This window comes from Cupressus sempervirens, chromosome 8, assembly GCF_028749045.1.
Source record: "Cupressus sempervirens isolate cs-2001-9-10 chromosome 8, ASM2874904v1, whole genome shotgun sequence".
Taxonomy (NCBI): domain Eukaryota; kingdom Viridiplantae; phylum Streptophyta; class Pinopsida; order Cupressales; family Cupressaceae; genus Cupressus; species Cupressus sempervirens.
This window is the reverse complement of record NC_143125.1, coordinates 699,125,064-699,197,152: the sequence shown is the minus strand read 5'-3', so window position 1 is coordinate 699,197,152 and position 72,089 is coordinate 699,125,064.

The following is a 72,089-nucleotide window of genomic DNA, read 5'->3' as shown; positions in this document are numbered from 1 at the left end:
TTTGGTGTATTTTCTATTAATTAAGCCTAATTAAAAGATTTAATTAATGGTTTAATTTAATGGAAAATTAATATGGTATTTTAATATTTATTTTATTTAATTAATTGGAAAATTAATTAAATAAAATAATTAAATTTGGAGATAAAAGTTAAAATTTTAAAAGTTGGAATGTGATAATATTTATTTAAATTAATAAATATTTTAGCAATTAAGTTTTGGAAATAAATTTAAAAGTGGAAAATATATTAAGTATTAAAAGATTAAAGGTTGCATGATGTGTGCATGTGATTAAAATATAAATATATTAAGGTTAAAATTGGGTTATTAAAGTTAGTGCATGAGATTTAATAAATAAATAAATTAAATTGAAAACAGTAAAGTAAATATTATATTAATAAATGTGCATTATTTTAATATTTAGGAGTTTGCAAATTCTCTATATACAGAAGTTTGCACTCTAAGTATGCACAAGTTGTCTACACTTAGGAGTTAGCATATTATTTGAACACATGGTGTCTACAACCTTATGACTCATCTAGAAGATTGGAGTAGACTCATGCCTAGTTGTCATGCTTATCTTCTAGTTCTTTTTAGAGACATTCTAGATGCATCTTAGAGGCCTTTAAATAGAGGCTCTCCTAGTGTGTTTGGACAAGCTTCAAAGCTTACATGCATTTGAGAAGCTCATATGCTTTTGCATGCTCATATGTTTCTACATGCTCCTATGCTTCTTCAAGAACTTCTAGTCACTTGGAGGTTTCGGTGGGCTTGGATCTTGGAGGAATTGCGAATGTTGGAGAAGGAAGGGATTTTCTATGGACTTCTGAGGCATGGAAAATTAGCATCAGTGTCTAGGTGCACTCATGATTTTTGCTTATTCTATTTGCACTTTTTCTCTTCCTGTCTTCATCATGTCTATTATATGTGTCTGAATATACTCCATGAATGAATCCTTAATCTTGAAAATGGAATCTAGATATGTATGTTATTTGGTTGCAAAAGAAAACTATAGAAAACCCTAGATCCAATTAAGGAAGAAATTAGATCTTTAAATCGAGTTTGGATTCAAATTAGAATCAAATTGAGAAATAAATTTAAAAAGGGTTTCAAAATTTATAGTCAAACCTATTAGGTAGATCTAGAGATCAATCAATATAGGGAGAATTCTTAATTTTATAAAAGGGCCTATTTTGTTTAAAAATTATGTTATAATTACAAGTGTTATTGTAAATATTTTCCTTCTTCATTTAAATATGCATATGTGTTCATTAATCCACATACACACGCACACACGCACACACACACACACACATAAACGCTGTTGTGATTATTATAAACTTTGCAACATATATATATATATATATATATATATATATATATATATATATATATATATATATATATATATATATATATATATATCTATATATATATATATATATATATATGCATGTATATATGTATATGTATATGTATATGTATATGTATATGTATATATATAGATATACATATACATATACATATACATATACATATACATATACATATACATATACATATATACATATATATATATATATATATATGTATGTATATATCTATATCTATATATGTATATATATATGTATATATACATATACATATATATATACATATATAGATATAGATGTATATATACATATATATATATTTATATACATATATATGTATATATACATATATATGTATATATACATATGTATATATACATACATATGTATATATACATATATATAAATATATACACATATAAATATATATATATATATATTTATATGTGTATATATTTATATATATGTATATATATATGTATACACACACACACTCACATATATATATTTGATTACATACTGCTTATTTGAAAAATGCAGTAGAAAATATTAAATTTCGAATCGCGTGCATTGAGGAATTTTTTATGGAAAATGTTATTATATATACAAAATTTCGAAGGAGATTTTAATTAAGGCTGGGCACGGTTTGTACCCTGTGGGTGACAGAGCTGTCATCGCAGGGACTGTGATGACAGGGGTACTCTGTACCCACTGTCAGCGCAGTGCCTGCGACAACCAAACTGGAGTAGTATTTATTTTTATATATGTTTTGTGTTAAATCCATTTTATGTTATAAATACATTTTATGAAATCGACTTTTAATAATTTGATTTTCATAAATGAGATTATTAGTAAATTTTAATATTAAATATTATTAATAATTAATAATTATTATATTTATTAATACTACAATTTATAATTATGTTATATAAATTGTTATGAAGTTTTAGAATTAATATTTTATTAATAATGTTTGGTGATTAAGTTTTATCTTGTTATTTTAATATCTAGTAATGATATTTTAATAATACATATATCGTTATCAATGGTAATATATGTTAGTATGTAATATGTATATAAAGGCATGACTTAACATTAGTATTTGCAAAATTACAAATATTAAATGTTATGGTCAATATGCTACATTGGCTAATATTTTAATCACAGTAACGCTTTATTAATTTAATTATAATTCGTTAATTATTATTAAATTAGAATGAGACTTTAGTATTTGTAGTGATGAATCTGGTATAGTCAATTTATTAATAAGATCCCAATATAATTTGTTATTAATTATTAACTAACGAAGTTTATGGAGGGATTCTCTAGATCGATTATTTATAGTCTTGATGAGTTTATTATTTATTAATGTTGTTGGGTCTAACAAACTATTGATAAATAATGGTATAAATGGTTTAAATAGTTATTAATTAACCGGATTAAAGTTAATGATTGAAGTTCTGTAAATGATATTAATCAATTTGAATTGGTTAATAATTTAGAGAAGTATTAATTAATTGAATTTTTAAATCAACATACATAGGGGAAAACTATTTGAGGAAATTAATATTGGGGTTTTTATTATAACTTGTTATTATTAAAGTATTAATGGGGACATTGTTGTGATGAATTTGGTTATTATAGAATTATTAATAAGATTCCCAATATAGCTTGTTATTAAATATTAACAAGTTATTATTATTGAATTATGAATATGAATATTTGTGTATCGGATTATGGCTGATTTTTAACGTACAAATTATAGTTAGTTATTAGTCAACTAATATTCATTGGGTTGTTGGTATGGTTGTGTAATTATTAATTAAATTAATTAATTACAGTTAATTAGATTTAATTAATAATTAAGTTATGTAATAGAGTTTTAATTGATATGCTAATATCGATTCCTTTAGTGAAGTTGTTATCGAAGTTGATAAGTCTCATTCTAATGATTTGAATAATGACTTTAGATATTTAATGATTGTTAGTGATGATTTAATTATTATAACGATTAATATTAAAAAGCTTAAACTTTAGTAATATTTAATTAAGTTTTAATTAAGCATTATTAGAATGATAAAAGTCATGGATTGTGTACCTAGGTTAATTGATTGATTTAATTGATCATTTTAATAAAGTTATAATCTTCTTATTCAAAGATTGATAACTGGCTCTCTTATAATATAACGAATAATGATTCTTGATTTATGTTGAAAAGTTAAAGTAACATTAAAGAAGAGTTAATCAATTAGAATACGGATCTTAGTTAAATAAAGAGAACAAATTAATTAAAGGTCAATGATGATCAGTTTAATGAGTAAAGTATTTAACCTTCAACTATTCTTAGAATATTATTTTAAATAATGGAAAGGATAATGCTATCGGGGACCAAATGGGTTGACTTGTAGGTCAAATGGTAAATCCTATACACTTGAAGTATACTGGTAAATAGAAACTAAAACTCCACATAATATTCAACTATGTGATTTTAGTAAACCTAAACATGTGTCTGCATTGTTTTTTCTCTATGCTTCTTGTTTTGGGTTTTTGGGTTGACTAGTGTTGACCAGTCTTAGGTTGTTACCAGAGGGTCGAGGGTTATGAGATGTGATGGCATGCTGATCTTATTTGGTCTTGATCTTTATAAACCCAACCATGGTTATGTGATGGAATGCTCTATGAGATGCTTGTATTTATTGATTTTTATAGTTGAGATTCTTATGTATCTGAGACACTTGACTTAACCATTTTTGGGTCATCAATTAGTTATCCTTGGATTACTTTCTAGTCGCCATGTTGGGATTGAAATGTTGGTTTATTTTTTGATGATGTCATGTTGTGACATGTTTGACTCAACCATTTTGGAGTCTTCGATCAGTATGATTTGAGATATGTTATGGTTATTGAGAACCAATGGATATTTTTGATTATCAGTGATGCCTTTAGTTGCCAATAGAGATCTTTTGTCGTCATGATTTTATATGGATGCTTTTTAGATGCTCATAGAGATTTGATGCTTTTATTGTGGATATTTGATGATTTTTATTGTGGATTATCTTTTGGTATTTCTTTCTAGTCACTTGTATAAGACTGGTGTGATTTATGATTCCATGAGCTTGGGGTAGGTTATCTACCTGTAGTGTCAGAAAGTGGCTTGCAATGGGGGCCAGGGCCCTAAGTGGCTGCCAGGGTAACTCACTGTAAGTTTGGTTAATAAGTGATAACATTTACACACTAAATGAGAATTAAATGAACCTAAAAAGATAATTTTTTTGGTTCTCGCCCATGCCTCGAGTGCTTGTACAGACTAGGATGGGAGTAGAGAGAACGCTTAGGTACAACCTTGCATTCCATAGTATGCCTTGTCAGTATGAGAGGATACTAGTGGCTGCATGAGGATCAGTAGGGACCCATGGAGTTTAGCTAACTATGAAGGTAACTTCTACATGATATATGTGATGACACTTTCCCACTTGCATAGTAGGTTTCCTACATGTCTTTGTGTGCCTCTGGGAATTAGATGTCAATTTTGTGATTGGAACCTTTGGGTTAGTATACTTTTAGAATTCTTGGACTTAGAGAGCATTTTCGTGCTATGTGATTTTGATAGCCTGTTTGGGACTTGAGATTATCTCCTGAGCACAGTGGGAGTGGACCACTTAGATTCCACATGGTTGGGTGGTAGTGTATTTCCACTCTTATCATTTGAGATCCATCTGAGACACCATGGCTGGAGCATTTTTGGTTGGTATTTATCTTCATTCTATTCTTGGATCATTATAATGGATGATATACCTTATGATGGTTGTATTTACTGGTATGTTTCTTACATTGATGATTTACATATGTTAGATGATGTTATCTTATGCTTTACTTTTTTGCATGTTAGATTACTTTCTACATATGATGTAGTATGATTTAGGAGTGACATTCCTACTATGTTAATATTGATGATCTCTTCAGTGCTTTGGGATGTTATGCATGAAGGGATGGCTAGGATCCATGATGGTCTGATGATGCTATTTACGATTGGGATGAACTATGCACTTAGTTATTTATGTTTGTGATATATGTTTATCTTTTATGATGGATGTTTATATCTTTTGTGATGATGTATCATGTAATGTTTATGGTTTCATTTATGTTATTGCATCATGGATTAGAGTTAGTACGATGATGTACTTTATTTATACAGATGTTTATTCTTTTAAGCCTTTCATACCTTGTAACATGTATAGTGGATGATTGAGCAATCTAAAATGTAATTAATAAAAGGACACTTGTATATGGTTTAATAATGTTGGATGTATCATTGTTATTTCATAAGGATGTGATGTTAGATGAATAGTTAATTTAGATGTGATACAACGTTAAGGGATCTTTAAAGAATGTAACCTGTTATGTATTTTATGTTTACTTTTAAATGGTTATTGCTATTGCTTCCACAAATGTTATGAATGGTGTTACTTTCATGTTCTAAAAAAAAAAAATTTTTTTTGGCAAACTTAGTGAAACTTTAGGTTAATTCTTTGGATCCCTTGGCAGGGCATTACAAGAACTACAAAGCCTTGCTCATGTGGTCCATCCAAATGAGAGGCAAGGCTAGAGTTTGGGAAGTCTCAAATTCTAAGCACATAGGAAGTCTTACAGTGTATAGGGTTGAGGAGGTAGATAGTGAGAAGGTGGCCCTAATAAATAAAGAAATGACTAACTTTGGTGTAGTGGTAGCAACCAAAGATAAAAATAAATTCCTTGATTTAAATGAAAAATTAGAAAAGGTATTAGAAGCATATGATGGAAGAGGTAGAAAAATCTACCAATTGGAAAATAAATTTGCACAATTGAAAAAGTAATTTGTAAGGAGAAAAGTAGGCAGGCATTCTAGCCAGCATAGAATTGCTGCTCCTCCTCCCTCTATACCACCCTTTAACACTATGCCAATTGTGAAAATTCCAAGCATACCTCAAAATCTAGAATTCTACATAGCCGAGGATCTTGAAGAAGAAATGGCCAAAATATGGTCACTGGATGTGGAACTAGGAATCCAACATAAAGATAGAATCAAGGATACCATTTTATATCTAGTGGATAGGGTAGGTTGGCTCCTTTTCTACTTAGATTTTTCAAGACTAGTGGAAATATAGAGTGAGTTGAACAATAATGAAGCCAATTTGAGATCAATTTTGAGTAAGTGGATCGACAAGGATAATTCTATTACAACCTTATGTTGCTTTATTATTGACCATTCTGGTGATCAGATAGAAAAATAAATTTGATTAGATTAATGATCTCCTTGAATTTGACCATAAGAGGAAAATTTTGCAAAGGAGAATAAATAATTGCTTTTTGAAATCTCTTTCCTCATGCACTAAAAGGCATAGGTAAGATAAAAGGCAAGGAATAGTGGGCCAATGAATTGTAAGAATTAATGAGCATCAAGCTAAACAAAGTAGTAAATAAAGAGAATTACATTTGGTTTGCTAGAACCACTAAGGAAATTGTACAAGTGAAAATATTTTTTGATTCTTTCAAACAAGATTTTGTTGAAATAAAGTAGATTGGTAAGGATATCTTGAAGAGAGAATAGAAAATATTGAAATTCAACTAGCTAGATGACATACTTTTTGACAAGTGGATGACAAATTATTCCCCAGGAACATTGTTGTCGTAAATGGTTGTTGAAAAGGAGAGTGTAGCAAAAGTAGTTGCCATAGAGAAGGTATAGTTAATTGATGAAGTAGTTCAAATAGTAGAGAGAGAGGAATAGAAAAAAATATGATAGTGAGTACAACTATCCAAACTGATGATTTGGTAGGTGAGAAATGAATTGTAATAAATATCTACATATTAGAACATGGTATAACATATGAGGAGTAGGTGGTCCCACAAATTGATGAATAGAAAGTAGAACAAGATCAAATATTAGGTGTAGTGAATGTCTAATAAATGACTACAAAAAAATTGGCCCCACCACTACCAAAAGTAAAAGATCATTATTTTTGTCTCTTCTCATGCAAGTTTTGATTAGGATAGTTTTGTCCTTTTGTAAATCTTTTTGTTCTAAAGATAACTATCCTTTCCCTCTATACTTGAAGCTTGTTGCAACTCACAATATATATGTGAGTTCCCAAGGCTAGAGGATGGTCCAAGTTTCTTTCATTGCACAAGTCATTGTAATTTTTAAGTCGATCCATGCATACTATAAATCAATTCCAAAATTGAATAAAAAGTTACAATTTCTAGTCTATTGTGTTATTTTGATGGAGATGATCATTGAATAATATACACTCCAAAGCAAATGGATACAAATATTAAGAGTTTATTTCATTCTAGACCTTGTCTCTTTCTTTGTCTCTATGTTATTCTCTAAAATTCTAATAGAAAATTTTATTGAGTTTTAGTTGTAATTCACTATGAATTATATTTCATTTTTCTTTTGCTAATGATCTAATGGATTATGTAAATTCTTAGTGAAAATTGAAAGAAAATTATGGTTTTGGGTAAAGATATGATAAGTATAAGATATGGAAGTGAATATAGATAAATATTTACACAAAGTGTTGAGATTAAATCCAAAAGTATGTATATTGTCTCTATGAGTTTAGCCCAATGGATAAGGCATTGGCCAGCCTTGTAAGTTAATCTAAATGGAATGTTTTATATGATGCAGAATATTATAATGGTTTCTAGCTAGTTCCTAGGTTTTATTACATTATTAAAGGTAGTTGAAATCACTATTAAATTAGGATCCAACATAATCAACTTATATGCACTTAGGCTCAACTAGGGTGCTTAGAAACTTTTGACTTGATCGACATGTGATGCAAAATAAACAAATCCTGATGTACTCAACCTTTACTAGATGACTTGATCATAGTGATGACCAAACAATCTTGCCTAGTAAATTACTAAGTTTTTGGACACTAATAGAAAACTTAGGCTTAGAGATCAATAGTTATAACTTCTTTTCCATTCAAAAAAAAATCTTAAGATAACCACAAGTTCTTCATGCTTAATTGATTTAGTAAGAATGTCATCAAAAAAATCCTCAATAATCTTATGTATGTAATCATGAAATATATGAATCATAGCATGTTCATAAGTTACATCCATATTTTCTAATCTAAAGAAAATTGTAACCCAACAAAAGGTTCCCTAAGTTGTTATCAATGCAATATTGTATTGATCTTCAAGGGGAATAAATATCTAATTAAAACCCAAAAATTAATCCATGAAAGATAACTACACATGTCCAGCAATAGAATCCCCTATCATGATCAATATTAAGTTAAGGGAATAATCCTTTAAGGAAGATTTATTCAAATCTTGAATGTCAGTATTGCGCATGAGAATTTTATTCTCTCTCTTATAAATAACAACAATGTTTGATATCCAAGGAGAGTAATAAATTAAAAAAATGAAACCAACATCTAATAGTTTTTCAATCCTCTCTCTAATAAGAAGAGAAATACTTGGATTCATCTTTCAAATTTTCTTTTTAACATGTTTAACATTCAATTCAATGATGATGTTATGCATTATAATATTAGGATTAATGCCAGTATATCAACATAAGACCCTAGAAAAAAATCTTTAAATTCCTTCAATATATCACTCAAGAGTTTTATTCATTGTGAGTCAATCATTTTCCCATTTTAACCACTTTTTTAGAATCAATAGAATCTGAACATCAACAGTCTATGTTAGATGAAAGTTACTCTCCATAGGATCTTCAAGAGGGAAGTTTTCATCATATGTGCTCTCATAGGTCATATCTTTTCCAAAATAACCATCAACATTTAAGAAATATGGTCTTTAATTCTTATGATGAAAGGAAGGAAGATTATCATAAACTTGTAGGAAATCCATTAGAACTTCATCATAAGGAAAAATATCCATTTCAATTTTGTTGTCAAAGTCCAAAAGCTTAGGGTTAATCAATTTATGAGATCCACTAAAAATTTGATTAATATTTAGAGGGAAAATGAAGGTTTCTTGTAAGGATTAAATCCTAATCCAAATGTATGTTTAGGAAAACCAATATCTAAAGGAACTTGTATCCCTTCTTCAAATTTTCCATAACCTTTGCAGTTAAATCTAGTTTTCTTTAACATATTGTATCTCGTACTAAACAATCAACAAAGTTTTTTGGAGATAAAGGTGCTTTATAAGTTTCTATGTCATAACAATCAGGATTAATAATTTCCATAGTTTATTTGGTGGAAGCACTCACAAATGTATTTTTTAACACACCTATAAGTGGAGTAACTATCTTAGTTTTAGGTTCATTCCTATTTTTCATAAAGGATAAATCTGGTACCTTATATTCCCCAATAAATGTAGGATTAAAATCCAAAGAGCCCAATCATCATTAGTAAAAGAAGAAGGATTTTCACTCTTTGTCAATTTTTCTTTAGTTTCCATTTTTGTAGACTCTTGTGTAAAAGAATTTTGAGGATATTTAATATTTAAACAAGGATTAGGCACATCATCCACATGAAGAGTATACATGAGGTTATTATAAAAAAAATCCACCTTCCTATGTAGTGTACAAGGAGCAACATGCATAGAATGCAACCAAGGTATTCTTAAGAGCAATTTATAATTAAACAAGCCAAGCATGACATGCATAGAAGTATATAAGATGATAGGACCAACCTTAATGAGTAATGTTATAATTCCCAAAGTATGTTTAACAATATTTTCTAGTCTATGAATAGGCATATAATCAAGTTGAATTATAATGCTTTGCCAGGGAATCTAAAACAATAAGACAATTTGATATGAAGTTGGGTGATTAATTATTTTTTTATTCTCTTTCACTTACTATATCTGATATGTAATGGTCCTAACAGGTTTCCTAGTGTGATCTTTAAACAATATTTTTTAGTTTCCAAGCTCAAGAGTTAGCTTTTAACATCTAATCAAGTCAACAAGTATTCTTTATCCATTGATTTCTTAATTTCCTTACTAACATTCATCCTTACTACTTAAGTTAATCCATCTATTAGTTTTAAATTTTCTTATGTCTTGATACATTATCCATCTTAATATTCATTTCCAAATTAGGAACTAAAGTCCTAGCCCATATATTCTAATGAATCTACTTAGATTTACAATAAGGGTACATGAAATAGATTTGAACTAATTTATCTTCTATTCACTAATTAATTAGATTGTTTATTAAATTACCCTATAAAGAGTACATGGCTCTTTTATACATCTTACATTTATCTAAATACAAGGAATATAAAATGTTATTATATAACTTTGTTCATCCTTTAAATTAATACAATAGGTTCACATATCCTAATATTTATCATAAGGATACCCTTTACCCTTTTACGTAGGTTTTCATTTTCTAATACATATCCAAATGACTTGTACTTTCTTTGAGATTTTACATCATAATTTTACATAGATTTCTTTCAATGAAATACTACAAATAGACTTCAATAATAAATCTTCAACAAATGCTCAACAAGGACCCATATAAAGCCATTTATGAAAACTTGAACAATACCTCAAAAATATTTTACTACCCAACCACATGGAGCCATAAATGGTCCACTCCCTCGAGCTAGGAGATAATACCATAATCCACATAAGTTCTAAGGTAATCTAAGGCTTATACCATAAAATCAACTACAAGGTAATTCAAAGCCACATAAAGCACCAAAATCACATTGCAATTCAAATGGATAACCATAGGCAAAAGTAGAGTGAGGGGTTCAACCATATTTAGGTGAGTGTCCTTCTACTTCTTTAGGTGTTGGGATCAACTTCTTGGGCTTAAGATCAACCTGTAAGATATGTAGGATGTCTCTTCCTTAAGTACTCCAACAATACATCCTTATTATTTTAATTAACATGAATTCCCAACCCCCATAACCCATTAATTTTATTAATGTTTTCACTTGATTACAAAACTCACATGTAGAGCTAGCCTATAAAGGGACCTAGTCGCTAACACATAGGATCCTTTGGTGGACACTTTTGAGCCCCAAAACCTATGGTGATCCACTCACCTAGGGCCTCTAAACCTACTAAAAAATACAAAACTAAAATCATGAAGGATTTTAGGGAAAAACATTCCTAGGGTCCCATACCCCTAGTTTAAACAAGACCTAACTCATCATATGAGCATCACAATACATAAACAATCAATCATCACAAATACTATAAACACATTATTTTACAATCATTTACAATACTAAGTATAAATGATATACATCACATAATGATTCTACATTCCTTTAGTGTCTTAAACAACAATTGGAAGCATGAATACTCGAGTAGGAGGTCAAACAAGTTAAAAAAACCCAAATTAAGCATACATAATTCCAAAGAATACAATAGAAATATGTAGTACGAAAAATAAACCATGGATAAGAACACACAAAAAGAAATAACAATATAATATTCCATGACTCAACTTACTAACATTCCTCTAATAGAAAATAATATATCTCCAAAAATTAGTGGCTAAATACCATAGGAAATACATAGCAATTTTCACAATTAGAAACTTAAAACATCTAATTAAATCTAGAAATTAAATAGAAAATTATTGTAACTCAAAATAACATATCAATATATTTATATTTAATCACAAAACAATGCACCTAATAAGTTCAATCCATACCTCAAGTCCTATGGAGATTCAATGGAAGTAGGAGCAAAGAGAAAATAAATCCAACTTGAGATGCATCATTCAAACCCACTCTAATTTAAAAAGCCTGCATGATAGAAGAAGAACCAATTCCACAAAAATAAGTTTGTCTATTAGCCCCTTAAACTTTCACATATAACTCTCTCTCCAGAAAGAAATAAACTTATAGTTCCTTAAATAATTATACTCATAACCTATCCTCACATATCATTAATTTTTCTACATAAAAATATTCATAAAAGTACATCAAACCTCTCTTCTACCTTTCATCCATCCCCCACCTTTATATTTGCATATTGCACTACATATATATGTTCTTGAATAGCTTTCATACCCCTTTAGGGGAAAATACACTACCCTTTTAAATAAAAATAATTCCAAAATCTGAAATTACCTTTGTTTATATAATTAACTACCATTTTACAAGTTGTTTAGGCATATCAGGGATACATTAAGGATATTGTAGGAGTATATATTGAATGAACAATCCAAAAATTATTTAAATACCATCTCTTCTGCTTTATGGCCCATTGTTTTATGCCCATCAATGAAATGGTCTCATATTCTTCCACATGAGTAACACTTATTACCTTTTTCTCTTGAATGCATTTTATAACCACAATTTGTATATTAGGAAGTTTACTTCTCATTCAAATACTTATGCTTTCTTATTTTACCCCTTTTAATTTCTTTATTTTTATATTCTATTAAATTTATCTTTATATCTAAGTGTATTAATAAATTGCTCACATATAATTTATAACACACACACACACAAATAATTAAATACATTTACTATGTAGCCATGCATATTTATATAGGTATACATGTGTGCACTCATATATGCTTATATAAATATACCAAAAACATATCATAGAAAATTTACATAAACATACAAATATCCAAATCATGAACACATAATTCAAAACACTAGAATTCACCAATCAAATTATCAAAATAAATGATAAAAATGTAAACCTTGTGCTAGGTGATTATCATCTTGTTAAATTTATAAGGATATAAGGATGCCTATATGGATCATGGTTTCATCTCCTTTTTAACAAACAACTAGTTTGAGGATTTTGAGGCACACTCAGACCTATGTAGCTAGGTAGTGTTGATGTTTGGTACTTGCACACACCTGCAACACCAACCAACAAGATACAATACATAAATGCATATATATATATATCTATATATATATATATCTATGTGTATATATATATATATATCTATGTGTATATATATGTATATATATACATACACACATATATATGTATATGTACATATACATATATATGTGTGTGTGTGTGTATGTATATATATGTATGTATATACACACACATATATATACATATATTCACACACATATATATACACATATACATATATACATATACACATATATGTATATATATGTGTATATATGTATGTATATATGTATATATGTATGTATATACATATATACATACATATATATACATATATACATATATACATATATTAATATATACATATACATATACATATATACTGATGGAAATATTCAAGATATGATATGTTACTGAGAGGGGAGGGGTGAATCAATAACATCAAAACTTTTAAAATAATTCAACACTTTAACCATATATACTATTCTCAATTCATTAATCTAATCTATTGCATCTATGAGAGAACAAACATTTACAACACATGTAAATAGTGATTTGGTGACCCAGAAACCTTCCAAATAGAAAGTAAAATTGGGGTGGGGATGATACCCACAAAACTTCGTTACTGTAGTATGAAGTTGGCTCGTTAAGGGTTACATTGACCACTTCTGGTGATCTACCCTATTAGGAGCAAAAAGGATTGCTAGATCCACCTTTTTAGAAGATTTACAAACATACATTGAAGTATGCACTCTGTTAGGAGATTTATACAAAGACTATTAAGTCTACCCTGTTAAAGGATTTATAAAAATGATTCACCTGTTAGCATGAAATAGTGGATCTACTTACAAACTTGATTTTTTGATTAGATCCTTGAAGTATAGATCACCTCTTGTGACTGATGAATCTTTACTGCTCCTTGTAGACCTTGTTGAATATTCTGCTCTTCTACTGATTCGTATTACACTTCAAAACATTACATGCCTCTCTAAGTATTCTCATCCATTTCAAATACATCTTGAAAATGATATAATACATTACATATATACCATTCCAATAATTACAATTGCAAGGTCGGCTAAAAAAAAAGTGAACAAAATATTACTGAGTCAGCCCAATAGTAAATAACTCAGGTTCATTGAATTGATACCCAAAAGTAAATAACAAAATTGGGGTGGGGATGATACCCACAAAACTTTGTTACTGTAGTATGAAGTTGGCTCGTTAAGGGTTACATTGACCACTTCTAGTGATCTACCCTATTAGGAGCAAAAAGGATTGCTAGGTCCACCTTTTTAGAAGATTTACAAACATACATTGAAGTATGCACTCTGTTAGGAGATTTATACAAAGACTGTTAAGTCTACCCTGTTAAAGGATTTACAAAAATGATTCATTTGTTAGTATGAAACAATGGATCTACTTAAAAACTTGATTTTTTGATTAGATCCTTGAAGTATAGATCACCTCTTGTGACTGATGAATCTTTACTGCTCCTTGTAGACCTTGTTGAATATTCTGCTCTTCTGCTGATTTGTATTACACTTCAAAACATTACATGCCTCTCTAAGTATTCTCATCCATTTCACATACATCTTGCAAATGATACAATACATTACATATATACCATTCCAATAATTACAATTGCAAGGTTGGCTAAAACAAAAGTGAACAAAATATTATTGAGTCAGCCCAATAGTAAATAACTCAGGTTCATTGAATTGACTCAGTGACCTTTTGATACTCGGTGTACACTACATTACTCTGCATTGTCATGCACTCAGTAGAAGTGAAGGCTCGGTCCATACTAATCACTCGACATAGTTCTGAACTCAGTAACCATAGGTGACTCGGTAGATGTAGTGTCACTCGATAAAAACTGGATCCTTTGTTTACCTTGATTTCACTCAGTAAACACTACACTTCCATCACTCAGTAAACATTACACTTCCATCACTCAATAAATGTTACACTTCCATCACTCGGTAAATGTTACACTTCCATCACTCGGTAAACATTACACTTTCATTACTCAGTAAATACTGCACTTCCATCACTTGATAAACACTACACTTTCATTACTCAATAAATACTACACTTCCATCACTTGGTAAACACTATGAATCTCGGTATGAACTACTTAAGTGATGAACCTATAAGGTAACCACTGAATGCTCGGTATACACTGTAGATGCTTAGTGTAAATTGTGAAGCTCGGCGAGTGTAGGAAACTAAGTACTGAGCTCGGTAGCTATATTGATATAGATAAGTGTTGTCACTAATAGCAATAATAACTTAATGACAACAATATCCCCCTTTGGCATTAGTGACAAAACACTTATAAGCCAAAACATATGTACATTACCTGACTCAATGAGTTTTGGTTTTTCAAAATTGATCTTGGTAGAGCGGCTACATATACATTTCTATATACCTTCTTGATAACTTATAATGTATATATAATGATGCTTATGTACACATGCTAATTCTAATGAGTGCTAACTCCCCCTATCACTTATAGTGATAACTCTTCCTCATTTATTATGCTAAAACTCTGAATCTCTCCCCTTTTTGAAAATAATGCCAAAGGACCGTGCATATAAAATTTATATGAAAACACCAAAGTGAGATAGAAATTCTTGATGTACCTTAAAGATGGTTGCAAAAGAACTATCCCAAGTTTGCTGCAAAATTTGATAGGTGGAGAGAGCAATTTGAACTTCTGCTGATAATTGGATCAAGTGATCAACCACTAAGAAGTTCTGATCTTGGACCAATGTTTTGCAATGAGCAAGATGTTTCTACATTGTGTCCATGATAGGAAGGATCATGTGTTGGATGTCTATGAGTGTAGAATAGATCCTTGCTTCCTCTCTCAATAGTTCTGCCTATACATTTGCCAGATATTTGATCTTGGTGTGATGGGAGGTTGTGGAGGAGGAGTCCAACTTCAACTTAGATTCTCTTGATTACATATCAATGTCAATCTTATTTAACTTATCCTTTATTTCTTTGGTAAAACTAGAAACATCACAAAGTTTAGCAAAAAGTAATGTTGCATTATTAAAAGAATTTTTGAAATTTCTCAAAAATGTTGACAATTCGACTTGCTTTATTGCTATCTTTTGAGCAATATCCTTTAGCACCTTATTATCAATTTTTTTTTCAGCTTTCTCAATAATTTTCTCTTGTTCGAAAGAATCCTCATTAAATTTTTGTACAACCTCTTCTAACTGAATAAAAATGTGTTGAGTAGAATCTACTTCAACCCCTATGGTATCTATAATTATATTCTTGGCATTTTCAATTATTCTATATTCCTTATCCCTTTCTGATCTTGACTATTTTTGTGTAGCTTTCATCTCTATGAGTTGACTAGCTAACCTGATCTCTTCAATGGTAGCATTGTCATAATCAATCTTTGTAATTACTATCTCTGTGTCTAAGTCAATATCTTCTGCAATTTCCTTTCCAGTGATCAGAAGTTTTAATGGATGCTTTTGTTTGACTTTTGTGATGACTTGTTTGACCTTAGGAACAAACACAATAGTGGAGATAGAAGGGCTAGTAGTGAAAATTGGGATAGGACTTGAGGATTGAATGCCAAGAGAAGTATTAACTAGATCAAAAACACTTCCCAAAAATGGTATCATACTTGGTAAAGTACCCATAGTAGAATCTGAGCTGATTAGAGTGGAAGCGGATATAGATGATGCTAACAAAAATAAAACTATAGAACTTACTGGGATTGATGGAGACAAAATTGTGGAACTTACTGGTACACTCACTAATGGTGAAGGAATTGAGGAGGCTAGCTCGATAGCTAAAGATGTGATAGACAGCTTGGTAGATGAAGTGCTTGGCACATCTATTTTAGATACTTGGAGTTGGGAGGTGGCCAGTGAAGATTGAGCAATTCTTGCTTGTAGAAGCTGTCTCCATAGTGGATGTAACAGTCTTTGGTGGAGAGTAAGGAAGGGATGCAATCACTTCTACTATAATTTTAACTAGATCCTCTTCATCTTTTCCTTCCTCATGTGCTTCTTCCTCCTTGTCTTCTTCCTCTTTTTCTTTCATTAGTGCATGCAGCTCTCCTGGAGTAACTGTGATGGATGGAGTGCCATCAAATCATCACTGTCACTTCTGTCATCATCCTTGATTTCAATAGGGTCATCATTGGGCTTTTGTAGATGATAGATGTTCTTTGACATGTTTGTTGCATCATTTACAACATGCTCAATGTCCTTAATTAAAATCAAACATGTGTGAAATCTAATCATCATTTTACCTTCATGTTTCTTCATAGCTGCCTTAATGTCTGGTCTAGTGAGACTCGGTAGAAGATTCCTCAAGGATTGCTCATATATGTCTTTGGCCATTTGGGTGGCTGACTCCCATCTTGGTTGCAATCTCTCCAACAATTCTTTGGAGATTTGAGGGGCAAGCTGGTTCGGGGAGTATTTTCATTTACCCATCTTATTGAGTACCAGTTCCTCAATCTACATTTTCTCAGCATCAGTTCTTGTTTCAAATTTCAATACCTTGAAATTTGTGATGCTAGCTCCCTCTTCCAATTATTTAAGCCTTTCCTCAAATGTGAGTGAAGGCCTGACAAGTATAGGTTCCTGATTTCCTTTTTTGGTTCTTCTAGAGAATACTATAGTAGGCTTCTTCTTAGGTTTGGTAATAATTGCCTTACCTTTCTTCTTTGGCAGTTCCTCTTCAGATTCATGTTCTTCTTTTTCTTTGCCTCCTTCTTCTTCTTCATCTTCTTCATCCTCACCTTTTCCTTCTATAAGCATAAGAGGGCCAGTAGTAGTTTTCAACTTAGCTATCTTCCTCTTGCCTTTGCTTATAGCTTGGGGTAGCTTGATTTCAAGCTCAATTCTGGCCTTTGCCTCATCATATGTTCTAAAAATTTGTTGCTTTAGGTCTACTGGCTCATTCACCAGTGCTTCAATAATGTCCCTAGCCTCATCAATATTAACCTCATAAGGAAGAAGTTTCACCCATGCAACTCAGGGTTTGACTACCTGAATGTATACTTTATCACAATCAACCATAAAGCATACATCATCTTTGTAGTCTTCAACCAATTTTGGTGGAATTCAAAACCTATCATTCATCCTTTCCTTGAAATCTTCAAAATAATTATCCATGATGCTATCAAAATTTTCACCCATTTTTGCTACAAACTGATTAATTTGATAAAGAATCGGAATATCTTTTCTCCACACTACAGTTCCTTTAGATGGAAAGAATTTTTGAATATAGAAGAATAAACAAGTCAATAGAGAACCAAATTTATAGGGATTGTTCTTTGAAGTCCTTATACTATCCATGTTCTTGTTTAATTGTTTCAATAGTAATTTTGATAGGTCAAATTCAATGTTCTTCTTTACAATTTTGAAGGCAAAATCCACAACCTCATAGGGTACCCTGTTCAGTCAACTAGAGCTATAGATTTTGTGGGCAATGACACGAGTGCCAAATCTTAGTTTGACATCAGATACAGTGCTAACCTTCAAACCTCTACCATCCCATTTAGCTAGGGTTTTCTTTTGTAACTCATCCCATCCTAGGGTTTTGGTAACCTTCACTTTGTTGAGCATAGGGAGACCTGTGATTTTGTGAATCATCTTCTTTGTGATTAACACTGGCTGCTCTAACCATAGTTGCCCATTGTGCACCCAACTTAGAATATACCTAATCCACTTGGTTTGGAAGCTTCTTGGCATATACAAGATATGAGTCAAGCCTTTGGTTTCAAGATTCTTATGTTTAGGTTTCAAAGAGCCATCAACACTCATTTCTCTGAGGGCATTTTCCATCTCTAGGTTTCCAATCTCTTGAACAGATGATTTAAAATGTGTATGAATATCATTTATAACGAGTACCTTTGGTGGAATTTGAGATTGAGCACCATTAGGGTCAAGTGATTCTACAACGGCCGAAACAATTTTGAAGTTGGGCACTTTCCATTATGTACCCTTCAACAACATCTTTGAACCCTTCTTTTCCTTAGTGCCACTGCTACTCCTAGATGCCATTGATGCTCGGTAAAAGATAGAAAATTTTTGAGCAAATCTTTTGCTAGAAAATTGCTTGGAATCGCTCGAAATTGCTTGAATTGTATCTAAAAATTTCTTAGCTCTGAAATTGCAATGAAGAATGAAATCAAATTCTACTCTTTTGATGAAAATTTTATCATTAATGCTTGGCATGAAGGTAGTTGAGATGACATAGTGCTTGATAGGCTATCATTGACTTGCTTAGTAGAAGCTTGCAACTCAATGATCGAACAAAATTTTTGTTACTCCTGTCCTAGCTCGATAAGGTCTTCAACTTACTTTCCTCAGTAGATGCAACTCAGAAAAAGATACAATTTCTTTGATCTTTGTGTATCTGGAATACTGATTTGATCATTTTGTTTTATTTTATTTTGGAACTACTTGAGATATCACTAGAAGATGTAGTTCCATATCCTTATTTATGGATCTAACTGGAGATGGTGGAGTCACCCACTTCTTGAGTGACATTTCCATCATTTGAACTATCTTGCTTGGTAGATTTTGCAATCCACTGTTGCCTCATTTGCTTCCAATTTTTTTCAGCATTAGATTTCTTTTCATCTTCAACTCTTCCTAAATTCATGCAGTTTTTAGCTATATGACCAAGTTCTGTACATGTATAACATCTTACTGTTGTATCTCTTTTTCTCAAGTGATGCCTTGAGCAGTCTTTGCCAATGTGTCCATATTCTCCACAATAATGACATCTACACTAGGTATTGTAGTCCCATCCAAAGATTGCGTTAACAAGTTGTTCAGCTGGTTTGAATTGTTTGGATCTACATTGGAATGCCTTGTGACCATGCTTCTTGCATTTGTGATAATTTCCTTCTAATTTTGGTTTCTCCTTGCATTCATTAGCTTTATGACCACAATGATTGCAAGTAGGTCTTTGATTATTTTGGGCACCTTATTTGGAGGTTTCACCTTCTTCCTTATAACCAAGTCCATCTTTACCTTTTTGTCTATGAAGATTTTGCTCACTTTGTTGATTTAATTAAGTCATGTCTACTTGAGATTTCATCATTATCTCATGGATTTGTTTTTCCATGATCAAGTATTTTCCAAACTTTCATTGATTTTTCTTTTATACTTCAAGTCACTTTGTGAACTTTCATTGATTTGTCTTTTAGTGATCAGATCATTCCTCGGGCTTTCATTCTCAGATCTCAGATTTATAATTTCTTCATTTGCATTAGATATTTGATCTACAAGATCTTCATGCTGAAGGGATTGATTATTTCTTGCCTCTAAGTCTTCATTTTCCTTGTCTCTCTATTCCAAAACTTTACATAGCCTGATTGATTGGATTTCTTGTTCTCTTTTAAGCTTTCTTACTTCTTCCTGTAGAGAACCATTCTTTACTAGGAGTTCCTTGATAACCTCATTAGCTTCATCTAAACTGCTTGATGGTAAAAGATCTTCTATCTTTTCTTCAACATACTGATGATCATTAATTTGTTTTGCAAGTTCCTTCCTTCTCTTCAAGGATTGAGAAAGATGCTCCTTTGCTTCTTTGAGTTGAGCCATGGCCATTTCTAGATCTAGCTTTTCATTTTCAATAGCTTTGTCAAGTTTGAATATCTCCATTGTCCTTGATCTTTGCTCAAGCTGTCAAGCTTTTTCCTAAGAATGAAAATGCTCTAATACCAATTGTTGGAAATATTCAAGATATGATATGTTACTGAGAGGGGAGGGGTGAATTAGTAACATCAAAACTTTTAAAAAAATTCAACACTTTAACCATATATTCTATTCTCAATTCATTCATCTAATCTACTACATATGTGAGAGAACAAACATTTATAACACATGTACACAATGATTTGGTGACCCAGAAACTTTCCGAATAGAAAGTAAAATTGGGGTGGGGATGATACCCACAAAACTTCGTTATTGTAGTATGAAGTTGGCTCGTTAAGGGTTACATTGACCACTTCTGGTGATCTACCCTATTAGGAGAAAAAAGGATTGCTAGGTCCACCTTTTTAGAAGATTTACAAACATACATTGAAGTATGTACTCTGTTAGGAGATTTATACAAAGACTATTAAGTCTACCCTATTAAAGGATTTACAAAAATGATTCACTTGTTAGCATGAAATAGTGGATCTACTTACAAACTTGATTTTTTGATTAGATCCTTGAAGTATAGATCACCTCTTGTGACTGATGAATCTTTACTGCTCCTTGTAGACCTTGCTGAATATTCTGCTCTTCTGTTGATTCGTATTACACTTCAAAACATTACATGCCTCTCTAAGTATTCTCATCCATTTCACATAAATCTTGCAAATGATATAATACATTACATATATACCATTCCAATAATTACAATTGCAAGGTTGGCTAAAACACAAGTGAACAAAATATTACTGAGTCGGCCCAATAGTAAATAACTTAGGTTCACTAAACTGACTCGGTGACCTTCTGATACTTGGCATCCACTACATTACTCAGCATCATCATGCACTCAATAGAAGTGAAGGCTTGGTCCATACTAATCACTCAATGTAGTTCTAAAATTGGTAATCACAGGTGACTCGGTAGATGTAGTGTCACTCGATAAAAATTGGATCCTTCATTTACCTTGATTTCACTCGATAAACACTACACTTCCATCATTCGGTAAATGTTACACTTCCATCACTCGATAAACATTGTGAAGCTTGGTATGAATTACTTAAGTGATGAACCTATAAGGTAACCATTGGATGCTTGGTATACACTGTAGATGCTCAGTGTAAACTGTGAAGCTTGATGAGTGTAAGAAACTGAGTGTTGAGCTCGGTAGCTATACTAATATAGATAAGTGTTGTCACTAATTGAAATACTAACTTAATCCCAACAATATACATATATATACATATACATATATACATATATATAAATATATCTATATGTATATATATGTATATATATACATATATATATATATCTATATCTATATGTATATATATGTATATATATGTATATGTATATGTATATGTATGTATATGTATATGAATATATATGTATATGTATATATGTATATATGTATATGAATATGTATATATATATGTATATATGTAGACAAAATTAGTTACAAGTAAGGGAAGATGAGTGCAAAATCGTATAGATCTTGCAAAGAAGTGACTAAAACTACCTCCCCTCATCCTAAAGACATGCCAAGTAGAGAAAAAACACACACACAAACAAGGAAGAATAGGATAGCTAGGTTAGCATGAAAAAAAAAATTGTAATATTATAAATAAGGTAGTAAAATCATAATAATAAATTTAGAATAGTCCCAATCTTTTAAAGACATTATATAGAGCATGCAAATCAATATCTAACATCATAAGAAATAAGTTATGTATATGATAAGTATAGAAATATTTAGAAAAATATAATAACATAAGTACCTAGTTGATTACTAGTTTTAGAGTATATAGGTAACATTCTTTTGTGTTGATAACATTCGACGCATATCTTATAGTTTCACATATGCATGAATTTGTCAAGTTGTTAAATCAAGGGGTACTAGAAGTAACCTTATCTCCCAACCTAGTCTATGTATAATTATACTATCTTTAAAATTCTAGTAATGTTAGGATAAGAGGGGTATTACATACTCCACCCCTAAAATTTGAATTACTCCTAGAAGTCATTAGGATCTTTTATCAAGTTTTATGATAATCTACCTTAGGATAATGCAATCCTTTATTAGGAGTCAACATTTCTTATAAGGGCTCTCAAATACATGTTCATAACCATATTTTTTTACATGAGTTAGTTGTCTAATTTACCTAATTAGTCTCTAGTGTTTTGGTTTCCTTCATTAGATCTAATGGAAAATCCTTCCTTCTTAGTAATATGTGGAATTTTGGTTCATGTATTAACACATTTTCTTTAGAGACTTTTATTTTTCCCAATGTCTATCATTCAAAAGTATGAAGAAAAAAATGCATACATAAATATTCATAATTGATTTGTATTGTAAAGAACCTTAATCTTGTATTATTATGATGTTGGAATACTTTAGAATAACTAAAAGAGGGGGTGAATTAGTTATCCAAGGTCTAGATGTAAAGATAAAACTTTTTAACAACTTAGTGAACCCATAAAACATTCATACCCATGCATGCATCCATTATGTAATAACTAAAAATTGTATATTACTATCAAATCAATTTGTAGAAGTGTAAAGCATGAAACACAACACATTCATTAGCACACTTGACACAATGATTTACATGGAAACCCTATTTGTGAAAAACCATTAGTAACATGCTACTCCTTTTCACTCTTCTAAAGTGATGCCTTGTGAAAGACCAACCCTGTTAAAGGTTACAATACACACTATTAAATATGACCCAATTAAGGGATTCAATCACCTTGTTAAAAATGAGCCTTGTTAGAGGAATTTAGGCCATTCAATTGGAATTCCATGTGGTTAAAATGTTTTCAAATGACTATTAGGTCAACCTTAATCCAAAGGATTTACCCTAGATTGATACAATTTTTAGAGAGTAATAGTAGAGCTTTGATCTGATACAACTTACAACTTCTCTTGTAGATTATAGATTTTTGTTTAGTCCTCAATTTTTCTTGGAATTCATAATTTTTAGCTCTAAAAACTAGTTCTCCCTTCAAGAATTCATCTCCTTAATCCTTTTTGCTTAACATGTCATTGCAGACTCTTCTCTTGGGTCACTTGATGAATCAAAACCCTTAATTCCTTCTCCTCCTTAGGTTCTCACACGTGACAACAAAAAATTTTGCTTCATGACTAGACATTTTTATAAATAGAAAATTAGGATACTTTCCTACTCATTTTCCATTGTCCAAATTATGGTTTTGGATGGATTAGGTAGGATACAATGTATCTATCCATATCTTGTCTTTTCTCTCTACCCATATCTTGTCTTTTCTAGAAACTTCTCCTAGAATCCATTTGAATTCACTTAAAAAAAATTTACATCAAATTCTGTGCCACCAACTCATCAAACTTATCTTCCTCTTAGTTCACAAGTTTCAAGGAAACAAACTTGTTTGCTTAGATTTGGTGAATCTTTGATCTTTAAAATAATGCAGTAGCTCAACATTATCAATCTTTTGATGCTCGACGCATACTGCATTGCTCAACATCAACTGTAAAATCACTTGGAATCAACTAAAGTTTACTAATGTTGTACATCAACTAAACTTTACTCAAAATCAACTATTTTATTTGGCATCCACTAGAATTTTCTTTCAGTCAGCTCCAATTGAATTTCTACTCATTTTGTACTGACTTTTCTCGACACCTATTGTCCACTCGATCAAGCTTGGTAGACAAACTTTGTGTAACTTATTCTTCTAAAATTTCTAAGTGTAGCCAAAATTTTGTAACCTTAAGTAGATTACCAATACATCATATCTTCACTATCTTAATTGATTCTTGTACTTCATTACATAATCATAACTCAACCTTTCTTCTAGGTGCTATTGTTACCTCTTATCAATCAAATCCTCTCCATCAATCAACTAAGTGATAGTACTTGAATCTTATAAGCAGTTGTCTTACTAGAAAATAGAAGGTTTGACATCACTAACATTACAATGATTAAATACTTAGTCTTCTTCAACAATCCCCCTCATTGGCATTGATTAAAAACCAAATTGATCATCCAAGTCAATCAAATGATGAACATCTTATTCAATCTGACCTGGTTAAAATAGTAAGGCAATACCAAAAAGAAAAATTGTATTGAAATTTCTCCCTCTATTAGAAGCTACCATCTTCTGATTAGGTTACAAAAGTCTTTCTTATAACTCCCTCTAAGTTCTTTCTTGTATCTCCCTCTTACTAGGTAGATTAGGATTTCTCCCTTTAATATTAGTCTTGTTTAGCTTCTTTAACAATAATCTCTTGCACTTTCTCCATCAACATTTATAAGGAATATCTTCCTCAATGATTACACTTTCTTTCTTTGATGTACTTTCTCTTTTTCTGATCAGTAAATCTCTCCTTCTAATAATGATTAGTTTAATGTACTTTCTCCCTCTTTGTTTTGATAGCTCTTGATTAGTAAATCTCTCCCTCTTTGACAACAATACCAAAGAAATATACCAAAAAATTATCATTAGATATAAGCTTTTGTAGTTTCTTTAGTTTCTTCCTCTATCACCTTGCTTGTGATTGATTTAAGATTTTAGCTCCGTGATTACTTTAGGAAGCTCCTAAAGTAAGATCCACTATATCAATTTTTTTTTTATATGAACATTAGCTTGTTTGACACAGGGAACTCCTTCTGTTACTTAAATAGCCTTTGATAGGGGTATCACCCCTAGTTTACCTCTTAGATACTCATGAACATCCTTAGGTAATAGTTTTGTGAAGATATCAACAATTTTCTCCTTTGAGTTAACATATTCCATCTTCACCTCTTTGTCTTGAACTAACTCTATCAAGTAATGCTACTTGATTGCAATGTGTTTTGTCTTTGTGTGCATCACTAGATTCTTTGATATATTGATAGCAATTGTATTATTGCAATAAAGTATCACTAGTTTTGTGATTTTTTCCTTCATCCCTTTGAGTAGTTATTTGATCCATACAATGTTTGTGCAGTTTACAATAGAAACAACATATTTTGCTTCAGCAGTAGATTGTGAAGTGCAACTTTGTTTCTTGGTTGTCCATGTAACTATTCTTTTTATTAAGATAATGCTCCTCCACTGGTGCTCTTTTTGTCGTCAATATTTGTAGCCCAATCAGCACGTAGGCTCTTAATTCAAGATTTTCATTCTTCTTGTAGTATAGACCAAAATTTTCTATTCCTTTTAGATATCTCATTATGCTCTTCACAACCATCAAGTGATTCTCCCTAGGATTAGCAGAGAATCTTGCAACTATCTATACATATAATGCAATATTAAGTATACTATATACTACATATTTTAATTTTCCAATCATAGACTTGTATAATGTTTGATTCACCTCAGTTGAATCATCATTCTTTGACAACTTATGTCCTATCACCATAGGTGTATTTACTAGTTTGGAATCCTATAATTAGAAAGTCTTCAATATTTCTTTGATATACTTTGATTGAGTGATGTTTATACCATACTTCATTTGATATACTTGTAGTCCCACAAAAAATTTGAGTTCTCCAAACATAAACATTTCAAGTTCTCACTTCATCTAATTTGCAAAATCCTTACATAAAGCATCTTGTCCTCCAAATATAATATCATCAACAAATATTTCAGATAGTAAAATAACTTTACCTTTTTCTATCTTTAAGTATAGATTGTTGTTATCATTAGTCCTTTCAAATCCAATCTTCACAAGATAAGTGTGAAGTCTCTCATACCATGCTCTTGGTGCTTGTTTCAGACCATATAGAGTCTTATGTAGTCTACATACCATGTCCTTGTTGTTATCATCAACAAAACCTTCTGGCTACTCTATGTAAACTTCCTCTTCTAGTATGCCATTTAGAAATGAAGATTAACATCCATCTGATAAACTTTGAAACCTTTGTATGCAACATAAGCAAGTAGAGTTCTTACTCCTTCTATTCTAGCAACATGAGTGAATGTCTCTCCATAGTCAATTCCTTCATCTTGTGCATATCCTTCACAAACTAATCTTGCTTTGTTTCTTGCAACTTCACCATTTTCATCTAGCTTGTTTTTGAATACCCACTTGGTGCCAATCAAATTCTTTTTTACTAGTCTAGGTACCAAACTCCATATTTTATTCTTCTCTATCTATTCAATCTCTTCTTCTATGACTTTGTACTAGTCTACACCTTCTAATCCATCTTTTACTATTTTGGGCTCCTTCATACTTAGCATACATAATTCACTTCTCAATCTATTTCTTTTCATTGGCCTTGTATTTCTATCTCCAATGATTTGATCAACAAGATGATGTATTTTGATATATTTATACAATCTTGGCTTAGCTCTTGTTTCTTTATTTTGTCTTTCAGCTTCAAAATCACTATGTACATCTGTGTCAAGTATCTCAACATCTCTTTCATGTGTACTAATCTTAGAGTCAAAATTTACATCTTCTTCATTTTGTAACTTGGCATCTGAATACAGCTTGGTTCCTGAATGCACCTCAACATTTATAGGATTGACTCGATAGTTACTGATACTTGTTGTTGATTTGTAACTTGATTTGCAACATCTACTTTAGTAGCATTCCTTTATAAAAGTATAAAAATGATTTGTATTCTTCTAGTTCTTTCATAGGTTTAGCCTCACGTACCTCTGTAAATTCATCAAAATTCATATTTGCACTTTTCACAATTTTGTTAGTGTTAGTATTTAAACACTCGTAAGCTTTACTTCTTGTGGAGTATCCAAAGAATATACTTCTTCACTTTTTGCATCAATCTTTCCATTCCTAACATATTTTAGAATGTAACACTTACTTCTAAATACCTTAAACTATTTTATATTGGGTGAATATCCATACCATATTTCAAAAAGTGTTGAATGAATACCTTTCTTGATTTGCACACAGTTCAAGGTATACACAACAATACTTTCAACTTCTTTCTAGTATTTTAGAGCAACATTCTTCTCCATCATAAGTGTTCTAGCATAGTCTATTATAGACCTATTTCTCCTATTAGCAATCCCATTTCATGGAGGGGTTCTAGGAGTAGATGTCTATCTTTTGATTCCTCTATCATTACAAAACATCTCAAACTCATTTGATGTGAATTTTCCTCCTCTATCTGATCTCAAGCATTTAAAACTTTTACCTATTTATTTCTCAACTCTTGCCAAGTACCACTTAAACATTTGAAAAGCATCAGATTTCTATTTCAAAAATATATCCATCATCATCTTAGAATAATCCTCAACAAATAACATTATGTACTTGTCTCCTCTATAGCTTTACACTTCAATTGGTCCACACAAGTTAGTATGAACAATCTCTAGTATCTCTTTAGAGGTCTAAGCTTTACTCTCAAAGCTTGACTTTGTCATTTTTCCTAGTTGACATTTTTTGTACACTACATTATTAGATTTCTTCAAGGTAGGAAAATGTCCAACTTTCTTCTTGTTATTGATACTAAGTTATCAAAATTAACATGACATAATCTCTTGTGCCAAAGCCATACATCATCAAATTTTGCAACAAAACAAGTAGCATCCACTATATCAAGATAGAATAGATCACTTCTAGTTTGATCACCTTTTCCAATTAATTTCCTATTTGTGTCATATATCTTGGCAATCTTATTTCCAAATTCAACCTTGCATCCTAGATTATTCAATTGTGATACACTCAACAAGTTATAATTTAGTCCTTCAACATAGTAAGCATTATCACATGAAATCTTGTCTGTGAGTTTGATAGAACCTTTTCTTTCTATCAAACATGGTGCATCATTACCAAATCTTACACTATTTCCATCATAATAATTCAAGGTAATGAACTTACTTCTATCTCTAGTCATGTGATGTGAGCATCCACTATCAATGATCCATCTATCATTTTGTTCACACAAGTCACAAATGTAGTTTTCTCATCTTCATTAAATTCATCCTCATTGCAACATAGACCACTTCATCATCATATTCACTAGAATCATCCCTATTTTCTTCTTCAATAATGTAGCATGAATTATTTCCTTTGTCTTTGTAATCTTTGTTGTCATCTTCTTTTCTATTTTTGTATTTGATGCCATCTTTGTAGTTCTTCAATGTGACCAACCTCATTGCAATTAATACAGATGATGGGTAACTTACCTTTGAACTTTCCTTTACCTCCATGAAATCTTCTTGTTAGTAGTGCTTCCAATTTTTCAACATCTTCATCATCTGTATGACTATCACTAGATACATATTTTATTTTATCTTTCTCTTCTTCTTCTTCCACTTCACCTCATTAGAGTCCTTTAATAACAACTTGGATTTGAATGTAGATTCAAGGGTCTCAAGTTTTTAATTATCAAAGTTAGATAGCTCAAAAGCAGTGAGTCTACCTACCAAAACTTTAAGGGTTAGATCATTTCTTGGAATACATCTCAACTCTTGAATTGCAAAAACTCTAATAGAATAAATAGGTAATAATTTTCTCAAGACTTTACTTAACACAATATCATCATCTATATGACTTGTAGCTCCTCTTATTGCACTTACAACTTATTTTATCCTAGCAACATATGGAGCAATATTTTCACCTTCTTCCATTCTTATATCATTAAACTTGCATCTAAGGCTCTTAGACTTAGCTCTTTGAACATTTTTGTCTCCTCTATAGATGGTGTGTAGGGCATCCCAAATTTTCTTTGTAGTGTTACAACCTTTAATATAATTAAATTCAGCATAGCTTAGGGCAGATGCAATTTCCAACATCGCCTGATTGTGTTCTTTCTTCTTCTTCATATCTTCAATAGTTAGGGCTCCAACTGGATCAACATGTTACACTATAATGGTAGATTATGCATGATCTCCAAGTCCTCCAAGGTGTAGCTTCATCAAAATTTTCCATGCAAGAAAGTTATCTTTGTTGAGCTTGGGTACTTCTCTTTTAGACATCTCGAACTTTGTACTTCTAGTACCTTGAAACTAGTCCTCTTAAGAAGATAGCTTTGATACCAATTATTGGAATGCTTTAGAATAATTGAAGTAGGGGAAGGGGGGGGGGGGGGGGGGAGGGGTGAATTAGTTATCCAAGGTCTAGATGTAAATATTAAACTTTTCACAACTTAGTGAACCCACAAAACATTCATACCCATGCATTCATCCATTATGTAATAACTAAAACTTGTATGTTACTATCAAATCAATTTGTATAAGTGTAAATCATTAAACACAACACATTAACACACTTGACACAATGATTTATGTGGAAAACTAATTTAGAAAAAACCACCAGTAATATGCTACTCCTTTTCACTCTTCTAAAGTGATGTCTTGTGAGAGGCCAACCCTGTTAAAGGTTACAATACACACTATTAAATGTGACCCAATTAAGAGATTTCAATCACCCTATTAAAAGTGAGCTTTGTGGCCATTCACTTGGAATTCCACCCAGTTAAAGGATTTTCAAATGACTATTAGGTAAACTTTAATCCAAAGGATTTACCCTAGATTGATACAATTGTTAGAGAGTAAGAGTAGAGATTTGATCTGATACAACTTACACTTGTAGATTATAGATCTTTGTTTAGTCCTCAATTCTACTTGGCCTTTATACTTTGTAGCTCTGACAGCTTGTTCACCCTTCAAGCAGTCATCTTCTTAAGCCTTCTTGCTTCACATGCCATTGTAGACTCTTCTCTTGGGTCACTTGATGAAGCAAAACCCTTAATTCCTTCTCCTCCTTAGGTTCTTGCACATGACAACAACAACTTTTTCTTCATGACTAGAAATTCCTATAAATAGGAAATTATAATATTTTCCCACTCATTTTTCATCATCCAAATTAGGGTTTTGGATGGATTAGGTAGGATACAATGTATCTACCCCATATCTTGTCTTTTCTAGAAACTTCTCCTAGAAATTATCTAAATTCACTTAAAAATGGTTTACATCAAATTCTATGCCACTAGCTCATCAACCTTATCTTCCTCCTGGTTCACAAGTTTCAAGAAAATAAACTTTTCAACTTAGATTTGTCAAATCTTCGATCTTTAACATAATGTAGTAGCTTGACATTATCAATCTTCTAATGCTTGATACATACTACATTGCTCGACATCAATTGTAAAATCACTCGGCATTAACTAAAGTTTATCAATGCTCAACATCTACTAAACTTTTCTCATCATCAACTATTTTTCTTGGAATCCACTAGAGTTTTCTTTCGCTCATCTCCAATTGACTTTCTGCTCAACTTGTATTTACTTTGCTTGGAATCTACTGTCCACTTGGTCAATTTGGTAGACAAACTTCATGTAACTTGTTTTTATAAACTTTCTACCTGTAGCTAACATTTTGTAACCTTGAGTAAATTACCAATACATCATGTCTTCACTATCTTAATTGATCCTTGTACTTTCTTACATAATCATAACTCAACATTTCTTCTAGGTACTATTGTTACCTCTTATTGATCAAATCCTCTTCATCAATCAACTAAGTGATAATACTTGAATCATATAAGCAGTTGTCTTACTAGAAAATAGAAGGTTTGATATCTATGACAAAACAATGATTGAAACACATAGTCTTCTTCAATAATCTCCCTCTTTCAACAATCTCTCTTAACAATGACCTTTTCAATAAGATCTCAACAATCTCCCTCTTTGGCATTGATGGCAAACAAAATTGATCAGCCTTAATCTTGTATTATTATGATACTTTGTTTATAATTTCCTTAAGTTAACTTCAAGACCTTCATTTCTTTTTAAAAGTAAATATGATAATTCCTAACCGTAGTTATATTTTTATGCCATTCATGTGTTATTGCAAAAATATTTTATAGAGAAGAAACTTTATCTAGTTAAAGGTACTCTTTACCTTTCAAGGTGGAAATCACAAATAGTTTCAAAGAGCTTTTATTTATATATGTTTCTTGTGTTTAAGGAGTTCATTTTTTTCTATTCATTGAATGACATAAATCCCTTGGTGAGATACATATTTCTAATCTACCTTCATGGTTAATTATCTTATTATTTTATAATATCAAAATATTAACTTAATTACAATTGCTTCTCTTCATTGTCCAAAATTTTCCTAACTCATAACTTAGCTTTGGACTTTCTTACAATTTTCTAAAAAATTTAAAACTTAAGATTAACATATAATTTTACTGATATCATGTAAATCTTCAATCATATTCTCATACTATTATGTTATTTATATACAAGACTTTGTACATTCTTAAGAACCATTACTTCTACTAGTTCTATTAACATGGATAATATATTAGAGTTATTCAACCTTTGCAAACACTAGAGTGATTATTTCTATATAATAGGAAGAGAGGAACTCAAGCCTATTCTTTTAACAACTTCAAGTATTCTACATTACTCTATATTTTGATCATTTATAGAGTTTTGGGTAAGAAATAAAATATGTATCTATTCTAATGGTTCATCCATGTTCTATACTCAAACAAGGATACAATCTATCTACCACTTGTTTTGTCTAATATTTCAAGTTGTTCCTACAATCATATTTTTATTACAGATAGGGGTATAGCACATGCATACCTTAAGATATCTTTTATAATCTTTTCTTCTTTACAATCATTGGCCTTGCAATATATGATTCTCTAATAATTATACTCTTATCATTTCTTAAACTTTATGTAACAACCATGGATGGTTATCTAATAAGTGGTATTAACATTTTTTCCTAATTAAGTACACCAAGATTCCATGTTTCATAACCATTACCCAAGAAGGTATAGTATCCTATGAGTCCCAACCAAAGATATTATATGTTACAAAATAAGGTTAGGAAACTATTAGACTTTTGGTTTTTTAGTAATATCGAACAATTCTAAAGATGTTTTAACTATGTTATCTTGTCCTATGGTTCCAACCATTAATATTTTGAAATATAAGTTCATCGTGGATAGGGAAAGGTGAGGTATTCATCAATTGAGTGAGACTCTTCCAATACTCAAGACATACACTAGTGAAGTATACATTTTCTAGAGTTCTGTACAAACTCTCATCTTCTTATCACCACTAAAATGAAGTATTTATTGCAAAAATATTTATGTCACACATGTTCCTTAATTTTGAATTATTTCTTAGAGTTAGATCCTTATGACTATGATTTATTTTACTCACTCACCTAGAGAACTTTCTTTTTGAAAGTTTGGGAAGATATTTACTCCCTCCTACCTCTCATGATTTAGGATGCACCCTAAAGATTAATAGGAAAAATGTTGTATATTGTTTCATATTTTTCCTTTCTCTCAATATTTCATTACTCTAAAATAGTTTAAACCTTCCTAAATTTTATATAGTGAGAGAAAACATATTTAATCTATTCATTTTCCTATTTTTTTCCCAACTGCATGAGAATAATAAGCACATATTCATATCTCAACTTTTTATTACATAAAAAGTTAGGTTATTACCCTATACAACTAACTTTTCGTTATATGGTGAAGGTAGTTATAGAAAAATACACTCCATAACTTATTTATCATCAAAAATTACTACCAATTTAATCTTTTACTAGAGTCACACAAGATACATTGTTTTTTGGAAATAACTTATAAATGCACTATCCCCTAAATCTAGCTGGATTTGTAGAGTAAGGATGCATGGTTAGGTATTTGGTAGTCCTAAATGTAGTTTCATCACCTCTAAAAAAATTCTTTTATTCTCTTTTCCAAATTAAAGAAAATGTAATTGTAAGGTATGGTTATGCATTAAGAGTGAATTAGTATATTATCATAGTTTTTTTATACTAGGTGTAACCATATAAAATTGTCAATGTGCACTATCAAAGGAGCACAACCCAAAAGAAGGTATATTATACGACGTAGAAGAAAAATCAATTAAAAGTAAAACATGATATGCATGAAGTCAAATCAAATGTGTAAAATTATGTTGGAATAAGTATGTAGGAAACAAAATACTGAGTGAGAGGAGGGGGGGTTGAATCAGGATCTTAAAGTTTTTACTTCGAAACCAATTCCATTAATTCATATCCAAATCATCACATGGATTCATCAATAAAACTATTATGCTGAAACACAAATGAAATAGATCACATCCATAATAGTTCAATGCATAACACAATGATTTCGTTACATAGAAACACTTCACGATGAAGGTAAAACTAGGGTGGGGATGAAACTCACAAATCTTCACTGTTGCAACAATAAAGTTAACTTGTTAAGATTACAATGTTGGATCATAAAATATGATCTAACTTGTGAAAGGTCTTCCCTATTAAAATATTAAGAGACTATTAGGTCTCACCTTGTTAACAAAATTTACAATCACAATAATGTAAGGACTCTGTTAGGAGGTTTATATAGGTCCATTAGGACCACTCTATTAGGAGATTTACCCTATCTCAATTAAAAAATAATTAATTTAGTACTTGGCCCTCAGTTTTCTCTGCAAGTTGATCTCAAGTCTCCTCATTCTTGTATCTCTGATCTAATTCTCTTAATTTGATAACTTTTTCTAGTCCTTCATTGCTCTCTTCTTGATATGCTCTTGAAATTTTCCTTCACTCCTTCACATGTGCATACATCCTTATGGATTTAAACATGCTTGCAATCCTATGATTCTAGGGTTAGAATCCTCTTTAAATAGACATCATGTGAAGGTTCTAGATCTTGATCAACAACTTAAACTTCATCATCTTTTTTCCATTTACATCACTTTTTCTAATTAGTTGAATTGTATGCCTTGAGATCATTACCTTCTATAATGACATGTAATCAAAATCTTATCTGGCTCTACAAATATTAAATGTCATACAAATATTAGCCAAGATGGTTTATATATGAGTTTTTTCTATTACAAACTCTCATATCAAAATTGAACTACTCGACACTTGAATGTTTTGATGATCGATCATGCATAAACCTTCATGCTATTACTCTACTTCTATATGTCTACTTGCTTGACTCTTGATAAGTTTTCAATATACTCAATCTTTAATGTATTACTTAGCTCATACTTCTACTCAGTGTCACATATCTACTCGATCTCTACTAAATGCTCGACAATCACTATCTCATTTTGACCTTTGTTAGATGACTCGATCATAGTGATGACTATGTAATCTTGCCTAGTAAATGACTTACAAATGACTAAATGTTTGGACACTAATTGACAACATAGGTTTAGAGATCAAAAAATTATTAGTTATCATATAAATATTTATAGGGTAGAATGAGATACACTAATAAATCCTTCTATTCACTTTTTATATAGAAGAAATGAGATGCAGTTATCTAAATGCATTAACTAAGTTGTAATGATCCAAAATTCAAACCTATATGTGCTGACACAATAATTCTATCATGAAATAAAGAAGGAATCCCCTTAATCTCTAGTTATATTAATCATCTAAAAGACACACAAGAAGTTCTACCCAACACTAAGGTTATACATGATCCAAATTTGAATCCCTAGAGTTCCTAGTGTGGAGACCTAGGGCTCTAATACCATATGTAATTCTCTTCTAGGGAACCCAAAAGGATAAGACAATTTGATAGAAAGTTTGGTGATTAACATTTTCTGAATTGCTTTCACTTCCTATATCTTGTATGTAATGGCCCTAACAGGTTCCCTAATGTCATATTTAAACAACATTATTTAGTTCCCAAGCTCAAGAGTTATCTTTTAACATCTAATCAAGTCAACAAATATTTTTTATCCACTACTTTCTTAATTTCCTTATGAGCATTCATCCTTAATGTTTTAGTTAATCCATATAGTAGTTTTAATTTTACTTATGACTTGATACATTATCCATCCTAATATTTATTTCCAAATTGGGAACTAAAGTCCTAGCCCATATAATCAAATGCATCTACTTAACTTGCAATAAGGATACATGAACAGGTACATAATCAGGTTGAATAGTTAAAAGATCGAATTGTATAGCTTTTAACATGTCGATGCTACAAAAATTCAAGCTTGAACCATTATCAATAAAAGTATGACATATGATATTCCTATTGAATTACTTAGCTACCATAAGAGCATTACACCTATTTTGAAATTATAGAGGAGGAAGATCATCTTCAATGAAGACAATAGCAGGAATGTATGCCAAAATATAAAAACAATCCAAAAAGAAATGAATAGTATCTTTATTAAGTAATGGAACTAGAAGAGTAGATAAAGCCTTTTTTAAAGCTTCATGGTAGGTAGGTGAAGTTTGAAGCAATTCCTAGAGATAAATCTTAGTAGGAGTAGCTCATAATTGCTCTAAAAAATAATACTCTTTAGAAGAAGTAGTTGGTAATTAAGGTGCTTGAGGAAGCACATTTTGAGAAGGTGGTAAAGAAATAGGAACAATAGGGTGAGTATTATTTTGAGTTAAATAAGTGTGAGTACCATAATTTGGATCAATGAAAAAGTTTAAGGGGCTTGTAGATTTACCCTTAACAGTAAGCTTGGGAAAATCCTTTAAAATTATCAAAGGTTTTTCATAATGTACATGAGGTGTATCAATATAATAAACACTCATAGAAAGAGGCAACCATGCACACACAAATTTTCATAAAAATTGACTAAAGAATATATAGAAGAGTTACAAAGTTGAGCATGTGATACTGCATTCAACACATCTTCCTTGCAAGGAAGATCCTTATCTAGAGTATCATTTCTAAAACTATCATCAAAGCATTCATAATCATCTTGAATGAAAACTCAACTCAATAATGTTTTTTGTATTTTTGTGTTAAATGAATTTTTTTGTTTTGTTTTTGAAATAAGAAAATGTAAAAGCACATGCAATACCTAAATATATGTTTCTAAAAGGAGATCTACCAAAAATGTTTAAGGGGAAATCTAAATCAAGGAAACTAACCCTAAGTTCATCAGATAACCACACACACCTAGTAAAAAGGATTGAGTCAAAGGAAAGATATTCTCTCAAACCAACCCTCAAAGGTGTTAAATCTTAGTAGGCTAATGCAATACAAGGGATAGAGGAGCACCAACACAAGCCAAGATCCCATGATTATGAATATAGGTAGAAGAATACACCTTGCCCTTGAGATCTTGATTTGTTACTTTTAGATCTATACAAGATATGAAATGTGAAGTAATGAAAGTGATAAATGAAATACTAAAATAAATAGGAGATTTAAAGATACTTAACTTAGAAACTTGAATCTCAATTTTTGTGCGTTGTGTTTTTTCAAGAGACAAATAGAGTTGGATTTGGGCCTAAAATTATGAGGCAAACAAAACATAAAAATTGTTAGATGATCTGTTTGAGGAAAATTGGATGATTAGGGGTGGCCTAGTAACTATTACTACATCAAGGGTATCCTAGTTGGCCCTGATAAAATGTGCACAATGGTGATTCTGATTTCTTAGTTATGATAAATAATAAAAAGGGTACTCTAATCAATGACCAATTTTTCCATCCGAGATTGGATGATATCTAAATTTTGGTATGTTGGGTGGCTATTTAGAGGTTTTCTTTAGTCAACCCCAATTTTGGTGATTTCAACCTCTATGTATAATCAATTTATCAAATATAACATGTGTGTATGAGCTTTGAAATGATAATGCAATGACCCAAATCCTTAGATCCAAAACCCTAACATGAAATGTTGTACTTGAATGTGGATGAAATAACAATGCATAAATATGAGGATAACCTAGAAAACATACAAAGCCTTCAAGGATAAATTACTCCAAGCTATACTCATGATTCATGCTGACTACTACATGATTGAATCTTGAATTCTTGAATGATAGAATGTGAAGAGCAAGGTCAAGAACTTTCTTTATTCAAAGGATGTTTCTAAGACTCCTTGCTTCCACCTTGTAAATGTTCTAAGATAAATTATGATGTCTATAATGGCTTGTCCACATTAGATATGCTTTCTTGATTTTTCTCAAGCATGTGTATGCTTTATAATTTCCTAATTTTCATATATGAAAAATGAAGCAATAGAGGGTGTCTATATAGTATTTGGATTAACTTTCTCTCACAGGCCAATTGGGCTCAAAAAGCTAACTCTAGACCAAACCCCAAGAAGGGACCAATGACAAGGACCCAAAATGGGAGCTATCAAGTGGATAAACCCTTGAGATAGTCTTGGGATCCCAAAAAAGGTCTCAAAATCTAGAAATTAGGCCCAAATAATGAGGAAATTTCATTTGAGTGTAGAAAAGGAGTTATGGTGATTGAATAAAAGGAGAGGGGAGGATCTAGGTAAATAGATCCTACATCAAGTTTTTCATTGTAGAATAGGAATGCCAAGGAGGACTTATTAGGTTCTACCTAGAAACCATTTAAGATGATGATTGCAAAGATGAATAAATACATCCTAAATGAAAATTTATCATTAAATTACATTGAATAAGTGCTAAGAAGTCATAAATTAAAGTACTTCCAATTAAAGATGGCACACAAGGATATATAAACTTGGTTTTCCTTGAAATCTATTAGATAACTAAGAGAGGGGGGAAGTGTGAATCAATTATATCTAGTTATCCTACATGCCTTTCAAACACTTCCTATACAAATAAAACTTTATAAGCATAAATATCAATAACTTGGGGAACTCATTACATTTTACAATTCAATATTGTAATAAATTTAATCCAAATTGTTATATCATTATTTTAGTTATTACCAAGTATTATAAATATAAATTAACTTTTCCTTATTGTTACCTAATTAAAATATAAAGTAAATATCATGAAAATCAACATGCAACACAAAAAAACCGCACATTTGACACCATGATTTAATTTGGAAACCAATTAAAGTGAAAAATCACTTGTGACCAATAACCTATAAAATTTCACTCTTTTGAAGTGAGTTTTTCTAGGAGAAAACCTTGTTAAAGGTTTACTTGCACATTTTTAGTGTGACCTTGTTAGAAGGTTTTAACATAAAAATCATTTAGACCTTATGACTCCTTGATCTTGTCTAAAGAGTGGACTACTCTAAAGGACTTAAAAATATCACTAATTGATGTTACCATATAGTATTTCATAAACTTGGTAGGTATACTCAATTAAGAGATTTTTTCCTCTACAATTGCAAGAAAGTAATAGTCAAATTATCTATAAGATTTAGCATTGCCTTACTTGTTTACATCTCTATTGTGCCCTGTCTTCTTCATTCTTTGATCTTTTCTTGGATGATTCACTTCTTCACACTTTCACTTTTGTCTAACTCTACTTAATCTTCCTTCTTCTTTATTCGATTCATCTTACTCATTTCCTTCTCCCTACTTCACACAAATCTCCAACTCTAATAATATCATTCAACAACTTCATTATTAATCAAAACTTTTTCTAACATCTCCTTAAATAGTACACTCTCTACTTATAGATTCTTCCAAATTTTTATTTATTAATCACATATGTTGATCTTAGATTCATTATACCTACTTAGAAACTAGAACTTTTGTTGAACTTTTTGCTCATCTTCATCTTGCTTAAATCTCCATCATTAGATATTCATTATATTTTTCCATTTGTAGATATTGTAACTAACTTTAACTTTCACATTTGTAATTATCAAACATTCTCTATTCTCACTATAAGCTGACCTCAAATTCCATCTTTCATAACTTTTTGTTGTAGCTAATACTCAATGAAAATTATATTTTAGTTAGGTAATACATCACTAGGTTAACACATGAATTCCTAAGTTAACATTGAACTTTACTGTTGGCTAATTTCACCCTCTTGCCAAATGGAAAGATTTGAATTTAAATTCAATAATGTTCACATATTTGAATAATTCAAACATTAGGGCATGCCAATAAGACTTTCAAGACCTTGGGTTATGCCTTATTTCCTAAGCAATGCACAATTTAATTTCTTTGTGGACCCGTATTTCATTTATTGTCAGATCAAAATAGATCCATAGTTGTCACATTGTCACTGTTAATAACTAAATTTTATTTTGTCATTTTGACAAAGCAACATGTTGCCATGTAGCTCTATAGGCCCATTTCCTTGGTTAGTGCAATCATTAGTTGATTCAATTTCTCCTTTGTCAGATCAAGATCATTCAAGTGTTGTCACTTTCTTGCTTTCTCAAGATGCGAGGACTTTAAATTATGCTAGAAAGCAAGTAATCAACATGCGGTAGGTGGTTCCTATTACCTTGTGGGCTATGGGTGAGGTGGACAAGGTGTCAAATGAGCTAGAGTGGGGCCATGTTTCTATTAGTTGATGCATGGATAGGTTTGGTGGATTTTTTGGACCCATCAGACGGGATAAGATCTATGATTCTTTCTTTGTTGATTTGTGAAGATGTGATAATTATTTAATGTGACAAAGCGAGAGGTTGACATGTATATGCAATGGGTCTAGTTTGAAAGGTAATAACTACAATTAAGTTGAGGTCATGGTTAAGGTTGATAGTATTGTAGGCTGCAATAGTTAAGTTAAAAGGTCAATGTGGTTAGTTGGTTAAATCAGTCAAACATGTGAAGACTTTGTGAGTTGGCAAAACAAAATAACATGGTTGACCTCCACATGGCTTTTTCTAGTTGTGTGACTAGGTTGATCTACTATTTTTTCTGATTTGTTGAGCCAAGAATGAAGAAATATAAGGTTTTCTCATGCGATCTAATATTCTAATTGATCCCAACCACTCCTAAGTTATTTCTACACTATGAATGATGTAGGGGCATCCCTTCCATTGCCTGATTGTCAATTTTGAGGAATTTTGACATTGATATGCACCATTTCTATCACTTTAGGGTTTCTTCCAAGTCAAGATTTCCATGATTTTCATGCCTCTACAAGTGTACCAAATTAGATCTATTATTTAGATCACCTTGATTGTTTTTTGAGCACTTAATGATAGTGGTTGTGGAGTAACTTTCAATAGAAGCTATCTTAGTTATGGTTGAACTATAAAAGAAAGGTTGTAATTCTTTCTTATGGTCAACTCTTCTTTGTTTCTCTGATATTGCTTTGCAAGTTCACTATAAACCCCTTTTTCCTTTAGGCCTAATGATATACTTCTTTATCTCCTTCAACCATTGATGACTATGCAAGATCTATTTGCTTCTCTTAAATGTTTTGTGGCTGTCTACAATTTGTATGATTGTATGTTTTTTTACCTATGAAAGATATATAAGTGGACTTTCTTCTTCCTTGTATTATTCATTTTTGTTGTTTGATCTACATGTGATTATTGGATTTAAACAAGTCTAAATTTGTATATCTTTGATGTCATAATAGTTCAAGTGTGCATGCATGGGTAGAGATTGGTTTAAACACTCTATTTTGGTGCATCACCTCCTTAGGATAGATTAGGTTAATGTTTCATGCATGTCTTCTCCCCTTTTCCTCTTCAAGAGTAGTTAGGTGCATCCTGATAGTACTGGAAGCCGACCTTCTATGGAGACTCAACCTCATAGTTCAAGTCCCACAACTTAGAGGTTGTTTCCATACTTCACAAGGTTGTCCTTAGGTAAAAAATTTGGGCAAGGGTACAATCTTTTGTGACAATAGTTTTTGGTATGCCTGATGGGACTAAAATTTAGAAGATTTCAAAGTCTATTAGTGTTAAAAGAGAAGAATTTAAGTTGGTTTTGAGAAGATAATGCTGCTCTCACTATTCTAGGCCTTCAAGAGGCTCATTTCCACAAAGAAATTGGAAACTCTACATCATTCACATCTAGTTTCAGACCATATTTTTTGTGATTCATGCCCAAAGCTTAAATAAGGGCATGTTCTAGAGGTAAGTTTCAATACATAGAGCTTTCATTTTCAAATCCTAGAAGAAGAAAGACTAGAGCATGTTTATCACTAGTTAGGAGTGCAGTAGTAACACATACCCTTGCAAGATCCGTTTCCACTCCTCCTATCATTAGATCTCAACCTAGAATATCATCTACACATATCAATAAATCACTTACCTACATGGCTAGAGCTCATTCTTTTGTCACCTTTAATGGTGGAAGTCCTCTCCTATTAGCCCAAAGACATGACATACCAGTATCAACTCTTAAAAGCATACCTAATTTTACTGGTGAAATTTCTATCTCCCCCTTATAACATACTCAAGAGGTTGCAAATGTTTGTAGTATACATGGATTATCTAAAGATGATGTAGCAATCAAGCTTCTAGCCTTATCCTTGAAAGGAAAAGCACTACAATGGAATAGAGGGTTACCTCATAACTCTATCAAAGATTGAGATGGGTTAGAAGCAACCTTATGTAGATATTTTGAGGATAAAAGTGACTATATTTCACTTTTAGAACAATTGAAAACTATAAAGAGAGCCCCCCATTAATACATGACTGATTTTAACTATAGATTTTAAAATACATGGGGTAGAATACCTATTACAATGAATCTTGCCCTTGGTAATGCTTTCTTACTTTATCTTAGAGCCTTTAATATATCTTAGTTCCTTTAATAATGATATTGCCACTATAATACAAACCATGGGAGGAGATACATTACCCACTACTTATGAAATAGCAATAAAGGCATAAAACATATTGATACAAGGAGGAAAGTTAGCTCCAAGGCCTCCTATGCCCTTCTTCCCTGATATCCCAAATCACCAACAATAGCCCCTATTCCCACACCTTTCACATCACAATCCCTTGATCTAGCCCCACAAGATTCCACATCTTCAAATGGAATGAATGAAATTAAGGAGATGATGTAGTCTATGATGTTGTACATAAGTAAGAGATTGCGAGGTAAAGAGAAGTTGGAAGACAACTTCTCTATGATGCAAAAAGTGAGAAACAAGGTGGTGAATTTGGAGAGACAACAAGCTCAGGGTAATAAGGCTCCTCAACTTCAATATCAAACTACAAAGAATGGTAGACCTCTAGATCATAATCACGGGAATACTTCTTTTGATTAGAGTAGGTAGAATAGTCATGCTTCTACCTAAAATGCAAATCAATGTAGGGCCTTAGTCCTTCAAAATAATATGGCCTAAGATCAAGATTTTTGTCCCTCTAGTAATTACTCCTATGCATATTGTATGTGTTAAAAGGCTGAATCCTATTTAGCCTTATCCATTCAAGAGCCTGTAGTAGGGGAATCATATAAGGAGAACCAATATAAAGATGCCTTACATTTGCAACAACAAGGTGATTTCTCCTTTATGAATCAAAAAGTGGAGGAATATTGTAGTGTAAATTAGGATTCCATTGCTCACAACACTAGGAGCAAGAGAAGAGCCATTGAAGATGCTACCCTTCCTCCTCCTAATCAAGCTTCAACATCAAATGCAATACCTCATGTATAAGAAACAAATGATCAACCAAATTCTCCCTTGTAACAAAGATATAATAGTAACAAAGGAGATGTGAATGACTGCCAAGTTATTCCATCTCAACCTTCTACTCATGCAACTCCTAAGGTTTCTACCAAAACACCTAATGCCTCATTTAGTGTGGTAGAGAAGATGAGGAAAAAAAAATTGAATATCAAAAACCTAGCATGGAAAGTACCACAAGCCTATTAAAACCATAAAGGGAGATTGAAACAAGTAAAAAGGTTAAAACTCCTCCATTTTATGTCTCTCTAATTATAGGGGATAAGATAGTGGACAATTTCATGATTGATTTAGGGGCTAGCAGTTGAATGATTCCCGAGTGTGTTGTTGATGTCTTAGAAATGAAATATAAGCCCATTGTTAGGGATGTATTGTAGTTGGATGGTAGTACTATCAAGAATGTAGGAATCCTTAGGAATATTGAAATGGCCCTACATGCATGCCTTGGTTATATTATAACTCAATATGTATTAGTTGTCAAGGTCAAGTCACCCTTTTCCATTTATCTCAAGAGATTTCATCCCCCAAATAGGTGGCTACATATTCTCTGATTGGTCATATATGTTTTTAAGAACAAGATAAGGAACTAAAGCTTCAATCAGAGTAGAGACGTTGGCCCTTAATGATATTGAGCCCTATGCTCCTAATCTCATCAACATGAATTGCACTATCTTAGAGATAGATGAAAATGACATAGTAAATGAGCTTGCTACTTCTCTTGTAGAGATATCTAATTTTATTTTAGATGAATGGGCTGATGCATATTAGTTTGAACCTATATCAAAAAGCATAGAGACATGCCTTTGTACTTATTATATATCATAAAAGAATGCTCTTGTCCCTAACCTTGTGAAAGACAAAAGATATGAGTGGGATTTGGAGCATGTACTTTGATGGGTCAAGAAATAAAAATGGATTAGGGGTGGGCATGATGTTAGTTTCTCCTGCACTAGAAAGGTACTAATTCTCCTTTAGGCTCCAATTCAATTGTACTAATAATGTGGCTGAGTATGAATCCTTGATTCAGGGTCTTCTACTTGCTCAAAAATCTTCATCTCATAGTTCCATTCCCTCCACTCTATTATATGATTATGTTTGATCTCATGATCCAATTATTCCACCACACAATCCAATTATGGGGTATCTTTAAACCAAAATAAATGCTCATTTGGGGTCACAGAAGGAAAGTTATTAGGACACATAGTGTCTAAGGATGGGGTAAAAATAGACCTAGAAAGGGTAATAGCTATTGATAAAATCCCCAAACCTAAAAATGTGAAAGGTATATAGTCCTTTTTTGGCCAGGTTAATTTTTTGAGGAGGTTTGTTACCCATTTCGCTAAAATTAGTAGACCCATTTCAAAAATGCTCAAGAAAGGAGCTGTCATAGATTGGAATGGTGAACCTTCACAGGCATTCCAGGATATAAAAACTGCAATAAAGAATGCTCCAGTGTTGAGGACCCTAGATTATGCAAAACCCATGCATATTTTTTCTTTTGCATCATTCCATACTGTAGCTGCAGTTTTATTACAGAAAAATCAAGAAGGATATGAGCAACCTATTGCCTTTTTCAGCAAATCCCTGCAGCCTGCTAAGCTGAAGTATGAAATAAATGAAAAGCAAGCATATGCTTTGGTAAAGGCTGTAAAAGCATTCAGAAGTTATTTGGTAGGTGCTACTATTATTGCTTTTGTACCTAGTGCTGCAGTTAAGGATATATTCTCTCAGCAGGAAGTGTCAGGAAGGAGATGTAGATGGATCAATAGAATCCAAGAATTTAACATTGATATGCAGATAACTAAGTTAGTAAGAGGTCAAGGTTTGGCCAAACTCATGGCAAAAACTAACCTAGAAGCTAATCAGATAAACCTGGTAAATGATGATCTCAGAGTTGACTTTTGTGACATGGACCAGTGTGACTGGTACACCAATGTTATACATTACTTGCAACATATGGAAGTTCCTCCCCATCTGCCTAACAATGAAAAAAGTAATACTAAATTACAAGCCATCAGGTATGTAATTGTTCAAAATAACTTATGGTGGAGAAACTTTGAGGGAGTTCTGTTGAAATGTGTTGACAAAGAAAGGGCAAAAGAGATTTTGAAAGAAATGCATGCTGGAGTATGTGGAGGACATTACATGGCCAAAACTACTGTGCATAAGAAAATGAGGGCTAGATTCTGGTGGCCTTCTTTGTTCAAGGATGCTCAAGTTATGGTTAAGAAATGTGATCCTTGTTAGAGGTTTGCCGGAAAGCTGAAATTCTCAGGAAATACTCCACTGAAGCCAGTTGAAACTCAAGCACCTTTTCAATAATGGGGTATGGACTTCATAGGAGAAATTTTCCCCAAGTCTAGCACTAGCTATTCTTGGATTCTGGTTGCTACTGACTACTTTACAAAATGGGTAGAGGCTATCCCTACCAGAAATGCAACAAGTAAAGTGGTAAATAATTTCCTATTGAATAATATTATTTCTAGATTTGGATGTCCATAGAGAATTGTCACAGATAATGCTATGTGTTTTAGGTCTGAGGAGTTCATCAATTTTTGTGATAAATATGGAATGACAAGATCATCATCTGCTCCATATCATCCACAAGGGAATGGACAAGCTGAGTCCACAAATAAAAGCCTGTTGAAAATCATTAAGAGAACCTTGGATGATAATAAAAGGGCATGGGATTCCAAGTTATAGTTGGCAATATGGGCTGACAGAGTAACTGTAAAGAAGGCAATTGGGGTAGCTCCATTTGATTTAGTGTATGGAATTCAAGCTAGAATGCCCCAGAACAACTTGATGGGACTGTACAATTACATCCAGTCATATGATGAAGATACTACTGATGAAATGAAAGAAAGAAAGAATGAATTGGTAGGATTGACCGAAGCCAGAAGAGAAGCATCTCTGAGGAACCAAAAGTTGCAGTTGCAAGTCAAAACACTCTATGATAAAAGAACTGTAAATAGGAAATTTGAAAATGGAGACCTAGTCTTAATATGGAATGCCAGAATTGAAGATAAAGGAAAACATGGCAAATTTGATCCCATTTGGTTAGGCCCATATCTCATTGAGAATGCTTGGGGTGTAGATTCTTATATAAGAAAAGATATATTTGATAATATTCTTGAATTTCCAGTTCATGGACAGTTCTTGAAGAGGTATTTTTCTTGAAAAAATACTTATTTTCTTCAATGAACAGTAGCTTTAGGGTTTCCTGTTGTCTTTTTTTCTGTAAATCTTTGTACAGTCTGGGTCTTTGTTTTTGTGTGTTGCCTTATGCTCTCTGAAGAAGTTGTCACCTTACCGGATGTGTGGTCAGCTCTCCCATAGATTCTGAATTCTTGCATAGACTCAAGTAGTCTATCATCCCCAGACAGAGCCACTGTTGGTCTGACTTTTTGTGTAGTAGAAGTTTTCTGTTAAATCATAGAAAAGTCAAATGTTCTATTCCTAAGTGAAGCATAGGGTTTTGGATAATCCATCCATAAGAAATAATCATCATGTAAACCCTATTTCATCTCTATTCATAAATTGTCGGGCGCAAAATTTTGAATTTTCAAAAGAGACAAATATGCTGTCATATTCCTTTTCCTTTCTCCCGGGTTACCTTTCTTCCTATTTGTCCCAACCGTCAGATCTGACTAGATCTACCATTGTCATTACCTCGCTATGAAAAGTTGCATGCTTATTAAGTATGGCGAGGTAACGAGTGTTGAGTATTTTAAGAGGTGGGACCATAAAGTGAAGATACTACGATCGGAGATTTGCTTATTAAATGATTTATTGTGCAGGTACACTTTGCAAGTTACCATCCAAAAAGGATAGGGACCCACTAGAATATCTGACATCAGAGCCGAAATGATGGTTTTTCTGAACGTTCCGCCACCTTGCTATCAGAAAAATTAGGCACTTCACTGTTAGCGAAGTAGCGAGGCCATGTGAAAATCTGAAGATGATGACACTGCATCTTTCTTGTATCATAATTACACCAGGTGGCATGACCAGTCATAAATACCATTGTCAGAATCAGTTTTAAATGATAGAAGTGATTACTGGGTAACTCTTGCATTTTCTAGCATGGAATCCTTTTAAGTGCCAGAGCTCGCTACCTTGCTATCAAAAAATTCAGGTGCTTCACCGTTAGCGAGTTAGCGGGGCCCCGTAAAATGGTACAAGATCGGCAAGATCTTTGGTGATGTGGAATGATAAATGACTATGGTAAATTTTTACATGTGCCAACTATGCAGAGATCCGATTCTCATTAATGCCTATCTGATTGAATGTACAAAAAATCTTGAACGTCAGCTTGAAGTGGATCAACAGAGCTCGCTACCTCACTATGACAAGTTGCATGCTTGTTAAGCCATGCGACATAGCAAATATAAATTAGGAGATCCTGTGCTTTTTCCTCACCTTTGATTTGGTAAGTGATCAATGGCTGTCGTCTCCTCGCTATGAAGAGTTTCAAGGGAGATAATTATAGTGACATAGCGAGTTGGGCCCGCTGCCTTCCTTCTTAAGAAGCCCTATAGCATATCTTTCGATCATTTCTGGATTAGATCAATGATTCATTGCTTCGCTATGGTAAGGTGCTCGTTCTTTATGCATAACGAAGTAGTGACATGCTGACACATGTTCTCAGTCGTCAGTGTGTCCAAATATAAGTGCCATCAAAGAAAGAATTCTGTACGTGGCAAGTTCTCATTGGGTAAAATAACTGACATGGCAAATAAAACTCCTAGTTGTTCTCTTTGCACCACATGATCGTAGGATCTTTGAAGATCGACGACGTAGTTTTAAATGAAAAATGTAGTGCCACTCTCTCTATATTAATTAGAAAAGAAAGCTTCATCCGTGAGGAAAAATAGAGTATAATACAGAGAGATTTCATCAGTTTCATCTCACGCGAGCAAAGATTTGGAGCCATTCTTGTGCAGAAGCCATTACTGAAAGAAAAGTGTGCCAAGGTCTGATAAAAATTGTCAAGTTGTCTATTTGCGAAAAATTTGCAGGAACACAGAGGAAAACAAAGACAGAATTCAAGTAAGTAATACTACCATAATCTTCGCAAGCTTTTAAGTTCTAAAAAGATAGCCCAAGATGCCTCCGAAGAAGGGATTTTCAGGTGCAATAAACTACTTGGATAGAAATGTCCATGATGATTTTCTTGAGTTGCTTCCTGAGTCTACTATAGAAACAATGCAAGTTAAGAGGTTAACCTCATTGAACCCTAGGCTAAGGATAGCTGATGGATTGTATGATAAGGGTAATTGGGTTCAGGATGCTCAAACTTCTCAAACTGGTTTGAGTTTATTCAAAAAATGGTTTGCAGAAAGGAAGTTATATGCCCCTCATGCCAATATATGGAATTTTGATCTTGGAAAGCTTGTTGTCCCCAGTGTGTTTATGGATTTTGACCTGCTTGAAGCTATAGCGAAAAATTATGACCAAGCCACTAAGGTAGTGAGAAGAATGGATGGTGAGGCTTTAGTTACCATCAGTCTCGAGGAGATTAGAAAGGTTTTCAGTCTGGGACCTCTCACTATGTATCATGTGCCCATTAATTTAATAGAGTTAGAAAAAGAATATATGTCCAAAAGTGATGTAGTTAGACAAGGTGCACTGAAAGCCCACATAGGCTGGATTGGAGGCCTCCCAACCATAACATCATCTTCTAAAGAACCATTCAAGAAATCATGCTTTAATGCCAGGGCAGTAGAGATATATAGGACCCTGTGCAGAGTCTTCGGAGAGGGCGAAGAATATTTTATTCTGGTGAGCTTCATGTATATGATCACCCAAATCTCCTCTTTTGGTGTGGAAATAATTTTTGATTTTACATCTTACTTGGCTAATGAGATTCACCAGGGATTGGTGGGGATTGCAAAGGGCAAGGTGGAAAAGGTTTGGGGTCAGTAGTCCCTATTGATGCATATGTTTCTTTTTAAAGGGGCCACTTATTTTGGTAAAGAAATGGTTTTAAATAGGGAACAAGAGGGGGAGGCACTGCCAGTCCAATTATGGAGTGCAGACATGACTTGGGAAGCAGAAAATGCTAGCTTTGTTAGATTTGATAGGCACTTTGCCTCCAAACTAAGATGCCTCATATTGAGTGATAATCCCAGAATTCCTAAGGCACTAATGCATCTTGTTAGGCCTATGGACAAACCCCATAGTCTAAAAGTTTCACATAATTGGGGAGATATTATCCCATATTCAGTCTCAACTATCATTAGGGTCTATGGATTCAAAGGAACACCCCATGTACTACCCTATCAGGTACCTTTAAAGGTAGGGATAGCTGAATTTTTGTGGCAGTTGGGAGGAGTGGAGGAGGCCTTTTTGCACAAAAGGGGAACATGATCAAATTTTCCTACTTGCACTATAGCCCACCAATTTGTGATAACTAAAGAAGGGTGGATCTTTCTCCACAAAATTTTGGATCAGTATAAGATGGCAGTGTCTAATGCTCGTTTTTGTGATACAGAAGGTTTTTTTAACTCTGCTCTTAGACTTAGAATCAAGCTTTGTCCAGTTCAGGATGAATTCTATTTTCCTAAAGATATAATAAGAAATGAATATTCTCTCCATGAGCAAGAAATAAAGAAAGAAAAATGGAGAGTCTATTCAAAATTTTTGGAGTTTATTAATTGTTTTGACAAAGATTACAGTCCTCTTAGTAATGCTGCAACCAATGCAGATAAGATAAATAAGCTCATTAGTACTTTCTCTGAGATAATGGAAGTAATGAATGAGAAGAAACAACATTTTATTGATTCTTTTCTAGATAAAGCCAGAGAGGTTATGAGAAAATTGGGTTTCACCCCCAACATTGGAATGGGTCCACTAGTGGTACGAAAGAAGACAGGATATACTATTGTTCGGCAGCAGATGCCCATTGTACACAAAGAAAAATAGGTAGTTGAATCTACCAGTACTGTCCTGGAAGAAAGACCCCCTGAACCTTCTCCAAAAAGAAGAAAAATAATAAGGGAAGAAGAATCCCCTGATGAAGGTTACTCACCTTCTCAAACTCCAATGAGAATTGAGGAAGAGCAGCTCACCAATGAGCAATTTGAACAAATGGGGTCACAAGGAGAAATTTTTATTACACAAGCAGAAATTGATGAGGGGAACCCCCAGGAACCTCCTGTGCTAAGTTTTGAATTAACTGTAGCAGATTTCAGAGGAACAGAATTGGACCCTGTTTTGGAACAAGCCAGTCAGCAATTTTTGTCTGATAACAGTTTTGTAAGATCTAGGGCTTTCCATCAGTTTGCATGGAGGGTAAACATGCACATTTTTGAGCAAAGGTGTAAGAATATGAAAATAGAGCATCTAGAAATGGATGAGGCCTCCATTCAAAATCAAATAAAGGAACAAATGATGCAAGAGTTCTAGAATATAACCCCTGATGAGGGCAGACAGATGGTAAAAAATGCAAATATTTTATTATTGCCCAATTGGGATATTGCTGATGCATTAATTTTTAATTCTGTATCAAATAATTTAGGACTACAGGATCCAAATAAAGAGGAATTCTTGGGTACAACATTCAGCAATGATCAAGCTGCCCTTGTTATGTGGTCCCTGAGAAGAGGATCCAGGACTACTTCATCACAGCCTGATGATTCAGGACTAACAGGGAGTATCATTGTAAGGAGACTTGTTGATACTTTAAATGTACATGCAGCCCACATGAATGTGGATTATTCTAAATTTGCCTTGGCCACTGATATGCACAGTAACTATGAAATAGTGGTGGATGCTTATAATCAAGAGGTAAAAAGGAGAATTAAGCTGGAAAACAGGGTATCTCAATTGGACAAGATACTTGGAAAAAGGAAAGTGGGAGAATCCAGTACACTGAGAATTGCATACCCTCCACAGTCATCTGTTGGATTAAACCCTATCATTGAAATACCTGACACCCTTGAAAGAACCCAATTCTATACTGTAGAGGAATTTGAAGCAGAAAAAACCAAATTACATGAGTGGCAGATAGAATTTAGAAATCAGCAGGAAGAAAAATGGAAGCAGGGTGTGACATATTTGAGGGATAAAATACAATGGTCAACTTTTTATGATCAGTTGACAAGGATTGTAACCCTCATGGATGAGTTGAATAAAGAAAAGGATGGACTAAATTCTCTTGCGCAGAAATGGAGACAGAGAAATAATGATATTACAATTATATGTATATCTGCAGTCCAAATGCCTTATCATCAAGTTGAAAAGATTTTTGATTTATTGAATAAGTTAGAAAATTTTGAGAATGAAAGAGATTCTTTACAGAGAAGATTGATACTCTGTTTTTCAAAATATCTTGCTGAAAAATTCACCCTATTTCCTTGTGCTTTAGAATCTGTTGATACAGTAAAGGAAAAAGAAAAATGGAAAAAGGAAATGGATGAATTATTCGATAACAGAATAATAAACATCATTAGTGAGACTGGCCATTGGTTTTGGGCAAAGACAAACGAGGAGCTGGTAAAAGTACAATTGTATTATACTGCTATGAGAAAAGAATTTGATGATTTAGAGGAAAATGCAAATTCTTTAATAAAGATACAAAGAGAAACTCTAAGTTTTGATTGGCCAGATGATGCTACTTTTAATAAGTGGAAAAATCAGTTTAGTGAACAGATGTTAGGAGACAATGAGGAAGAAGATGCAAAAGTAATAGTTACCCTTGTAATCAGCAATGATAACATGGAAAATCCCCAGGTTAAAGTAAGTTTGTAGGTAATAGAAGATGAAACATCACTTACAGACCTCATGGGTATGTACTCTGAGAGTGAAGAATGATTGCAAGGTCAGATCGTGCTCTTGTCTCAACAATTCAGAAGCATAACAGAAAGGGACCTGCCAAGAAATGTTGTTAATCTTTCTGTTATTTTGTTTTTGTCTTTCTTTTGAAAGGACACCTGTCACCTTCTTTAGCCTGAAGCTTGTTGCATCTCACACTATTTAAGTGAGATCCCAAGGCTAAAGAAGGGTCCGAAATTTGTTTTTACTAAGTATTGTGCTTAGTCCTATTTTTGGTCCGAACATTTGGAAAGCAAGTTTTTAGTATACTTTTCTGTCAAAATTTCTGAGAATAAATGAATGTAGAAAGAACTGTGCTTCTTTTCTGAAGGTTTTTCTGGGTCTATTGTAAAGGATATACCATTTTCAAAGGAAATGAATACAAATTATGAACTGTCCCCATATCAGTTCTTTCTAAATTTTGTCTCCTTTTAAATACTTAGCTACCTTGATGTTGTGTGAGTAAAAGCTTATGCAATTGATTGAAATCTAGTAGGGTTGTACATCCATTTTTTATTGCTGTTAATTCAATGGATTAAATAAGGGCTCTGATGAATGTGATGAGATTGCTTAGGTATTGAAAAGGATTTTTGAATGATAAATTCTGATAAGAATTGCTGATAAGAATTTGTTGTGAAGCAACAAATTAGATCTAAGAATTTACTATAGACTCTGAACCCCAATGGATTAGGCACTGATCGAAAGTATTTCAGCCAAAAGAGAAGTATATTATGACTTTTTTTTTCAAATACATCATAAAATAAAATTTTACTTTTATTTCCTATAAGATATTCAAAGTTGGCCAGCACTTGCCTGCATGGAATGTTTTAGCTTCATTTAGCCATTGCTGTTGAAAACATCTGCAGATCTATAGAAGATTTCTTGGCCATATCTGTTCAAGGGATGTGTTTACCAATTTGGTAGAAGTTATATATATATTGTTTGAGGATTTATAAATGAGAATCAAAATAAAACTAAGAATAATTCTCATACAATTGCTCCATTTTTGAACCATCCTCGGGTAAACCCGCCCTGGTTTTTACAGAGCCAAAAGAGTAGAAAATCGTCTGAGTTTTTGTTGAAGTTGGGTCCTAGTACTTTGCATATGCAAGTGACAATGAGAATTGGCTATTCTTTAGGTTGTGTATGTACTGATATCTAGGTATTAAGCCTTTTGTCGCTTAGTAGTTTTAGCACTGTTTTAACATAAAAAAAACACCAACACCATCAACCATGTATTCCTCCCAACAACTCCACCCCCTTAATCCAAAATTTTTCATAAGTCCTTGACCTCCATTTACCAATGCACTACATCCTTCTTTTCACTATCCTACCAACATCTATGAGAAAATAGTCAAAATACCTTGATAATAACAAAGAAAAAGACATAAGAAGAAATATCAAATGATACCATCCATGTATCTAGATGCTTTAGTCATCCCTTTATTTTATTATCATGTATCCAGTGTCTTCTAGTTTCACTTATCCATTCATTCACTTTTCCTCTTCCACTTGCACTCTATACTATGTCAAGCTCGACCCATACTACATTGCCTTATATATCTTCCATATTCCTATCTACCATTAATCACCCTTGTCCATCTTTGATCTTGACTATCATTTTCCTTTCATCCATCCATGCTCACTCATTCATCCATCCATGCTCACTCACCATATCCCTTACACATTATCCACACACTATTCTACATACTCTCACCATCCTTTCACGTATTTGATCTTGACATCCTATCAATATCTTGCATCCTATAGTCTTTTTTATGTTCATTTCATCTGTCATCCATCTATACTCCTACATACTTCCATCCTTCTTTCATATGTCAATGTTCTTGATTATCCCATTTTTTTAACCCATTTTTTTTAATCCATACTTTTCATACCCTCTGTTCATGTTTTGAAACATCACAATTTTAAATTAACCTAATGAGAATAAGATACTTCTAGGGGTAGCTACTCCCCATCTACAACATATCCTTTCAAACACTAGGCAAACTATAAGGTTAGACCCTTCTTCTACTTCAAGCTCTGCAAAACTTAGGTAGGTGGACCTCAAATTCATTCATATGGTACCAATGCTAAAACACACACTTGAATCTAACAAAGTGGATAAAACCCTTAATCTTCTAACACTTATGCAAAGATCCTAGACATGAAATGGCTAATAACATGGCCTAAGAAATTGATAAGCTAAGTAAGGACATCACATTTCAGCTCTTAAATGTAAAGGAAAATGGATGATTGACTAAATTTGATTTCAAAAAATCCTCAAATATGTAGTAGTAAGAACAAGTTAATCTTCTAGCTGATTAGTGCCATATATATTGGACAATTCCCTAAATTAAACACATACATCTATGATACTAGTGACATATTCCATACATCAAGGTATCAGATCTATCTTATCACTTTGTAAATCAAACAGTAGTGTTCATAAATACCTCATTCTCATGTAGTATCCTTCTCCAATAACCAACAACCCTGTCAAATACATCAAGCATCTACTTGGCCCTTTGTTCCAACAAAAAAAATTAGACATACAACATTAAGGGGATGCAAATGGGTCTAACTTCTTTGTTCCTAAACATCAAAACATTGCAGATTACAAAGATAGGAGACAAGAATCAAAATGAAAATAAGGGATTCTTGCACATTTGTATTCATTTCTTTGAAACTATATACTCATATGCATGTAAAACATAAAACTACTAAATAGATCAAACATAGCTATATTAGCTTGAATACTATTGTTCATACAAGAGAAATATGATGAAGAATGGTATTACAACAATTATAAATTTTCTCTAGAACTAAAACCTATTGTCTCATAGTGAAAACTGCCAACCCTTACAATGGATGAGAAAGAGAAAGATATAGGAGAAGAATGAAATCCTAGATCTAATCTGTATGTGAAATGTGTCCACTTGAATCTTCATTGCTTTCTATTTTAAAGCATCTCTCATCTTTCTTAAACTGAAATCTGATATGATTTTCATCATTATTTTGTAGCAAACTTGAAATATCTCTTCTTCAATGATAAAGAATCTTGTGTTGCCAAAATATATGAAATGCATCTGAAATTATAATAAAATGTCCATTTAACTAACTTGGATGTGACAAATTTCACCCCTAACTACATTTATATTGCCTCTTATACGCATTCAGTTCACCATTTCACTAGAAATCAAATTTGAACTACCCCAACTAAATGAAACTAAAAAGTGGACACCTAAGACAAATCCTCCCATAACTTGAACTAGCGGCTTCCTATGTGAAAAAAAACTCCAAAAAAGGAAAGTTTGTTCTCTCTCAGTTCTGGCGATATATAATAGGCCATACTTACTTACAAACAAACACCTAGAATCTCAGTTTGAATTTCAGGTTCCTATCATGGCTTTGAAACTCCATCTTATTTCAAATATTTAAATTTTTTTAAAGTATAAAATTTAGAATATAACATTTATTTATTTAAAATGACCTTGTATTTTCTTTTAGGGAAAATATTAAAAAATGATTTTTCACTCTTCTCCCCTTTTCCCTCCTATTTTTCAATCTAGGTCAAACTGGTTTGACTAGCCCTGACACATGTTAATATGAAATTTTTTGGATTATGCTTTGTCATCAGAAAACCTACCACTTAGGCACCACATGTCAATATCTCATTGGTCCTCATCCTGACATGTGGTGGCCACAACATTGGTCGCTATGTCTTTATCCTAGTCAACATGGTGTTATGTCATCATGACATAGTGACATCATGACATGTGGCACCTTTGTCCATGTCAACACCTAGTAAGAAACACATGTCATCACCTCATCATTGCACCATATCAGCCTACCACATCATCATTTGCTATGTCATATGACACCTTAGCATGGTGCCACATCATTGCAACATAATAATGTCATGACATGTGTCACTTTGGTCCATGTTAGCACCTTGATAATCATGCCACATCTAGAGTCCTTTGCCATGTATTGATTTTTGATACATCCATCTCAGTCTAGCTGGTATCACATGCCACATTTTAGATTTTCATTGAATCCATGTCATTACCTAGATTTGCATGCAAGTTTTAAAATTTCATCGTGTTTACCTTCCAACTTGGCCAAGTGGGCCCCTTATACCTGAGCTTGTGCCTCACAAGGCATTGTCTTTAAGACAACTTAAAAGTGTGTACTATTGTATTTAAAAACTCCCAAACCTCCTTGCAATGTCAATGTGGGATTGAAAACTCTAGTCACCTTCTGCACAAAAGACTCCTCCTAATTGTCGAGCACAAATGAATCCCATCACAGACTAGGAAGGTTTTTTGTATGTTCTCTCTGCCTTTGATATTTTCATTCTTGAACCAAAATATGAGTGTGTCCTTCTCAAGGAGAGTACCCACATGATGTTCATGTCACTCAAGGTGAGTGGCTTCGACCATTACCTTCACAACCAAAATTTTCATGGTGAGAGCTGTTCTACTTTGCTTTGAAATCTCATTTTGGGAAAAAGCTCTTGCAAATCTTCTATTTCAAAGAGCATTATTAATGAATGGGAATATTCTATATGTATTCTAGATTCTTCCATTGGTGTCATCAAGCCTACACTTACTTTTGTCTCTACCACTAATAAATTTTAATCTTGCTTGAACTCTCTCACTATGCATGCACATTGTCCCTGTCAGTGGTCTTCAAACCATTTGGAGTCCCCTTTGTATTTTGAAACATACTATTTTTTTAAAAACAAAAATGGTGCTAAAGGTTTCAAGAATGGTTGTAGTTGGAACAAGCCCCTATATTTCTAAGTCTTTATGTTAGAAGCTGAAAACTCAAGTTACTCCATTGTCAGAATGTTTCCCATACCATCAAGATAGAGAACACAATAGAGTAATGCCACGAATTGGAAAGGTATAGTGTCTGCCCTTACCAGCCAAGCTCCATTCAATTAACTTTATATGGTGCATGCTTCATGCCAATAGATAGAAATGTATCATATATAGTGGTATAAAAAAGTTGAACTCCACCACCATCATCATGTTGCTTCATAGTCCATCCATGGTGGAAACAAAAAGCTCCAGGCACCGATTTCTTGCATTAACATGCTCGTATATAACATTTATAATCCCTTGATTGGAATATGAAGAAGTGGAAGGTAGAAACATAGGAAAACATGTTTAGTCTCATCTTCATTGCATTATATTCATTGGGCCCTTTTACAAATTGTACTTTGGTTATTATTGATATTCTATAATCATTAAGTGATGCCACTTGGTTATCTTCTCAATTTGATCCTTATCAACATTACACTTGAAAAAAACCTCATGAGTTGCATCTATGTTGAGTCTTCTTAGATTGGCATCAAAACCACTAACAACAAAACCACCACACACAACAACTTCTCCTTTTGTTAGCCAGAACACTTGACATTGTTGGCTTTGGCACAACATGGATATAGCTAAAGATAAAACCTCATCCTAAGGGATCTTTATTTCTTGTAATCTCCAAACACTCAATACATTCATGAACTTGTAGGATGGAGGAAACAAAATTATATCTCAAATTCCATGATGTTATCTAAACCTCCCTCTCAACATGTAATGCAACAAAAGGTGTAATAATTTCATCTAGAAATTGATTCACAACCATTGCAAGACTCGATTCCATAGTGAGTTTGTGGATTTCAATGCACTTAAAGGTAAATTTAACTCATTAGACATCTCTTTCATATGGAATCTTGATCAATTCACTCCACCATCTTTGATCAATCAAAAATTTTGGGTTTCTAAAATCTTAACCAACCACACGTTGGGAATAAATCCTCTTTTGTTAGATAACAACATGCTTATGATTGTCCCTTAAAACTTTCAAAACTATCATTGGGTTTAATCACCTCATTCACTAAAAATAATTTCTTGAACACATGTTGTTTTAAAAGTAATAACCATGATAATATAATCCCACTCACCCCTTTTAATTTGAATAAAGGGGTACACACTTATATCCTTTAATGATTAGCATAATTGGTTCAACCTTTAAAACTCATTTTTATCTCTTTCTGCAAATTGTAAACTTTGTGCCAAGGGCTCCTCTAATTGGCTTTAAAAACTAACAGAAACATCTAATTTAGCTCTGAAAATGGGCACAATGATTCTCTATTCCACATTCTTTCACCCTTTCAAATCTCATCTCATGAGAAATTCTCAGTTAAAAGATATTGACTATCAATGTTGCCTTCTCAGAACTACCTACAAGAAAATATGTTAGAAAACCATAAAACACATTTGGATTTGGCTTTAAAAATAGGTCAAACTTGCATTTGGGGGAATGAAAACTGGGGAATTATCTCACTTTCATGAGGAGAGTATAACTCTTGCATTTGGGCTCATGAAAAATAACTAGGAAAATTTGATGAGTGGTAAAAGTGGGCTACTCAAGCTTGCAGAATGGAAGCTGTGGCAGAAAAGTGATATTCTAAAATGGAACAGACTTGGGAAAGTGTGCAGATGGATTCATCAAGACCTAAAAATTAACATACTTAAATAATTTTTAGAGTAGAAAAAAATGATGAAATCCATTTTATTTCACCTATCAAAAAATTAGAGTTATGACATCCTGAACAGGGTACCAATCAATCTACACCTTTTGACACTAGTAAAACTTTACAAATTGCATATGGAATCATGTTCTAAAACTGAACAAACAAAATTTTAAAGAGCTCTAAATTGAAACATAGAAATTATTTTACCTCTAGAATACAACACAAAAGGAATTTCTCATTTTGGTTGACTGGGTCAAAGTTATAATGAGTCAAACATGCTTCCTAGAATTCTAAACAATTTGCATCAGCATGACAACAATAAATGACCGACTTTGAGGGATTCAGAACCTAGTAAAAACATATCAAAATGACTTGAAACATGACACATAGGTTTTATAACATGGTAATTAAATAATTTCAAAGTAGAGAGTCATGAAACATTATTGGGTGCAAGATATTCAAATGCAAACTAGGTCCTAGTCGCTGTTTGACACTTAGGCAAAAATGCAGATTTGGGCATTGCTCAAAACAAAACTTCATGAAATGACTCAAAATGGAAATTTATCTTCATGGGAAAAGTGGATATAATAAATTCAAGGAATTAGAAATATTAAACACCTCTTAGGGCTCAAAAGGAAAACTAGGTACACATGCATTAAAAAGTGCTTATAGCACTTGATTTTTAGAATGGTACTCAAAATTAGGGCTTCAATTTTGAGTCCCAACACCCTCCCTCCCATATCCCTTATTCATTCAACTTTAAAGTCTATTATCATGATCAAAACTAGAGGCAAAAAAAATAAAATTCATACATGCTTTGGACATCCACATGTCTTCACTTCCTCCATACAATAACCTCCACACCATCTGTCCACTTCCATGGATCCTTTCCCACCATGTTTCCTTCCATTTTGCTATCCTTGGTATGGGGAATTTGAAATCCTTTTAAACATGGTCCTTGGATCCCCATTTTCCTATACTAACTCCTTTGGTCCTCCATATTATTCCTCCATTCAGATATCCCCACCCTTCTCATCCATTTACCATTCCTTGGTTCTCCCTTGATATTGGTTCTAACCTATTCCACCTTCCAACAATTTTTACTTCTTCCAATCATTTCCTACAAAGAAATTTCTATTCTATCAAAATAATTTTTATAAATTCAATCATGTGCTTCCTTTATTCATAACCTTATCCAAATTATTCTATTCATCATCTAATATCATGGTTCTTTCAACCCATCAAACTGAGCTTATCAAAATAGTGATTGCAAACAAACTTACACAAATTTACATTAAGATTAAATGATTTAAGAACCTTGCTCCTTTCACACAATTTCTAGTGAATAATCACAAAAATTTCCATATAATTCAATCAAACAATCAATTTTTTCCTTATAGGATGAATCATTCCTATACAGGCTTTATAGACTTACCATCCAAATAAAGTTCATGGCACAAACTGTGGATTGAATGACTATTTGGTCATAAGGTCTTTTGTTGATTTTATCTTTGTGTGTCAATGCTAGCCTCTGTACATGTGCCTTGATCTTTAATATCTTGACATCATTTGAATGAATAAACCTAATCACATGAATCATTTTGTGATATGATCTATTCCCATGATTCTTTAGAACATCCCTGTTAGTTTTTGAGTTATGGTTCTACATTTCTCACTGGGGGCAACAAGTTAGAACATTTTCCACCAAGATCCCTAAAAATAATTTGGGTGTTCCTAGACCTGTCTATTGCATATATGTCATTTGTTACATCATAACTATGAAATCTACATCTATGTTTCTAAAGTCTCTATTTTGTGTTTGAGTCTAGTCCACACAAAGGAATCTTGTCATTTATGCTACCATAGCATTTGATGTATAACTCATCTTGTAATATCAAACTAGGGTGTGCTCTCCCACATGAACACAAATGAATCCTATGCATTTATGTAGTTAAGATGCATTTATATTAAATACTTACCCAATTCACCCCACTTGACTCTAATTTTACCAAAAAGTCATGCAAGGCCTTCTTTTAAGCCTTTTTCCTCCCCTTTTCCTTCTCGTGTCTATTTTTGAGAAAATGGGGGAAAATATATTCATTTTTCACCCTATTTCTTTGAGGGGGCATCCTCCTCCCCTGTCATCACTATGGCATAACTCCTAGGACTCTTCTCCTCTCTGTGGTAACCTATATTTTTTTTCTTTGATATAATTTCGTCCTAACACCACATCAAAGAGGGGAAAAATGTAGACACTTAAAATTGTATTAAACACTATATTAATTGATTTAATATTTCCCTTGACATTATACTTGTATAATTATTAATTAATTATATTTTTCATGCTCCTCTACTTATTTAAATAAATTTATTTAATAAATAGGTTCACTTCCCTAATGCATTTAAATTCAATTTGAATAGTTACTATCTAATGTGTTAAATTTATTTAATGCATAGTGCTCCATAAATTCTCTTTTAAATAAATTTCAATTTATTTAATTCCCCCCACTTTAGTAAATTATCTAATCCTCTAATTAAGTTAAATCCTATTTAATTTAATCCCAATCCCACCTGAAACCTACTCTACACCCATCACTCTCATCCTTCTAATATTACCCATTAATTAATCCCACTTAACTAATCCTAAACACCTTTCTAAGCACATCTTAGTCTCTAAGTATTTGCTCACACATATGTGAGCAACTCAAGATCCAAAAAAGCTTCCATTTTATTATTTTATCCAAAAAGTCTTACACTCTTACACATTTGTCCCCCTTTCCTTTTTCCAAGGTTGCTCACATGTGTGAGCAAACCTTGAGCCATCTCTTTCACTAAAAATGCTTATGTTGACCTTTGCATGGCTTGTCCCCTTAGCACATGTGTCACCCTTGTGGCACCTATGTGGATGACACATAGATGCCACCTCCTCAAGGCCTCTCTCAAATCTATAAATAGAGCCCTTGTCTCAAGCATTTCTAATCTCCCTCATTTGCATTGTTACCATGGTAGTATAGTTCTAGAGCTTTTAGTGATTTTTATGCATTGTTACTAACTTTTGGTAGTTTCTAGTTCATTTTCATTTGTATTGTTAACTTAGTTTGATTTCTTGCATCCACATTCACCTTCCTTGAGTGCTTTGAACGTGGTTGTATCTATAGCCATTGTTTGAGAAACTCTCTTCATATCTAGTAAGTTTATACACTTTGCATGTCATTTCAAGGATATTGGGATTCAATAGTTGTATTAGGGAGAGAAAATTCACATCCGTTCAACTTGAAAACACCAACAAGACCTCTTATGTGCACTCTTCTTGAGCCACTTTGAGGTTGCATGAGGAATCTTCTTTTCAGTTGTATTAAATTGTAATACTCAAACATAGAATTAGTTGTATTTTACTTTCTTTTGAATCTTTGATATGCATGTGCTACTAATGTTTGCATGTTTATGCATGCTCCCCATAGGTTAGATTTTTGTTCATACAAGAGGAATTCAAGCAATAAATGTATATGGAGATAGTGAGTTGGTGGTTAATCAAGGGATAAATTAGAATGTCACCAAAAATGGTTTGCTCAAGTCTTATAAACATAGAGTATGGGATTTTCTTCAAAGTTTCAATGCATTTAATATTCAAAGAATCCCTAGGAAAGAAAATAGATATGCCAATAGACTTGCCATAGTGGGTGCATCTTATGATGTACCAAAGGGCCTTGAAGATGAGAAGAAGCAACATATTAGAGTGGTGGTTAGGCCTGCTATTCTTGATAATAATATCAATTGGAAAATGTTTGAATCTAATGCACAAATTGTGAGTTTCTTGCATAATGAAGAAGAATTCTTAGAGAGAAACCAGTTGAGGTTACATGATCAATATGGGGATCATATCATTAATTTCTCAACTCCAAAAAGTTTCCTAAGGGTTTCATTACCTTAAAGAGTGTCTTTAATCTTGATGATAAAGAAAGAGATAAAGGTATGAATCTAGCTGTTGCTAAGCTCTTGTTTTACATGATGCTTAATGGAAAGAATCCTTTTAAACTCCTCTCTTGAAAAGCTAATTTGGAATGAACTCCAAAGTTCTAGGTGATCTTGTTACCTACTAGAATTTTCTCAATAGAAGATAAATGTGAGTGTTGACAAGGAGGCCTTTGTTGGTTTGAATCAATTTTGGATAAGATGATCAATCTACTTGCTGTTTCAATATTAACTACAAAAAATAGATATGTTTTTGGTATTTTCTATTTTTAAATGAATGCAATCTAAGAATGCAACTATATGAATTCCTAATTTAACCAAGGGTTAGCAAAGTAACTAACAAAGATAAGGTAATGAGAGATGAAAGAAAATAACTTGAAAAGTAAATCCCTAATAGACATAAGCCACATAAACAACATGTCTACGAGTTATTCCTTTGAAAAGATTGGTAGGTAATAAATGAAAATAGGAGCAATGCTTCCTCAATTACACTAATGCAATCATCAATTGAAATTTAGTAACTATAAGATGTTTCAGCTTTCATCACATTGCAAGGTCATGGAAAGTGCACTCATGTAAGAAAAAAAGCTATGTAGGAGCAATGAGGGTGATCTCTTCTCAAACTAAGTACGTCAGTAGAATTTTTAGACCTGTAGAAAACACAAAAATTAAAAGATCACACATCTATAATAATGGAATAAAAATATTGGCTCAATTACATTCTATGAACATACATTCACAGAATATAACACACTTAGGAAAAAATCACTACACTCCAAATGCGAGCACCAAAAGAATATATTATTACATCAAAATAATGGCGATGACTTGGAATAAATATTAAATTCCTAAATTTATAAGAAATTCTCTCCTTAATTTTTGTTGGGAGTGAGAGATCAATTTATGATAACATATTCTTCTAAACTAATAAAACCAATCTATTTATGTACAAACTAATTCTCTAACTAGTGCTAAGTAGGACTCCATCCTTATTTATGTCATTTAATGGGTGCATGAGACTTTACATGTCTTTAAACAAAGAAAGAATGATAAAATATGAAGAATAAAGCCACTAGATGATGTAGGAGTATTCAAAGATGCCAAAAATGGAAGCTCCATCTTCACTAGGTGTTTGCAGGAGTTAAACTACAGTCAGAATGCTTTTTTGATGCATGGAAAGCTCTAAATTTGGAACTGTAAGTTAATTTTTAGTGCACCTTAGAAGAAGCACACCTTGGGAAAAGCACACCTGCACACCTTAGGAGAAATTTGTGCAAGTTGCTAAATTCACCAAAAAATCAAAGTTCTAGCTTTTGAAAATGGTTTATGGGTTTTTCTCAAATGGGGCTTTAAATCACTTTTATGTACTTACTTTGATCCTTTTAATGATTTATACCATCTTTATAGCCAAAACCTTTCATACATTTGAACTCCTACTTCTAAAATCCCAAGGCACTTGTATTGAATCTTGTCATTAATAGTTGCATAAGATGAAGAACCTATTCTGGTTCATGTATCCAACCTCTGTATCTTTGATCTTTAGTGTAAATTTCTTGATTCTTTGTTCTCTTTGACAACCCAATCATTCTTGGTCAAAGACTAAGTGATCCATATTATCCAAAATGATCATATGTTTGAAATTTTTTTGTACTTTCTTACAAGTTTTTTTAGGTCCTCTCAATTGGCCTCTTCAGAGGTCTTCTGCTCAAAATTTCAAGTTCAAACTTTCATTGGTCCTTAAAACTAGGTAACCAAAGGCTCACTATTTTAGGGACCAAAATTATATTTTTAGTTCTTTCCAATAGTGCAAATTGTTTTGGATTCCAAGCTCTAGGTCAAAATTTATGACCTTGACAAGTTGAGGATGCCTATTCATCTACACAAAGAAGCAAACATTAGTCCAAAGAGTTGAAAATCAAACCTTCAACAAACTCTAACTATGACAAAAAATACTAAGATGCAAAAACATCGCAAAACATGCAAAAACCTCATTCAAACCTTGAAAAGAAAAAAAGAGTACACTTAGTGCACCTCAGAGGTGTGCTAGGTGAAATTTATCCCTTATCAAACTCTTAAAATATTAGAGTGCACACCTAGCAGACCTCATGGGGTGCACTAAGTGTACACCCTTTAACTCACTAGAAGATGTTTAGTTGATATAATGGTGTGTAGTTGTACACCTTTTAGCTGATCTTGGATTAGTTAAGGCTTTTTTTTAAAAAAAAAATTTATACTAAGGTTTGTACCTTGCACACCTTGGGAGGTGCACTAGTTGCACACCTTAGCCTTTAGCTTATTTCATGTGTTGTGTGTACAGGTAGTAGAGGGTGGAGTCAGTGCATTGGTGCACCTCAAAACTACATAGGTGTGCAGATGCACACTTGTGTGAGGTGCACTAGGGATGCATTTTTACTTGCACAAAATGACTTTTCTTCTCTAGATCACAATTTCTAGGGATCTGGGTTTCTGGATGGAGACCTTGGCTAGGAAAAAAAATAGTAAGTAAAACCCTAAAAGGACTCAGACCCTATAATAGGGATCTGAAAAGCTAAAAAATAAAGTAGGGGGTTCCCATTCTTAAGAAAAATGGAGCATGCATTGTGAAACCACAACAATTGCCAACAAGGATGATCCTATACCAATTATAGTTGCTGATGGAAAGACTCTAAACATGGGGAAAGTATGTTCTAAAATTGAGCAAGAAAGTTTTGCTCATCTATGTCAAGAATTTAATGATGTATTTGCTTGGAAATATGATGATTTAAAGGGTTTTGGCTCGAGTTTGTTTTAACATACCATAGATTTAGTTTATAATGTCAAACTTGTTAGGCAAAAGTAGAGACTAGTGAATCCTAAGATTGAACCATTAATGATAAAAGAGCTATCCAAATTGATTAAGGCCAATATCATTTTCCCTATCAAACACTCATCATGGGTAGCTAACCTTGTCCCTATTAGGAAGAAGAGTGGAAAAATTAGATTCTATGTAGATTTAAGGGATCTTAACCACCCTTAAGGATCATCATCCCCTTCCTTCCATGGAATAGATCCTATCCAAGGTCAGTGGTTTAGAGAGATTCTCTTTCTTGTATGGATTCTAGTTATAGTTAGGTGTTAGTTAAGGAGTTTGATATATATAAGGCTACATTCACAATGAAGTGTGGTACCTATGCTTACAATAAAATCTCATTTGGGCTAAAAAATGTAGGAGCCACATTTCAAAAGGAAATGGAGATAGCCTTAAGAACATGATTGAAAGGTTTGTGTTGGTATACCTTGAAGATATCACATTGTGTTCAAAAGATGTAGTAGGTCATTTGGTCCATCTCAGGAAAGTATTTATAAGATATAGATTGTATGGAGTATCCCTAAATCCAAGCAAGTGTGTCTTTGCTAATAATCAAGGAAAGATATTAGGACACATTGTATCTAAGGATGGTTTGACCATTCATCTAGAAAGAAAAAAGGGAATACTTTCTGTTTCTCTTCTTAGTCATAGGAAAGGGCTACAAAGTTTCCTTGGTAGGATAAATTTTGTAAGAAGATTTATTCCTAATCTTGTTAGCATGGTGAAAACTCTTACAACTATGCTAAAAAAAAAATGGTGTTTTCATGGACGAAGAAAGGGAAAGAAAGTTTTGAAGAGATCAAGGTAGGCATAGCCTCATCGCCTACTCTCATCATCCCAAATTTTGAAACTTATTTCATTCTTTATACCTTAGGAATTGAGTGAAGCATTTCTGCTATCTTGACTCAATCAATTGATAAGAATGAAGAGAAAACTACAACCTTCTTTAGTGAAGGACTCAAGGAATATGAAGAGAAGTAGAATTATGTGGAAAAGAAAGCCCTTGCAGTCATAAGATCTTTGAAGAAATTCAGACACCTTCTATCACACAACAACATCCATTTGCCAGTGTCTCATGCCAGTTTGAAAGGTTTCCTTTTGAGAAAAGACATTAGTGAGAAAGAGCATGTTGGATCACTAAGGTGATGGAGTATGATGTGGATACTCATATTACCAAGATGGTAAGAGAGAAAGGATTGTGTAAGCATATTCTCTCATCTTAGCAATCAGATGAGGAAGTTGCTATGATATTGATAGAACAACAAGATGCAAGAGATGAGAATCCAAGGAATTGGAAAGATGACATGATGATCTTCTTGTTAGGAAACATATATCCTCAAGGTTTGGATAGGGAAAAAGAAGAAAATTTAGATTGTAGTCCATTCCTTATGCCATAGTTGATGGTGTTCTATTTAGGAAGAACTTTAATGGAGCCTTGTTAAGGTACATTAATACAATCCAAGTTGATAGAATGATTAAGGAGCTTCATGATGGTCTTGATGGTGACCACTTTTTAGCAAGGACAACTACTATAAAGATAATAAGGGTAGGATATTACTAGCCATTCTTGTTCCATGATTGCCATAGGTATGTCAAGAAATGTGAAAAATGTGCTTTCTTTTTAGGTAAGAAAAGACTTTCCACCCTTCCACTTCACCCTATCCAAGTTGATCAACCATTTTCTCAATGAGGATTAGATTTTATATGCACCATCAATCCTCCTTCTAGCTCTGGTCACAAATGGATCTTGGCTACTATATATTACTCTACGAGGTGGATAGAGGTAATTGCATTAAAAATTATTACTAAGAATTTAGTTGTTGAATTCTTAGATGGGCTTGTTACAAGGTTTGGTGCCCCTTCCACCATAATTTTAGATAATGCAAAATCATTTGTAGGAGCCCAGATTTGTGCATGGGCAATTGATCATGGCATATACCTGAGCACTTCTTCTAGTTACTATCCCCAAGGTAATGACTTGGCTAAGTCCTCCAATATGAATTTGATTAGAATAATTAAGAGGACCATTGAAGATAATCAAAGGTGGTGGCATCAAAAATTTAAAACAACCCTTTGGGATGACAAAATAACACCTAGAAGGGCTATTGTAAACTCACCTTTCATGTTAGTATATGGTAGGGAATCAAGGCTTCCTATCACATTAGAGTTTCCATCCCTGAAATTAGCCCATCAAATGGAACTAATTGAAAATGATGCCACGTTTGTAAGAATAGAAGAATTGATGGAGTTAAAGGAGAAAAGAATCTAGGCCATCCAGACCTTGGAGACACATCAACAACAAATGAAGAAGAGTTTTGATAAGAAGGCCAAGCTCAAAATTTTTAGGGAAGGTGATCTTCTATTAAAGTGGGATGTAGATAGAGAAAAACAAGGGAGGCACTCAAAATTTGATGCACTACGGAGTGGTCCCTATATGATTATCAGTTGCAAGTAGGCCAATGCTTTCTTGTTAAGCAAGCTTGATGGTGAAATTATGCCCATTCTTGTTAATCAAATATATCTTAAGTCTTGCTTCTAATGAAATAAGAATGTTTCATGTACATAGTAGGTTAGTTTACTTTTAGTTCTTTCCTATTTTCCAAGAAGTTCCAAGCACAAGTTGTCTCTCAGTGAGATAGCCAAGTTTTGAAGTCTTGCAGAGGTTGTAGAGTTTTGTTTTCCTATTTTATAGTTGCAAAGAGTAGTTTTGAGGTTTTACTGGGCATATTTTCTATGATTTTAAGGTTTTTCTAGGTGGATCTTCATGATTTTTATTACTCTATTGTCTAATAGATGCACAGGCTACTAGTTCATGCATAACATGCTTGCATCCCCCTTGAGTTACCAAAACTGTTGGCTAATCTCACCCTCCCTCCAAATGGAAAGATTTGAATTTAAAATTAATAATGTTCTCATATTTGAATAACTCAAACATTAGGGAATGCAAATAAAACTTTCAAGACCTTGGGTTATGCGTTATTTCTGAAGAAATGCATGATTTAATTTCTTTGCGAGATCATGTTTCATCTACCATTAGATCAAGATTGATCCGTGGTTGTCTCATTGTCGTTGTTAGAAACTAGAGTCTTTTTTGTTGTAGTGACAAAGTGACATGTTTCCATGTAGCTCCATGGGCCCATTTCCTTGGTTAGCATAGTCATTAGTTGATTTGACTTCTTCATCATTAGATCAAGATTATCTGAGGATTGTCGCTTTCTCACTTTCTAAAGATGTGAGGGATTTGAATTATGTGAGAAAGTGAGTGATCAACATGTGGTAGGTGGGTCCTATTTCCTTGTGGGCCATAGGTAAAGTTGACAAGGTGTTAGGTGAGATGGCATTGGGCCATGTTTCTATTGGTTGATGCACTAATAGGTTTGGTGTATTTTTCAGAGTCATTAGATTTGATAAGATCTAAGGTTATTTCTTTGTCACTTTGCAAAGATGCAAGGTAATTATTTCATGAAACAAAGTGAGAGGTTGAAATGTATACACGATGGGCCTAGTTTAAAAGTTAACAATTGCAGTTAAGTTCACATCACGGTTAAGGTTGTCAATATTGTAAGTCATCGTAGTTAAGTTGAAAGGGTGGTGCGATTAGTTGGTTAAAGTGGTCAAACACATGAAGACTCTATGAGTTGGCAAAATGAAATAACATGGTTGGTACATGTGGCTTTTTTGAGTTGTGTGACTAGGTTGACTAGCTATTTTTTCATATTTTTCAAGCTAGGAATGAAGAAAGATAAGGTTTTCTCATGTGATCTAATCTTCTAATCATTCCCAACCACTCTTGAGTTATTGTTGCATTATGAACAATGTAGGGGCATCCCTTCCACTACTTGATTGTCTATTTTGAGGAATTTTGGCATTGATTGGTGTCATTTCTATCACTTTAGGGTTTCTTCCAAGTCAGGGTTTCCATGATTTTCATACCTCTACAAGTGTACCAAATTGGATCTATTATTTAGATCACCTTGATTGTTCTCTAACCACTTAATGATAGTGGTTATGGAGTAACTTTTAGGTGAAGCTATCTCAATTATTCTTGAACTATAAAAGAAAGGTTGTAATTCTTTCTTACGGGTTGACTCTTCTCTATTTCTCTAATATTTCTCTATAAGTCCACTATAAATCTAGTTTTACTTTGGATCTAATGATAGTCTTCTTTATCTCCTATTGGGCATTCATTTTGCACGAGGTTAACAGTAGGAATCCATAGTGTAATTCCTCTCTTGAAAAGAAAATATTTTTAAGGATCCACTCCAAGGTTTGGTATTTGTCTTGCGACATACCAAAATTTGCTCAGTAGAAAATAAATGTGAGTGTTGATTAGGAGCCCTTTTCTGGTTCTAAAAACTCTTTTATCTTGGAATTGAAGTAAAATCTATTCATTGTCTCAAAATATCACACCAAAAGAACAATGTTTTTGTATTTTTTGTATTTTTCAATGTATGCAATTCTAACAATGCAGCTAGTATGAGGTCCTACTCTAACAGGGGGTTAGCAAAGCAAATAATAAAACTAAAATCAAATAACATGAAATCACATGACTTTGAAATTGAAATTCCTAAATAGACATAAGCTATAGAACACAACATGCTGCGAGTTAAACCTTCAAAGAAATTGATAGGAAACCAATGAAAATAGGAGTAGCACTTCTTAGAATCCACTGATGCAATCGTTAGTGAGAATCTTTAACAGATCGAATGATGTTTCACTATTCATCAAATCACAAGGCCACAAAAAGTATGCTCATGCAAGAGAAAAAGCTATGTAGACACAATCGGGTGATCTCTTCTCAAGCTCATTACGTCAGTGAAATTCATATATCTATAGCAAACACTAGAACTAAAAGATCACACAACCAAAAATAATGCAATAAACCTTTGGCTCAATCACAATCTCATGAAAAAAATTCACAAAACTATGACACATTTAGGCAAGAATAACTACACTTTGAGTGCTAGCACAAAAAGCATAATTTTATTGCATAATAACAACAACCCTTCTTACATTTTACAATGGGGTATTTATAAGAAATTGTCTCCTCAATTTGTGTTGAGAGTGAGAGATATCTTATATGCAATAAAATACTTTTTAACAATAAAAAATAAACTATATATATACAAACTATCAATTAATCTAGTGCTTAGAGGGACTCCATCCATATTTTATTCATTTATTGGATGCATGAGCCCTCTACATGTCAAAAAAAGAAGAAGAAGCAACAAAGAAAGTAGGAGGAGGCCATCAGTCGAAGTGGAAGTGAATGGAGGCATAAAAAATAGAAACTAGCCCTTCATTAGTTAACTAGCCATCATAATGTGCTCTCGATGCATGGAAAGTGCTATTTTTGGAATTGGTAGTCAACTGTTGGTGCACCTCTAAATTGTGGAGCTCAAAAAATGTAGAGCTACATACCTACAGACTTGCATACCTGCGGAGCTAAAAAATGCGGAGCTGTAGACCTATGGAGCTATGCGCCTCGATTGCTCAAATCACCAAAAAATCAAAGTTGTTAATTTTGAAAATAGTTTTTGGGTTTTTCTCAAGTGGGGTTTTGGATCACTTTTTGTATATATTCTTTTCCCATTTTTGATGATTTATACCCTCTTTATAGCCAATCACTTTCATAAACTTGAACTCCTTCTGCTTCTTTGATCTAAAATCCTAAGGCACCTATGTTGAATCTTGCCATTAATAGCTACATAAGATGAGGAACCTATTCTACTGCATGTGTCCAACCTTTATATCTTCAACCTTTGTCTTCTCTCCAACTACTGTATCCTTCTTGGTAGGAAACCAAGTGATCCAAATGATCAAATCTTTGAAACTTTTTCAAAATTTTTCACAAATTTTTCTAGGCATTTTAAAATGGCTTTTTCAGAGGTCTTCTAGTCAAAATTTCAAGTTGAAACTTTCATTAGTCCCTAAAATTGGGTAGCCAAAGGCTCCCTATTTTAGGGACTAAAATTAGATCTTTAGTTCTTCTTTCCAATGGTGTAAGTGGTTCTAAATTTGGAGCTTTGAGCCAAAAGTTATGACCCCAACAAGTTAAGGATACCTTTTTTACCTACAAAAAGAAGCAAACATTAGTTCATAGAGATGAAAATGCTAAATTAAGAAAGATTTTAGTGCGCTATGCACATCCTTTTATTTTATTTTATACTATTTTTTATTTTTATTGGTTTTTTGAAAAATGTGTAGGTGTGTGGTGCAAAAGCGCGTGTGGAGGAGAGTGCAGAACTTGTGGCAAAGGCACGTGGTTTGTTATTATGGGTGTGCGCACTAGCCACCATGGAGGACATGCATGACGCACCTCCATAAGGAGTTCACATGGCACCTCCATGGATGGCGCACATGTATCGCCATGGAGGCCACGCACTGCGCGCATCCATAGAGGGCACACGCGTGGCACCTCCATGGATGGAACATGCATGTTGCCATGGAGGGCATGCACGTCGCCTCCATGGAGCATGTGTGCAAGATGCCTCCATGAGTTTTTTTTTTGTGTTTTTAAATTTTTCTAATGTTTTTTTTTTCCAATGATACTAACACTTTGACTTCTAATGTTTTCTCCCAACTTTTGAATTGTGAGTCCAGGAGTTAGAAAAAAAGTAGGGAGCCCCCATTCCTGACTAGGAATGGGGCTTGTGTTGTGGAACCACAACATCTCCTTTAACCATTGATGACTGTGCAAGATATATTTTCCTTTATTCAATGTTTTGTGGCTATTTGCAATTTGCA